This window comes from Drosophila ananassae, chromosome 3L, assembly GCF_017639315.1.
Source record: "Drosophila ananassae strain 14024-0371.13 chromosome 3L, ASM1763931v2, whole genome shotgun sequence".
In the NCBI taxonomy this organism is placed as follows: Eukaryota; Metazoa; Arthropoda; class Insecta; order Diptera; family Drosophilidae; genus Drosophila; species Drosophila ananassae.
Window position 1 is genome coordinate 21,818,828 of NC_057929.1, and position 72,089 is coordinate 21,890,916.

A 72,089-nucleotide genomic window follows, 5' to 3' on the forward strand; every position below is an offset into this window, starting at 1 on the left:
TCTTTTTACCGATCTAGTCCTCACCAGGCTATGTACTTTCTCTATGGGAACGCCTTAGAACGATTAACTCAGGTTAACGATCTAGGTGTCCTATTAGATTTGAAACTTAAATTTACCGACCATGTATCTACCATGGTTAATAAAGCTATGGGTGTGCTTGGTTTTATTAAAAGATGGTCAAAAGAATTTAATGACCCGTACATAACTAAAACGTTATATACATCACTGGTCCGTCCGATTCTTGAGTATGGATCGTGTGTCTGGAGTCCTCAATATGGAGTACACCAAGATCACATTGAATCTGTACAAAAAAACTTCCTTTCTTTTGCTCTTAGGGGACTTAATTGGGATGCAAATCTTTACCTCCCCTCTTATCATAGTAGACTTTTACTAATCAACTTACCAACATTAACAAATCGTAGAACGATGCTGGGTGTCATGTTTTTATATAATCTTATTTATGGAAATATAGACAGCCAGCATTTACTAACACGTTTAAACTTTAACATTCCTAGTAGAAGGACCAGAAACTTTCGTCCTCTACTCCTCAGCCATTGTAGTTCGACATATGCCCTACACGATCCGTTCAGGGTATTATGTTCGGACTACAATGGTCTCTACCACATCTTATCACTTTGCTCTACTAACAATCTTAAATCGCTTATATTAACCGCCTTATCTATGCAACACTCTTCCTCGTAATATCTTTTTCCTAATCCTCGCTTATCTATCTCGGATCTGTTCCCGCGATTCGAGCCGTACGTTACGCGGCAGCGTCCCTCGGTCGGTTGGACGGGAGGTGGGCTGTACGTATGCAGTGGGAACCGCGCAAAATAGAAAATGATAATAATTTTAATAAAACACTTTACACATAAAATAAAAGTATATGTAAAACCCACCAAAATGACTTTGGACATAAAAACAGTGGATTCCACTGCCAATGTCATAAACAAGGTAGAATCTAGCAACATAAATCTATATTGGGTACATATACTCTTAATAATCATTGTTGTTATCATGTGCGCCAATTTCTTTTACAAAATGTACAAGCTGCAAACTAATTGTTTGAAAAAAAGATATATAAGCCAGGGAAATGACCAGGATAAAATATAACCAGCACAATAAATAAAAAAAAATAAAAAAAAAAAAAAGGACAAACAACAATGATTACACATAAATGTTAACACCTAAAATCTAAAAAAATGAAATAACAAAAAATAAATATAAAAACATTTCAATATATTCTTCTTACAAAGTATGGCTACACTAAAGGCATGGAATGGAACAAATTGTATGCGGAATTATCAAACATTGAAACTAATTTTGACCGATCGTACAAATCACTAACTCAGAATAGACCTATCCAAAAGAACACGGATAGGAAGCATGTTGAAATATTAGTAGAGTGCTTTAATGAAGCGCGATTGCTAATACATGATCACAGGGAAAGATTAAATCAAGATCATTGGTCACAGGTATCGAAACTTTTGATACGACTACGATCTAATTTAATGTTTGTTAAACAAAAGTTCAGTTTGGAAGTATCGGTACCAACCGTTCTAAACACTTCAATAGCAGTTGACACTGCACCTGTCCCGGAATCAACAGAAACGAACGAATCAGAAGAGCTTTCCGAAGTAAACCTCAAAATAGAAGATAAAGATTTGAAAAATTATACAATTCCGGCGGTATTCACTGATCTGGACAATTCAACAGATTCAGATACTTCAAGTGGAATAGAAAACAAAATAAGTAACTCTATCACAATGCCACACTCAAATATTGATTTTATTAATACAGCATCCAAGCTTATACCAGTTTTTGATGGTAAGGCTGAAATTTAACAAGTTTCATTGATGCTTTACAAATATTAGAATCAATAAAAGGTGAGCACGAAGAATTAGCGGTATCCATAGTGAAAACAAAGCTAAAAGGTGTCGCCAGAAATCTTATCGGTAATGAAACAACAATTACTGAAGTGATTTCCAGACTAAGAGGCAACGTCTAAGGCGAAACTGTTAAAGTATTATCAGCGAAGCCGATAATACCTGCAGCAGCGCAATAAAACTGCTAACCAATATACACAAGAAATTGAGCAGATGACAAAAGCCTTAGAAGGCGCATACATAACAGATGGTTTACCTTAGAGCTAGCCAGAAGTTATTCCACGCAGCATGCAGTCAAAGCAATGGCTAAAAATTGCACAATCGATTAGGTAAAACTTATCATGCAAGCTGGCACCTATAGTACTATGAACGATGCCGATTCCAAATTTGTCAATAGTTGCACTGAAGCAACTGGAAGCAACAGTCAAACACCGTCCTATATTACAAGAATTATCCACAGCGCGGCTCAAAACGCGGACGTGGAAATTATAGAGGTAATTAACAACAATAACTATAACAACAATTACCAAACTAACAATAGAGGACGAGGCCAACATAGAGGAAACTATAGAGGAGGTGGAAATTCGACCCGAGGCCACAATGGCAATAACCAAGGCAATGTCAGAATTACCCAAAACACTAACCAAAACATATCGGAAAACTCCCAAAGCCCTTTAAATACTCAACAATAAAAAAGGTCAGAGTTCATACCATTAATCTCAGCCAAAATATATTCGTTTCGTTTTTCAATGTAGCTACTGGAAAAGAACTTTTTTTTTTACAAGACACAGGTGCAGAAATTTCTATTTTAAAAGAAACTTCGGATAACTTCAATAACATCCAAGATGATTACATCATAGACATAAAAGGCATAAGTCAGGAAATAAGCAAATCCCAAGGTTTAGTTTCTATAAAAATACAGACAACTAAATACATAATTCCACATAATTTTCATATCCATTGGGAATTCACATTTCCCAATTCCATGCGATGGAATAATAGGCATCGACTTTATTAAAAGATACAACTGTCAATTAGACTTCAAGCCATCTGAAGATTGCCTTATAATAAGACCCAATATTTTAAAATTTCCAATTAGGGTACCAGTAGCTCATAGTGCTGGCAATAACTCAATACTTCTGCCAGCAAGATCCCAAGTTATTCGGAAAATGGAACCTAATTCAAAAGAAGACAGTGTATTGATTCCTAATCAGGAAATTCAGCATGGTATTTACGTTGCAAATACCATAGCAACATCCAATAATGCCTTCATAAGACTATTAAACACAACAAATACCGACCAAGTAGTCAGTACAGATAACCTAACATATGAATCACTTTCGAACTACGATGTAGTCAACACAAATTCAGACAATAGAAAAAAATCCGTACTATCTCAAATTTCTAAAAACTTCCCTCCACAGTTCAAGTCACAGCTTTCTAGCTTGTGCACCCAGTACAGCGATATATTCGGATTGGAAACTGAATCAATAACCACAAATAATTTTTATAAACAGAAACTGAGATTAAAAGATGATGAACCAGTCTATATAAAGAACTATCGAAGCCCAAATAGTCAGGTGAACGAAATACAAAAGCAAGTAGGTAAATTAATCTCTGACGGGATTTTCGAACCATCAGTATCTGAATATAATAGCCCATTGTTACTTGTTCCTAAGAAATCATCCCCCGGGTCAAATGTAAAGAAATGGCGATTAGTAATTGACTATCGTCAGATTAATAAAAAATTAGTATCTGATAAATTCCCATTACCCAGAATTGATGACATTTTAGATCAACTAGGTCGAGCAAAATACTTTTCATGTCTTGACTTAATGTCAGGATTCCATCAAATTGAACTAGAAAAAGGTTCAAGAGATATAACTTCTTTTTCAACGAGCAACGGCTCATATCGCTTCACGCGATTACCCTTCGGATTAAAAATAGCTCCTAATTCGTTTCAGAGAATGATGACTATTGCGTTCTCTGGTCTAGAACCTTCTTAAGCATTCCTTTATATGGATGGCTTAATAGTAATTGGTTGTTCCGAAAAACATATGCTTAAGAACTTAACAGATGTTTTTGAGAAATGTAGGAAATACAACCTAAAGCTATATCCAGAAAAATGTTCATTTTTTATGCATGAAGTGACTTTTTTAGGCCATAAATGCACTGATAAAGGAATACTTCCAGGTGACAAGAAATACGATATCATTATGAACTACCCAGGTCCGCACGACGCGGACAGTGCTAGAAAATTTCACCGACTATTCACGGCACATAACATATATGTATAAAGAATATGTAAAAAGAATGTTCCTTTTAAATGGACGGATGAGTGTGAAAATGCATTTCAATACTTAAAAACAAAACTTATGGAACCTACCTTGCTACAATATCCAGATTTCACTAAAGAATTCTGTATAATAACAGATGCAAGTAAGCAAGCATGTGGAGCGGTTTTAACTCAAAACCATAATGGTCTCCAACTTCCCATTGCATACGCATCAAGAGCATTTACAAAAGGTGAAAGTAACAAATGTACTACTGAGCAGGAATTAGCTGCAATTCATTGGGCGATATTACAGTTCAGACCGTATATACATACATATATGGAAAACATTTTCTAATAAAAACAGACCATAGACCTTTAATATACCTTTTCTCAATGATCAATTCCAGTTCCAAACTGACACGTATGAGGCTCGAACTAGAAGAATACGATTTTACAGTCGAATATTTAAAGGGAAAAGATAATTATGTAGCTGATGCTTTATCAAGGATAACCATCAAAGATCTACAAAATATATCTAGAAATATATTAAAAGTTACTACTAGATATCAAAGTAGACAAAAATTCCGCGCGGAAAATCAAGAACAAGAATTGCCTATGCAATCTTTAAATAAAGCTTCTAAGCTTAACGTATACGACGTCGTAAACAATGAGCTCTTTTATAGGCTACGTTTAATCTATACTTAGTCTCCTTAGCTCCCTATTAAAATGTTTCGGTAAATTACTTTTTTTACCGAATACTAGCTCATATGGACAATAAGTATGTGCCATAGAGGGGGTCGTGTTGAAACAAAAGACAAAATATTGAAGCTATACGTCCCAAACGGGTTTTATCAACCGATATGTAAGATCGTATGTACTCATTAAAAGTTCTATGACTTCTTTCTACTGTTCCAACTGTTTGGTGGTGGTGTGCTGTGGACGTTATATTTTCAATATTTAAATATTTGCACAAATCGTCTATAATTGAATTCTTGTATTCTGTTCCCATGTCCGTAATGATCGTCTTCATTGGACCGTACTTCAGGATAAAAGATTCAAATATTGCTTTAGCGACAGTATTAACATTTTTATTCGGAATAGGTATGGCAACTAAATACTTTGTTAAATTACATATTAAAGTGACTACATACTCATTGCCCTTTTCTGATTTTGGCAGTGGACCAATAGTGTCCACTATCACTCTGTCGAAAGCATTTATTGGTGTGTCTGTAATTGTTAAAGGGGTCTTTGTGTGTTTAGTTATTTTGGCTTTCTGGCATTTTTGCCATTTTCTTACGTACTCAGTTATATCTTTAGACATGCTTTTCCAGTAATAGTGTCTTTTTACTTTGGCCAAAATTTTTGATATGCCAGTATCCTTGAATTGGATCATCATGAAATGTAGACAAAATTGCTTCTTTTTCTTTTAAATTTGTTATTTGGGTCACCGGGTTGAGTAACGCTACTCTTAATGCTTTCAATATTTTATTGCCCATAAATTGGAAATTATCAATTGAAGTATATTCAAAGATATTTTCCCACGGTGCCACGTTAAGTTGGCTTATTTTATGTATACCAGCTTGCATTTCAAGCCTTTGGAAAAATTGATCTAAGTCAATAACTTCATTAGTATATAAATCGCTAACATTATATCTTGCAGTAATTTTTCTGCCTTGTTTTTATAAACATAACATATTTTTTATCTGCAAGGTCACTACTTTATGTATGTAGAGTTATATTAGAAGCAAATAAAAATATAAATAAACTACTATACCATCATAAAGTACGGGATATAGATATATCAGTAGGTGACCCAGTTTTATTAAAAAACGAGACAGGTCTATGACCTGTAGTTAGATCCTAAATATACAGGTCCGTATATGGTAACGGAAATAGGAGATAGATATAACATAGTAATAACAAATAATGAACATAAGAAACATAAGGATAGATTAAAAATAATTATTTCATAAATTTAGTATGGCCATACAAAGACACACATACATAGATCAATAAATAACATATTCTTTTAATAATTTCAATTTCTTTGATTCTAATAACATAATAAAAAATAAATAAATTAAAAAAAAAGGATGTATTAACCAGAAATTTGTATTATAAAAATAACTTCATTACATTACGTTATTTTTTAAAAGGAGGGATAACTGTACCGAAAGTACTTAAAGGGTACGCACTGTAACACTTTGTTGTTTACATATTTCAAAGTCCCGATCATAAACCCTAAGTGGCCGAAATATGAACCGATCGCTATGGCTTATCCCGCACACAGGAAGTGCTAGCGTCGGCATAATTGTAACGAACGGACAGCATATGCATACCCGCCCCTCCACTTGAGAGCGCATAGCAATATATAAGTACATTCCTTTATACATAAGTATATAGGTACATAACTGTCTCTCTGCCGCCTTAAAGAATATTGTAAAAGAATAGAGACACTTCGATCGTTGGAGCGGCACCATTGCTGCTCCAATCAAATAAACTCCAAACATATTTTAATACAAAATAAAGCCAAACATATTTCAATACAAAATAAAACCGAACATATTTCAATTTGAATTTGATGGAAACCTTTAGCTTAATTGATCGTTGTGAAATATTGGCATCTTCCAAGTTTGTCTAAAATTTCATCCATTCTTGGGATAGGAAATTTGTCGTCTTGATGTATATTCCTCTTTGATCCTTGTCGTTGTATTTGGGTAATTTAAGTAATTCCATTCTTTTAGTTTTAGATTTGTATATTTGTATTTTATTTGGTTGGAGCAGCAATGGTGCCGCTCCAACGATCGAAATGTCTCTGTCTTTTACAATATTCTTTAAGTCTAATTAAGGCTAAGTCTCATAGCTGCGCTGCTCGCAGGCAGCGGCAGAGAGACGGCTATGTATCTATATACTTATGTATATTGCTATGCGCTCTCAAGTGTATGCGCGAGGGGTATGCATATGCTATCCGTTCGTTGCAGTTATGCCGACGCTAGCATTTCCCGTGTGTGGGCTAAGCCATAACGATCGGATTATATTTCGGCCACTTAGGAGTTATGACCGGGACTTGAAATATGTAAACACTGCAACAAAGTGTTACAGTGCGCACCCATTAAGTATTTTCGGTACAGTGGGTATTCAATATATGTGCATACTACATCTCCCTCCTTTTGAAAAATAACGTAATATAAGGAAGTTATTTTTATAATAAAAATTTCTAATTAATACATTCTCTTTTTTTTTTTATTTGTTTTCGATTATCTTATCAGAATTAAAGAAAATGAAATTATTAAAAAAAAATATGTTTATTTATTTATTTATATATGTGTGTCGTTGTATGGCCACACTAAGTACAATTTATGAAATAAAGATTTTTAATATATCCTTATGAACTGTTTGTTTCCTATGTTTATTATTTGTTATTATAATGTTGTCTCTATCTCCTATTTCCGTTACTATATACGGACCTGTATATTTAGGATCTAACTTATGACCTGTCTCTTTTTTAATCTTGGTCACCTACTGATATATCTATATCCCTTACTTTATGATCATATAGTATTTTATTTCTATTCTTATTTGCTTCTAACATAACTCTAGCTCTTTTATAGGCTACTTTTAATCTATACTTACTCTCCTTAGCATACTCATCTATATTATATAGTGCTTCTATACTATCTATGCTATTATAATGTTTCGGTAAATTTAGTAGTAGTTTTACCGAATACTAGCTCATATGGACAATAAGTATGTGCCATAGAGGGGGTTGTGTTGAAACAAGAGACAAAATATTGAAGCCATACGTCCCAATCAGTTTTATCAACCGATATGTAAGATCGTATGTACTCATTGAAAGTTCTATGACTTCTTTCTATTGTTCCAACTGTCTGGTGGTGGTGTGCTGTGGATGTACGTCTTCATTGGACCGTACTTCAGGATAAAAGATTCAAATATTGCTTTTGCGACAGTATTAGCATTTTTATTTGGAACAGGTATGGCAACTAAATACTTAGTTAAATCACATATTAAAGTGACTGCATACTCATTGCCATTTTCTGATTTTGGCAATGGACCAATGGTGTCCACTATCACTCTGTCGAAAGCATTTATTGGTGTGTCTGTAATTGTTAAAGGAGTCTTTATGTGTTTAGTTATTTTGGCTTTCTGGCATTTTTGACATTTTCTTACGTACTCAGTTATATCTTTAGACATGCCTTTCCAGTAATAGTGTCTTTTTACTTTGGCCAAAGTTTTTGATATGCCAGTATGACCTCCTTGAATTGGATCATCATGAAATGTAGACAAAATTGCTTCTTTTTCTTTTAAATTTGTTATTTGGGTCACCGGGTTGAGTAGCGCTACTCTTAATGTTTCCAATATTTTATTGCCCATTAATTTAAAATTATCTATTGAAGTATGTTCAAAGATATTTTCCCACGGTGCCACGTTAAGTTGGCTTATTTTATGTATCATATAAAAAAACCTCTTGACGAGGTAAAGTACCGGTGACGAACCTGCATGCGAAACTCAAAATATCTGATATCAATTTTAGTGACGAATATATGCTATATATGTACATAGGTGTACAAAATTGCATATAAAAAATATTCTTGTTCGGCACGTGACTGATTTTTTTTTGTTTTTCTTGCACGTGCCGAACAAGAATATTTTTTATATGCAATTTTGTACACCTATATAGCATATATTCGTCACTAAAATTGATATCAGATATGATGATATGATGATCCGTACTGAACGATCGGAAATGGCACAACTGCAAGGGTATATCAACTTCGGCTTCGCCCGAAGTTAGCTTTCTTTTCTTGTTTTTCTTTGGGACCTCAAGATTGGTACCTCAACCGACCCGTCCGACATTTCTTTCAGAAGTTATTCAAGAAATTAGATTTTTACAGCTTTTTCAAAAAGTTGTAGAACAATAATTGCTCATATCATATGAGTCATATGACATTAACAAAAAACTCCAATTTTATTCAGTATTGCAAAGAAAAAAATATAGACAAACAGACCCACTGGCTTCATTTTGAAAAAACTGTAAAAATCGAATTTCTTGAATAACTTCTGAAAGAAATGACGGACCGGGTCGGTTGAAGTACCAATCTTCTGAGTCTTCTCATTAAGACATGAGGCACTGAAACACAAAGTAGAATTACATCAAAAGTTGCCATCAAGGAACAAAGTTCGAGGTTAGCCTAGTGGAGAGCATCGTGGTTCCTAATACGGAGGGCCTGGGTTCGAGTCCAACTTGAGTCAATGTTTACGTTTTACTTTTTAAGCCCTTTTTTATTTGGATTTTATTTTTAAATAAATAAACTAAAATCTAAAAAAAGATATACTCCATATTTTTTAGGGTATTGACCAAATATATGCAGACTCCAAAAAGCAAAGTTGCCAATCAAATACACACACATGTATAAGTACATGCAAGCTTCACAGGAGGCTTTACACAATGGGTAGCTGCACTTACAGGACTATATCTTGAGTTAACGGATTTTGCCAGATATGAGCGATATATCAAAAGTTGCGTCATCTCAAAAGCTATCTATACGTGCAATATAAAAAGGATCAGTCGACCAAATTTTGAAAAATAATTTTATTTCTTAAAAAAAAAGTTTATTTTCAGTGAATTTTTTTTTGTGTACTATATAGACGTTTGGTCTCAAAGAAAGTGAAATTGATATTTAAAAAACCATTTCAACGGTGTAAAGCTCTTTTTAATATCTTTCTTAATTATAAAGTTATGAATTTTTTCATTAACAAAGTTTTTTTAAATTTTTGACCTAAGCTTAAGGTATTTCAAAAAGTTGTAGAACAATAGTTGCTCATATGATAGTAACAAACATTTTCCAATTTTTTTCAGGATTTTTAAGATAAAAATAGTGCAAACAGACAAACCGACAACTGGCTTCATTTTGAATCATTTCACATCGAATTTTTCGAATAACTTCTGAATGAAATGTCGGATCGGGTCGATATATATAATATTCTATCTGGGGACTAAAATGTGTCCACCAGCCCCACTTTAGTGATAAAAAATTTTTTTACTTTCACCCTAAGTCAATAACTCCATTAGTATATAAATCGCTAACATCATATCTTGCAGTAATTTTTCTGCCTTGTTTAAATAAACATAACGAATTTTTTATCTGCAAGGTCACTTCTTTACGTACTTCATAATTTTTTATGACGTCGTATACGTTGGGCTTAGAAGCTTTATTTAAAGATTGCATAGGCAATTCTTGTTTTTGATTTTCCGCGCGGAATTTTTGTCTACTTTGATATCAGGTAGTGACTTTCAGTATATTTCTAGTTATATTTTGTAGATCTTTGATGGTTATCCTTGATAAATCATCAGCTACATAATTATCTTTTCCCTTTAAATATTCGACTGTAAAATCGTATTCTTCTAGTTCGAGCCTCATACGTGTCAGTTTGGAACTGGAATTGATCATTGAGAAAAGGTATATTAAAGGTCTGTGGTCTGTTTTTATTAAGAAATGTTTTCCATATATATATGGTCTGAGATGTAATATCGCCCAATGAATTGCAGCTCAGTAGTACATTTGTTACTTTCACCTTTTTTAAATGCTCTTGATGCGTATGCAATGGGAAGTTGGACACCATTATGGTTTTGAGTTAAAACCGCTCCACATGCTTGCTTACTTGCATCTGTTATTATACAGAATTCTTTAATGAAATCTGGATATTGTAGCAAGGTAGGTTCCATAAGTTTTGTTTTTAAGTATTGAAATGCATTTTCACACTCATCCGTCCATTTAAAAGGAACATTCTTTTTACATAATCTTATTAGTCGGCGAAATTTTTTATAAAACGTCTATAATAGTTACAAAATGCTACGAAACGTCTAGCACTGTCCGCGTCGTGCGGAACTGGGTAGTTCATAATGACATCTGTTAAGTTACAACATTCAACCAACTAATAGTATATTTGTTCCATTTCTTTCTGAAAACAATATATTATTGGATCTTCAAAAGGTAAAACCAGTTTATTCGCCAGGCCCCGACGGAGTACCAGGCTGTGTGCTAAAATACATACTGTGCTAGGGCTCTGTGCAAACCTCTTCAAAAACTTTTTAACTTATCTTTGGAATCTTCGATTTTCCCCTTTAAATGGAAGGAATCTTTCATAATTCCTCTGCACAAAAAGGGGAAAAAATCCGATGCTGCCAACTACAGAGGCATCTCAAAATTGTCAGCGATTCCAAAGTTATTCGAAAAATTAATAACTCCTCATTTGCAACACCTATGCTCAACAATAATTTCTCCATGTCAGCATGGTTTCATTAAGCGTCGCTCTACCACCACTAATTTATTGGAGTTGACATCCTTTGTTTTAGATGGCTTCCAAAAGGGACTTCAAACTGATGTTATTTACATAGACTTTAGTAAAGCATTTGATTCAGTTAATCACTCACTCTTGTTGAGTAAACTAAATCTTTTGGGATTCTCAACCGACCTCATTACGTGGATCTCCAGCTATTTAAATGGAAGAACACAGAGAGTCTTATTTAAAAATCAATACTCCCGCTTAGTCCGTGCCACATCTGGTGTCCCTCTTTTTATAAATGACTTGCCCCCAATCCATAACGAACGCGCTGGTACTAATGTACGCAGACGATGTTAAGCTTTGTCTGCAATATAAGTTCCCGTCTGCCCAAAACAGACTCCAGTCGGATCTCGAAAATTTTCAAAAATGGTGTTTAGCTAATGACTTAATACTTAACGGATCAAAATGCAAACTTATGTCTTTTTATCGTACTAGTCCTCACCAAGCTTTGTACTATCTCTCTGGGATTGCCTTAGAAAAATTAACTCAGGTTAATGATCTTGGTGTCCTTTTAGACATAAAATTTAAATTTCCCGACCATATTTCTTCAATAGTTAATAAGGCCAGTGTTGTCGGTTTTATTAAAAGATGGGCTAAAGAATTTAACGACCCTTATATTACTAAATGCTTATTTATATCCTTGGTCCGCCCGATACTGGAGTACGGTTCATGTGTCTGGTGTCCCCAATACGGTGTTCATCAAGACCGCATAAAATCCGTACAAAAGAACTTCTTATTATTTGCTCTTAGGGGACTTAACTGGGACGCAAATCTTCACCTACCTTCATATAACTCCTACTAATAAACTTACCCTCCTTAAAAAATCGTAGAACAATGCTGGGTGTCGTTTTCCTACACAACCTTATTAATGGTGATGTAGATAGCCAACACTTACTAACACGCTTACAGTTTAACGTTCCGAATAAAAGGACCAGAAACTTTAGTCCTTTATTCTTAAGCCATTGTAGATCGACATATGCACAGCATGATCCTCTTAGGATTTTTTGTTCGAACTACAATGGTCTGTATAATATTATTTCTCTTTCTTCCCTGTCAAATTTGAAAACCACACCAACAATAATAATCTCCTTTATATGTTCCAAGATCAGCAACTTCAGCCTTGCTAGTAACTCAGCTCCAGATAGTTCTAGCTTCGGTATTATCTGAGTCTTGCTAGTAACTCAGCTCCAGATAGTTCTAGCTTCGGTATTGTCTGAGTTTTAATGGGTGCCACTCGACTCTTTGAGCATAACAGCCGACAATCAGACCCTGAAAATACGCTAGCTCCATACGCATCCAAGCTAGCGTCGCAGAATTCGTGGACCTCCAGCCTTTCTTGGCAGGGAATGACTAAACGAAAAAACTTAATTCGTTGAGTTTTGTCAAAACTGAAAGAGAATTGCAACCACTCGGAGAGAAGGGATTGAGGAAGTCTTTCATTTCATGACAAATTTTCTTGGCATAGCTTCTGCAATAGGATCTTTGCCCTGGTGAAGACAGGACCTACCAAGCCCATCGGGTCATAAAACCGATAGTATAGATATAAGATAGTATAGATCTCCTGATTGGTTTGGCGGTGGGCTATAGAGCTTAAAAGGAAAGCAGTAGGGCAGCAGAAGGATCCCATGCCAATCCAAGAGTCTTTGTGAACGGACTGCCATCGTCAAATTTTGAGGGTACCTTCGGGTACGCCTTTCAAAACCTCTGGGATGTTGGAGCGCCATTTCCTTAATTGAAACTAACCCTTGTTCAACAGGCTCGATGTCTGAACTATTATCTCAATCTCAAAGCTTCTTTTGAATCACGGGGCCGGACATCAGGACATCATTGAGGGAATAACCAGAGAATTTAGCAGCCGAACCATCGAACACAACTCTCAGCTTAGTAGTGTAACTGTCTTCCTTCAGGACGCAGTGATGGGGAAGGAAATACTGGCACTTACCTCGCAATTCCTGCGGCACCAGAGACATGTGACCCAGTTTCAAGTATTCCTTGATGAAAGATGTATATTGGGTCCATAAATTCGGATGACGATCCAGCTTGCGCCTCAAGTGAATGGAACCGCCGCAAAGGCTGTGCGTAGGATTCCCCTAACAGCTCCACACTGTGCTTGATTTGAAGGCGAACTGAATAAGCACCTGATTCAAGACGGACGTGGTGCATGGCGAAGTGGGCCTCGGAATCGAGTTCCTCCTTAGTAGCCTGAACGATAGGCGCAGTGCAGGCATTCAATTCCCAGAATTGCTGGAGAAGACAATCGAGGCAATCGTCAAAAGGGTTTGCGGAGTCAGCAGGAATCAACTTACATGAGGCGGCCAAACGAGATTTTCCAGGGGTGCCGCCTCCTCCAGAAACTACCCATCCAAAACGTGTTTTCTGCACCTTAGGCAGACCGTCTCCTAGCTGGATTTGCCCGACTGAGAGCAGATCAAAAAACAGGCTTGCTCCAATCAGCAAATCCAAACGCTGGGCTCTGTGGAAGTTCGGAACAGCTAGAACCACATTGGCGGGAACCTTCAAGTTGGACACATCTATGTTTAGGCCATGTTGACGCTCTATGATGTGAGACGCCACAACTGTCTCAATGTACACAGAATACGTGGATACTGAAAGGTCGCAACCACAGCTTCATTGGCCGGATCCAAACCGGAAGCGGGAACGGAAGTGGCGCTAGATAAATGCTCGCAAGGATACAATAGCGCATGATGTCGGCCATTGCAAATTGGGCAGCTGGAGGATGAGCCTCCGCTGGCTAAGTGGTCAGACTTGAGGCACACAAAGCAGAGGGCAAGACGTCGGAGACATCTGGAGACGACCGTCTCCAGAGTACGGTACCTTTGTTCCACGAACCGAGCAATAGATTCCCAAATTGGCAGGCTGTCATCAGTGCTTCCTGCCAGAGAGTCTTCCCATTTGGCCTTCGTGCTAGGGTCCAGCTTTTGGAAGATGATCTGGATGAGGAGGCATCCTTTAATTTAGGCCGATGTCCCGGAACTCATGAGGGCTCGCATATGTCCATTGAATCTGTCGGATAACTCCCAAAGAGTAACAACGGATACCGGCTCAACCACCCTTAGCTACAGGATCTCGTTGATGTGAGCCTGGAAGATTAACCGTCGGTTGCTGAAACGGTTGTGCAAAAGGTCAAGGGCAACATCATAGTTAGCGTCGGTAATCTCAAGCGCCCTCACAGTCTCCAGGGCTGAGTCCCGAAGACAGGAAATGAGCCACCTGAGCTTCTCCATCTTAGTCAAGTGCGGGTGACTGTCAATGGTGGTCCTAAATAGGGCGGAGAAATCCGGACACTCGGCATAGCCGCCGCTAAATGTTGGCATTGGCAACGGGGGCAATGAGGGAGCAGGCCTGTATGGAGCGGTTGAAATCCCTGCGCCATTGGTAGCATCCAAAAGCGTAGAGTGAGCAGCAACTCTCATGGAACGCTTGGCCACCACCGCCTGGATGTCAACGTGCACGTCCGTAGCCAACTGCTAATATAAATCGCTCCCGATCCCGCTGTAGTTTAGCTCCTCAAATTCCTCCTGCAGCGTGGTGAAGCGATCTCGCAGACGCTTCTCCATAGACTCGAGGTTCAGAATAGTAGAATCGCCTATCTGCATCGCAGCATTGACCTTCCGATGCAGTACCTCCATTTCCTGGCATGTTACCTCTGCACGTCTCCGCAGCATCCTTTCGCGGCTTGACGCAGCAGATGCAGTTGATTCAGTTCCCGATTCCATTGTGCAATACAACGGTGTTTTAGTGGAACTTTTAATGCTGATCACAATAATTAAACGGGATGACATCACGTCGGGGTCACCAAAAAGCTATTAATATTTTTTAATAGCGGCCAAATAAATAAACGATTCTACAATTCAATTTCAATCAAAGTTCAATGTTTTTATTCGAGGATTCAATCTAACCAAACTCGCAGCCGCTCAAGTTAGTGACAAAAATACAAGTAAATCAAAGCTTAGCAATAGAAACTCAGAACAATACATTTGTTTATCATTTCGCTGGCAAGAAGCGAGGCGGGGAAACGCACACAAATGCAAGATGTGCTAGTGTGCAGCAGCTATACAAAAAAGCTCCCCAAAGCGTATGCGCTACAAATACCAGCAAAGCGCATGCGAACGGAGGAGAAATAAACAAAAACAGAGCCGCTGATAAACCTTGTCTTTGCATCCATAGTCTTGATCGAAATCGAAGTTTTTTTAGGTAGGTACACCACTATTACACGTGACCGACCTCTGCGAAGAGTAGGAGGAGTCTAAATTGACTCCAATTTCGTTTTTGATGAGGTAAAGTTACTAGAGTTTGGTGATTTCGAATTTATCTGCGTTAAAGTCATATTTTTTGCTCAATCGTTGTTTATTAAATGCTCTTACATTCCACCAACACCGCCTAAGTACTGGCATCAGGTTTCTGCTGTACAGTCTGTTTTTAATCATATGTCTGATAGTGACCTTCTAGAAATTCTTGGTGACTTGATTTTACCAGAACTCACTAGGTCAAATACTGAACATTTTTTTTTTGTCCCTTTTCACCCATCATGATATACCTAGGCCAGATCAACCATGTTAGAAATTAGTTAGGTCAGCTTCTAGACGTATGTTTTGTGTCTGATCCAGATGGTGCCACTCTTTCCAGAGCATTGCCCCTCCTCTCAACCCCTGAAGATCCATACCACCCTACTCTTGAAGTTTCAATTGAAACCAATTCTGGTGTCAATCAGAAGCCTTCCCGCCTAGCAAAAAAGATTCGTTGTTTTCGTAAGGCTGATTTTCGTAAACTTAATTTGTTAATCGATACTTTTGACTGGTACGATATTCTGGCATGCACTGATATAAATATCATCCTAGATAAATTTTATTTGACATTAAATACATTCTTTGACTTAAGTGTGCCGTAAACATGTATCTTTTCCTTCCCTACTTACGTATAAAAATTTATCAGCGACTTCAGATCAGGCCATTGCAGATTTATTAGCAAAATTTTTCCAAACAACGTATTAACCTCCTAAAACTTCAGATCAGCCATACGCTTACAACATTCAACCAACTAATCGTATATTTGTTCCAGTTTATTCGCCAGGCCCCGACGGAGTACCAGGCTGTGTGCTGAAATACTGTGCTAGGGCTCTGTGCAAACCTCTTCAAAAACTTTTCAACCTATCTTTGGAATCTTCGATTTTCCCCTTTAAATGGAAGGAATCTTTCATAATTCCTCTGCGCAAAAATCCGATGCTGCCAACTACAGAGGCATCTCAAAATTGTCAGCGATTCCAAAGTTATTCGAAAAATTAATAACTCCTCATTTGCAACACCTATGCTCATCAATAATTTCTCCATGTCAGCATGATTTCATTAAGCGTCGCTCAACCACCACTAATTTTTTGGATTTGACATCCTTTGTTTTAAATGGCTTCCAAAAGGGACTTCAAACTTATGTTATTTACACAGACTTTAGTAAAGCATTTGATTCAGTTAATCACTCACTATTGTTGAGTAAACTAAATCTTTTGGGATTTTCAACCGACCTAATTACGTGGATCTCCAGCTATTTAAATGGAAGAACACAGAAAGTCTTATTTAAAAATCAATACTCCCGCTTAGTCCGTGCCACATCTGGTGTCCCTCAAGGAAGCCATCTTGGCCCATTACTATTCACTCTTTTTATAAATGACTTGCCCCCATCCATAACGAACGCGCTGGTACTAATGTATTCAGACGATGTTAAGCTTTGTCTGCAATATAAGTTCCCGTCTGCCCAAAACAGACTCCAGTCGGATCTTGACAATTTTCAAAAATGGTGTTTAGCTAATGACTTAGTACTTAACGGATCAAAATGCAAACTTATGTCTTTTTATCGTACTAGTCCTCACCAGGCTTCGTACAATCTCTCTGGGATTGCCTTAGAAAAATTAACTCAGGTTAATGATCTTGGTGTCCTCTTAGACATAAAACTTAAATTTTCCGACCATATTTCTTCAATGGTTAATAAGGCTAAAGGTGTTGTCGGTTTTATTAAAAGATGGGCTAAGGAATTTAACGACCCTTACATTACTAAAAGCTTATTTATATCCTTGGTCCGCCTGATACTGGAGTACGGTTCATGTGTCTGGTGTCCCCAATACGGTGTTCATCAAGACCGCATAGAATCCGTACAAAAAAACTTCTTATTATTTGCTCTTAGGGGACTTAACTGGGACGCAAATCTTCACCTACCTTCATATAACTCCTACTAATAAACTTACCCTCCTTAAAAAATCGTAGAACAATGCTGGGTGTCGTTTTCCTACACAACCTTATTAATGGTGATGTAGATAGCCAACACTTACTAACACGCTTACAGTTTAACGTTCCGAATAAAAGGACCAGAAACTTTAGTCCTTTATTCTTAAGCCATTGTAGATCGACATATGCACAGCATGATCCTCTTAGGATTTTTTGTTCGAACTACAATGGTCTGTATAATATTATTTCTCTTTCTTCCCTGTCAAATTTGAAAACCTCCATTTTAAATTACCTACAAGAGCATACTAATTCTTCCTCGTTTTCTTTATAATCCTTCTGTTTAAACTTATATACTATACTCATTATACTAACTCGAATTTATTCCCGCGATTCGAGCCGTACGTTATGCGGCAGGCGCCCCTCGGTCGGTTGGGCGGGAGGTGGGCTGTACGTATGCAGTGGGAACCGCGCGAAGTTCTTAAGCATATGTTTTTCGGAACAGCCAATTACTATTAAGTCATCCATATAAAGGAATGCTTGAGAAGGTTCTAGACCAGAGAACGCAATAGTCATCATTCTCTGAAACGAATTAGGGGCTATTTTTAATCCAAAGGGTAATCGCGTGAAACGGTACGAGCCATTGCTCGTTGAAAAAGACGTTATATCTCTTGAACCTTTTTCGAGTTCAATTTGATGGAATCCTGACATTAAGTCAAGACATGAAAAGTATTTTGCTCGACCTAGTTGATCTAAAATGTCATCAATTCTGGGTAATGGGAATTTATCAGATAGTAATTTTTTATTTATCTGGCGGTAGTCAATTACTAATCGCCATTTCTTAACATTTGACCCGGGGGATGATTTCTTAGGAACAAGTAACAATGGGCTATTGTATTCAGATACTGACGGTTCGACAATCCCGTCATAGATTAATTTACCTACTTGCTTTTGTATTTCGTTCACCTGACTGTGTGGGCTTCGATAGTTCTTTATATATACGGGTTCATCATCTTTTAATCTCAGTTTCTGTTTATAAAAATTATTTGTGGTTATTGATTCGGTTTCCAATCCGAATATATCGCTATACTGGGTGCATAAGCTAGAAAGCTGTGACTTGAACTGTGGAGGGAAGTTTTTTGAAAGTTGTGATAGTACGGACTTTTTCCTATTGTCTGAATTTGTGTTGACTACATCGTAGTTCGAAAGTGATTCATATGTTAGGTTATCAGTACTGACTACTTGGTCGGTATTTGTTGTGTTTAGTAGTCTTATGAAGGCATTATTAGATGTTGCTATGGTATTTGCAATATAAATGCCATGCTGAATTTCCTGATTTGGAATAAATACACTGTCTTCTTTTGAGTTAAGCTCAATTTTCCGAATAACTTGGGATCTTGCTGGCAGAAGTATTGAATTATTGCCAGAACTATGAGTTATTGGTACATTAATTGGAAATTTTAAATTATTGGGTCTAATTATAAGCCAATCTTCAGATGGCTTGAAGTCTAATAAACAGTTGAATTTTTTTATAAAGTCGATGCCTATTATTCCATCGCATGGACTTGGGAAATGTGAATTTAGGATATGAAAATCGTATGGAATTATGTATTTAGTTGTCTGTATCTCCAAAGAAACTAAACCTTTGGATTTGGTTATTTCTTGACTTATGCCTTTTATGTCTATGATGTGATCATCTTGGATGTTTTGGAAGTTATCCGAAGTTTCTTTTAAAATGGAAATGTCTGCACCTGTATCTATTAAAAAGATAAGCTCTTTTCCAGTAGCTACATTGAAAAATTGTTTCTATGGTTTCCTCTATATTGACCTCGTCCTCCCCTGTTATTTTGGTTGTTGTAGTTATTGTTGTTACTTTGGTAATTGTTGTTGTAGTTATTGTAATTACCACGAGAATTACCTCTATAATTTCCACGTCCGCGATTTGAGCCGCGCTGTGGATAATTCTTGAAATATAGGACAGTATTTGACTGTCCAGTTGCTTAGGTGCAACTATTGACAAATTTGAAAACAGCATCGTTCATAGTACTAAAGGTGCCAGCTTGCATGTTAAGTTTCACCTTATCGATTGTGCAATTTTTAGTCATTGCTTTGACTGCATGCTGCGTGGAATAACTTCTGGCTAGCTCTAAAGGTAAACCATCCGTTATATATGCACCTTCTAAGGCTTTCGTCATCTGCTCAATTTACTGTGTATATTCGTTAGCAGTTTTATTGCGCTGCTATAGGTTCATCAGCTTCGCTGACAATACTTCTACAGTTTCGCCCTTGACGTTGCCTCTTAGTTTAGAAATCACTTCAGTAATTGTTGTTTCATTACCGATTAGATTTCTGGCGACACCTTTTAACTTTGTTTTTATTATGGAGACAGCTAATTCTTCGTGCTCGCCTTTTATTGATTCTATTATTTGTAAAGCATCAATGAAACTTGTTAAATTTTCAGCCTTACCATCAAAAACTGGTATAAGCTGGGATGCTGTATTAATAAAATCAATATTTGATTGTTCCATTGTGACAAAGTTAATTATTTTGTTTTCTATTACACTGGAGGAATCTGAATCTGTTGAATTGTCCAGATCAGTGTATCTTCATCCTCTATTTTGAGGTTTACTTTGGGAAGCTCTTCTGACTCTGATTCATTCGCTTCTGTTGATTCTGGGTCAGGTGCAGTGTCAACTGCTATTGGGTACCGATATTTCTAAACTGTACTTTTGTTTAACAAATATTAAATTAGATCGTAGTCGAATCAAAAGTTCGATACCTGTGACCAATGATCTTGATTTAACCTTTCCCTGTGATTATGTATTAGCATTCGTGCTTCATTAAAGCACTCTACTAATATTTCAACATGCTTCCTAACCGTGTTCTTTTGGACAGGTCTATTCTGGGTTAATGACTTATATACACTTCAGGTTTTTACAATGCGATTCAGAAAATGTTTTCCGATTCCAGTTTTCAGGTTTTACAACGTGATTCAGAAAAATTTAAAATTTTTCCGATTCCTTTTTTTATACCATGTGGTTTACGAGTAGTTCTTTTTCGGATTGTCTTTTTGGAGTACGCTTTTTTCTTACGATTTGATCCTTGATCTGTAATAAAAGGACTTTTCAAAACAATTCTACCGACTGCGCCTATAACACGTTTTAGAATTGAATAAGTGAAAAAAAATCTTTATTTTATTTTAAACTTTATTCTATTACAAATGTGTTTTATTTTTGTTTTGAGTATACGACTTTATCGTTAAGGAAAGTCTCAAACTGCAACTGCTACTGGATTAGGGAGCAGGGTTTATATAGGGATCTGATAAGTTTCACATTGAGGAAGCCGAGACAGCTGCTTGGGGATCTGGCTGATCAATAATTCTCTTTGTTTGATTACTCTTAACAGAAAAGTGCGTTCTTTCTCTTGAATGTTCTTGTTTTTATGACTTCTGAAATTTGATTGTATGTCTGGCTCCCAAAATTTGTTATGGATTTTGGACGTGAGAACGTGTCTAAATATGGGGTTGGAATTTACTTGTGTAGTCTAGTAGTCTGGAGTTTCATGTTTCATTTTTTATAGTTTCCGATTCCTGATTCTAATTGCTAAGCCTGCTTGTTTCTGAGGGTGTCTCAGATGACAATAAGATCGAATGATCCTCAAATTGTTATGGAAAACTAGCTTATCGAATTGTTATGGGAAACATGTGGATGTGTATGTGGTGTATGTATGTGTGGATGTAAACATATACATAGGACTTGCTACTGTGGATATGTCACTATATATATATTTTTTTTTAATTTTTATTTATTTATTTGTTGTTTAGTGTGGCCATACTAATAATTATGAAAAATAAATTTTTAACATATCCTTATGTACTGTCTGTTTATTATTTTTATTATTTGAAATATTTAGGTTCCATTTTCTTGTATTATTTCCACCTTATATGATCCAGTATATTTGAAGTCTAGCTTATGTCCTGTTTCATTTTTCAATGATACGTTGTCTCCTATTGCTATATCTATTATTTCAGTTCTATTTCTAATCGGAACCTAAGCACTCCAGCTTATTCATCTAAGGTTTTATAATTTTTAAAGTATTTAATTTTTTTCGCTAATTCGGTGTTTGGTCGAACACTAACTCATATGGACAATAATCGTGTGCCATAGATGGTATTGTAGCCATACATCCCAATCTGTATTGTCAATTAAGATGTCAATTAAGCTCCACTGTGTCTACAGTCTGGTGATGGTGTGCAGTAGAAGTTATGTTTATTTATGTCGAATCCACAAATACCCTGTCAAAATCTGTTTCTGGGGTTTCAGTTATTGTCAGTGGGGTTTTTGTATGTTTAGTCGTTTTCAACTTTTGACACTTTTGACATTTTCTTATGTACTCAGTAGTATATCGGGTCATACCTTTCCAATAATAATATCTTTTGATGTTTGCCAAGGTTTTAGTGATTCCTCCTTGAATTGGATCGTTCTGGAATATAGACAGTATAGCTTCTTTATCTTTATCATTATTAATTACGGTCATCGGGTTGAGTAGCGCTACTCTTAATGAATTCAGTATTTTATTGCCCTTTTTTTTTTAAGTTATCAATTGAAATGTGTTCAAAGATATTTTCCCACGGTGCCACTTTTAGTTGGCTGATATTTACCGGCTTGCATTTCAAGCCTTTGAAAAAACTGACCTAAGTCAAGAACTCCATTGGTAACTAAATCGCTAGCATTATATCTTGCAGTAATTTTTTTTCCATGTTTAAAAAAACAAATCATATTTTTTACGTAGGAGGTAACTACTTTACGTACTTCGTCATTATTGAAGACTCCATATACGTTGGGCATTGACGCTATTTCTATAGATTGCCTAGGCAAAACTATTTGTTTTTTCTTCTGCGCGAACAGATATATAAGTGGTATATTGTCAGTTTTGATTGTACAGTGAATTCCATAAATATTTATGGACGGACGTGCTTTTTTCTACGTCTTGTAATTAATTAACTTAAATCAATCCGGTGTTTATTTTTATTTATTTAAATTTATAAAACCAAACGTTTTCATTTCAAGCATCTGAATCGCTTCGCGTGAGCTGTGATATATTTTGAGGTAAAATAATAATTTTATTAATTTTCTTCGAAAAATTTCCATGCTCTGCTTTTTTGTTTTTATTGCTTCTCGATGTTCTTGCTCAGTAGAGATTCTTATCTCTATTCTTTGCAGTTTACTTAACCACTAATCGCTCTTTTTAATTTCCATTTTTCGTTTCCCTGGTACAAAAAATTAAAAAATTAATAAATTTAAATAAATTAAAAATTAATAAATTAATTATTCGTAAGATCAATGACCAACTCTGTGCGCTCGATATACAGTTTAGTAGTCTTCAACTACTAAATGAGTCTCCAAAGCGTAAGAAATCCTGTTTTAATGATGTTTTAGTAATCTTCAGCCTACTCAGCCGACAATTAAGCAGCCGCTTATATCTCTTGCCGACCCAAGGGCCAGACCTGAGAAAAATTCGGTTTCCGAATATCTCAGAATAAATGAGCAATTGGCCGATATGTCCTCTGTGGCACCGCTTCAAGTGATCCCAGATCCAATAACTTAAACTCCCTTAACAGTCATTAAACAGGGTAATCAATAGTCCCGTCCCCCGGTACAAACTGATGCCGCAGTATTAGTTACGGCGACACCAAACCCCTTGCAGATGATCCCACCATCGAAAAACATTTTTGTTTCCCCGCTTGCCCCTGATACTTTTGGGATTGATATCTCGACTTCCATCAAAGCCAAAACAAAAGCCGACATAAAGGTGGTGGATATTGCAAAATTTAAATACTCATACACCAGGAACACGGCATCTTTCAAAATACGTGTGCCCTTGCATCTGCAACATCTGTTCAAGACGATTTGTTTCACCAGATTTTGGCCAAAGAACATTTTCGTCCAAGAACATCAGCCAAGTTTGGTGAAGAAAAAAATTACCAAACCTGTGGGAGTAAAACTCCTATATGTTAGAGCCACTGACCAACCTTCAACCTCATCTTTCTCAGCCTCAAAAAACTAATGTCTTCGCTAACTAGAATACTAAAAGGTTACTTCGCAAACTTCCCAAACTGTATTCTGATAGTTCTTTCTTTGCATCTCACATTATAGTCTTTACAGAATCTTGGCTAAAGCCGGAGAACTTGGAAGTTGTTCCAAATAGGTACATTACGTTTAGATGTGAAAGAACACTATAAAGGGAAAGAGGCGTGCTAAGTTCTGTATCTCAAAATTCGCTTCTGAAGAGGTAAAATCTAAAGAATTTGGTGACATTGAATTTTTTTGTATTAAAATCATTTTGGCCGGTCAATCTTGAACTTAACCTGTTCTTACTGTTCTTACATACCACCTTCGTCCGAACCGCCCATATACTGGCAACATTTGTCTGCTATTCGTTTGATTTTCGATCGTCTGTCTGACGGTGAGCAGCTGATAGCTCTGGTGACTTTAATATCCCAGAACTTATGTGGTCAAATGTTATATTGATATTTCACCGTCTTTATTGCTGAACTCGCACCACGACTTCCCTGCAGGCATGTTCGACATGCCACTCGGGCAAATTAACCACGTTAGAAATTCTTTAGGTCGTCTGCTGAACTTGTGGTTTGTTTCTGATCCTGATGGAATTACTCTTTCCAGCACTTTGCCCCTTTCTAACTCTGATATATTTTTTGACGCTTGCGTGCCGTGGAAATATCCGTTCGCTTTAACTAATCCGCCTTGGTATACAAGACACCTATTAAATTTAAAGAACTTCATGAGTAGACTTTTAAATAAACATAAATTATCTGGCTGTAGAGTTAGTTATTCAAGATACTTAGTAGAGTTAGTTATTCAAGATACTTAGTAGCTTGGTCCAATTTCACCGAGCATAACGCAGAATGTTATAGGAGTTATATTCGCCGCTGCCGGATTCAGTTTATTCAGGATCCGAAGCAGTTTTATGACTTTGTAAAAACAAAGCGCAAACATGTATCTTTTCCTCCTCTGCTTACATTTGAGAACTCATATGCGAACACTGATCAGGAAATGGTCGATCTCTTTGCACAGTTTTTTTAAACAACGTTTTCTCCTAGCACCAGTCCAGCTCAGCCTAACACTAATAATATCCAATCAACCAACCTTATATTTTTCCTATCTTTCCATTATAGTGATGTGTTATTGGATCTTTTTAAGGTCAAACCCTTGTATTCGCCAGGCCCTGCTGGAGTACCAGGGTGTGTTCTGAAGAACTGCGCCGAGGCTCTGTGCAAACCGCTCCTTAAACTCTTTAATTTTTCGGTAGAGACTTCGATCTTTCCCCTTTTGTGGAAGGACTCATTCTGTTGAATAAAAAAGGGAAAAATCCGACACTGCATTTAGATAAATATAGAGGATCGAAAAAATTAAATCCGTAGAAAGTCCCAACCTTCTAACTTAAAAAACACCAAAGTTATGGCATTTCCGATCAATCAGTTATATGTCAGCTGTTACGCTTTTAATGCTTTTTAACAGCAGCCGAATAAATAAACGAGTTTCAGTTCAGACTTTCAATATTTTATTCGGGGTTCAATTTAACCCAAAAACGATCCCAAAAATACATGTAAATGTGAAGCTTAATGCATTTGTCTATCATTTCATTGGCAAGAGGGGGGGTAACGTCCACAAATTCAAGTGTGCAGCAGCTCCAGAAAAACCTCTACAAAAAAGCTACAAATGCACATGCGCTACAAATACCACCAAAGCGTATGCGAATGTAGGAGAAACAAACAAAATGGAATCTGCTGATAAGCCGCTGCTCTTCCGTTTCTAAGTCTTTATTAGTTTTCAAAATTATTTGAGACACCTTCACCTTTGGCTGTTTGGCCCATCATCCTTCTCCCGTTGATGGTTGAACCTTCAACAGAACCCTTGAGGGGCAGCAAACACAACCTTGACACCGCACGCTTTGTCGTTGCTCTTCCGTTTCTAAGTCTTTATTAGTTTTCAAAATTATTTGAAACACCTTAGCCTTTGGCTGCATGGCCCATCATCCTTCTTCCGTTGATGGTTGAAGCTTCAACAGAACCCTTGAGGGGCAGCAAACACAACCTTGACACCGCACGCTTTGTCTTTCCAGCCGCTGTCTTCAGCATGCCGTGTATGGCTACAAGGTTCACTTCGTCACGCGCAGGAACCAGCTCCCTGAAGACAGAGGCCACTTTATTGGGGGTAGATTCCTATCCTTCACAAGAACTATGTTACCAACAGAAACTACGGGGCCAGGGGTGCGCCATATGAAACGCTGTTGCAACAGCGTAAGATTGCGCCCAGAAAACTTGCTGCAAGATGGAGACTCTCTACCACCCATCCAGACGGTTGAAGGTTAGGGCAGTAAGGTCCGGTTCGATAAACGTTGAGGGTGGGCCGCCGTTTTCAAAATGAGCCGGAGTTAACATATCTAGGTTGGCCGGATTTTCTGAAATCTAAACATGGGGTCTAGAATTAATGATTGAGGCTATGCGGCATAACAAAGTCCTCAATACCTCGAAGCCAAGAATTACGGTACCATCTTCCCGATAGAATCTCTCCACAGGATGAATTGCGGCTAGCTAACTATCATCTGGAAAGACTCTTACGCAGCGGTATATCTTACAAATGTCTCCAGTCAAAGCGACAAGGTAAGACCGAAACCGAAGGGAGGTATGACGGACATCAGGACATAATTGGGAAATAACCAGAGGATGCAGCAGCCGAACCGTGGAACACAACTCTCAGCTTAGTAGTGGAACTGTCTTCCTTGAGGACGCAGTGATGGGGAAGGAAATAATGACACTTATCAGAGAAATGTTAAATTTGGATGACGATCCAGCTGGCGCTCAAATGAATGGAACCACTACAACATTCACAGAATTCGTGAATTGGCGTGACTTCAGGCAAACATTAACCGATGCTCCATCCATAATGAATTCAGCGTTTCCAAGGCTACTGATACAGAGCATTTGATTCCGATTCTTGAACATGGAACGTGAGTCTAGAGTCCCCAACGGAGTCCTGTACGGAGTACACCGAGATCACATAGAATCTTTACAAAAAACTTCTTGACTTTCGCTCTTAGGGGACTTAATTGGGATGCAAATCTTCACATCCCCTCTTATCATAGTAGACTTTTATTAATAAACTTACCATCATTAACAAACCGAATATCCGTTTCTATATAATTTATGGTAATGTAGTCAGTCAGCATTTACTAACACGCTTAAATTGTAACGTTCCTAGTAGAAAGACTAGAAACTTTTCTCCTCTTTCGTCCTCTACTCCTTAGCTATTGTAGTTCGAAATATGCCCAAAACTATCCATATGTTCGGATTACAATGGGTTCTACCACATCTTGTCACTTTGCTCCACTAACAATCATAAATTCCTTACACTAAACCCCATATCTGTGTTGCACAGATATGGCGTTTAGTGATATCGTGATATCTTACGTAAACCTCTCTTCTCGTAAACCTTCTCGGATCTATTTCCGCGATTCGATCCGTACGTTTTGCGGCAGTTGAACAGGAAATGGGCAGTGGAAACCGTTTCGCTTTTAATGGTTTTTAACAGCAGCCGAATAAATAAACGTGTTTCAGTTCAGACTTTCAATATTTTATTCGGGGTTTAATTTAACCCAAAAACGCAGCCGCTCAAATCGATCCCAAAAATACATGTAAATATGAAGCTTAAGGGGCAGGATGGTTTCAGGGGCTGGAAAAAAACAGATTTTAGCGTTTTTTTTTTCATTTCTGAGTGAATATAATTATTCAATTTTTTTACATGATACATGGCTATATTTGGAGAATATCTAGGAATTTTTTTGTTAAGAAATAATTATTATTTATCCCGTGACGGGCAGTCGGCCGGAGTCGCTTCAAAAAATTATTATCTTGAGGTGCGTAAAGTCTGGCCTTACAGTGTTATCGAAAATAAAAAAATTGAATTGATTTACTTCAAATATTAGTTTCTTGTGCGGATGAACGAAACTACTTTGAAATATATGCGATTTTGAATTTTTGGCGTGGTTGTAATGTCGGAGGTACAATTTTTACATAAAAATTTGCCCATTATTGCCCGTAAAAATGGTAAAAAAAAAATTTAAAACAAGAAAGGAAAGCTAACTTCGGGCGGATCTGAAGTTTATATACCCTTGCAGTTGAGTCGCAGCCCGCTAGGTGGCGCCACGCATCTTATATTATTAGATATGTAACTGATCGTATATAGACGTCAGATCCTTATGAAATTTGGCATATCGAATTATTTTGCCCATAGAGGCATCAATTGAAACTCCCATCCTTCTAACTTGAAAAACAACCAAGATATGGCATTTCCGATTAATCAGTTATATGGCAGCTATAGGATATAGTCGACCGATCCCGGCCGTTCCGATCCCGGCCGTTCCGACTTATATACTGCCTATACTGCAAAGGAAAGAAGGATGTGTGCAAAGTTTCAACTCGATAGCTTTAAAACTGAGAGACTAGTTTGCGTAGAAACAGACAGACGGACAGACGGACATGCTCATATCGACTCAGGAGGTGATCCTGATCAAGAGTATGACTTTATAGGGTCGGAGATGTCTCCTTCACTGTGTTGCACACTTTTGGCCAAAATTATAATACCCTCTGCAAGGGTATAAAAAAAAGCCTTCGTTCACCAAACGTATGCGAATGTAGGAGAAACAAACAAAATAGAATCTGCTGATAAACCCGCCGCTGCTCCTCCGTTTCTGAGTCTTTATTAGTTTTCAAAATTATTTGAAACACCTTCGCCTTTGGCTGCTTGGCCCATCATCCTTCTCCCGTTGATGGTTGAACCTTCAACAGAACCCTTGAGGGGCAGCAAACACAACCTTGACACCGCACTCTTTGTCGTTGGTCTTCCGTTTCTAAGTCTTTATTAGTTTTCAAAATTATTTGAAACACCTTCGCCTTTGGCTGCTTGGCCCATCATCCTTCTCCCGTTGATGGTTGAAGCTTCAACAGAACCCTTGAGGGGCAGCAAACACAACCTTGACACCGCACGCTTTGCCTTTCCAGCCGCTGTCTTCAGCATGCCGTGTATGCTGACAAGGTTCACTTCCTCACGCGCAGGAACCAGCTCCCTGAAGACAGAGGCCACTTTATTATGTTAACTATGTTACCAACAGAAACTACGGGGCCAGGGGTGCGCCATATGAAAAGCTGCTGCAACAGCGTAAGATTGCGCCCAGAAAACTTGCTGCAAGATGGAGGCTCCCTACCACCCATCCAGACGGTTGAAGGTTAGGGCAGTAAGGTCCGGTTCGATGAACGTTGAGGGTGGGCCGCCATTTTGAAAATGAGCCGGGGTTAGCATATTTAGGTTGGCAGGATTTTCTGAAATCGAAACATGGGGTCTAGAATTAATGATTGATGCTATGCGCCATAACAATGTCCTCAATTCCTCGAAGCCAAGAATTACGGGACCATCTGCCCGATATTGGTGGTGTTTCGCCGTCGTTACTGCTGCATCCTACAGACTGCCAAAATGAGAGCGTGGAGGTATAAACCGCCACTCGATAGATTCCGACAGGCACAACTCGTGCAGAGAAGTCTGGTGTTCCTGGCTCGGCACCCACAAAATTGGTAGCATTATCCGACCATGTCTGTCTGAGCGTTTGAGCGCTCAGAAATCAAGCTGTGGAAAGGTCCTCTACTAACTCCAAATGGAGTGCCTTCGTACTGAAGCAGTTTAATACGCTCACATAACATTTAATAGGGCCCTTATTTCGAGACTCTAAACACCTCTTATCAAAGCTTTGGAACTTTTTAACTCTCTCGGTCGGAAGATCAGCCATGACATACTCCAATAGACGAGGCTTTGCGCGAAAACAGCGTATGCATTTGTTTAAAACCCTTGAAACGGGCTTCCTCCCCCAAATGGCCAGTATTGAGAACGTTCATGAATTCATGCAAGTTAGTCACTATAGCCGAAGTGACGGGATGGCATCTTGGAAGAATGATCGGATGACGCCCATCAAAATCCGGGCAGGGTTCCGCAATCGCCCATGAGGGTGGAACCAACTCCTTAAAATAGATAAGCTGGATGATGCGTAACACCAGATGGGTTCTTCCTTGGAAATCCTGGACAGAAATCTCTTCCTGACGGATGCGGTGGCAAAATTTTTAAATGTAGGCGATATCCGTGGGTGAAGCCGTAGGTTCCTGGCGCGAAGTTCAATGGTTGCCTTTTCGGCCACAATAGCGATGGGCAAATCATCTTAGGAACCACGAAGAAATGAAGGACCATGGGGCCAAAGCTAGGAATTCAATTGCTCAATGGGAAGAGTACCTCAGTACAGTAAGGTACCAAAAGGTTACGCTATTAATGATTAGAATAAATAGACGATTTTCAGTGCAGATTTTCAATATATTCTTCGGGGTTTAATTTAACCCTAAAACCGCAGAAGCTCAAATCGATGTCAAAAATAAAAGTAAAGAAAAAAATGAAGCTTAGCAATAGAATTCCTGAACAATGCATTTATCTATCAATTCGTTGGCAAAAGGCGAGGCGGGAGAACGCACACAAATGCAAGATAAGTTAGTGTGCAGCAGCTATTCAAAAATCTCCCAAAAGGGCACAAAATTTCAGAAGCAAACCCGTTTCAGAGTCTTTATAAATTATTTGAAACAGCTTCGCCTTTGGCTGCTTGGCCCAACATCAGCTTTAGGGTATAGTACGCGTGCAAAGGAAAGAAGGATGTGTGCAAATTTTAAAGTCGATAGCTTTTAAACTGAGAGACTTGTTTGAGTAGAAATTAACAGACAGACAGACGGCCGAGCCGAAGTATTTGGGATGCAAAAATACATACTCTATTAATAGTGAACCATTAACAATATTTGAAAAACTTTAAAATTTGTTTATTTTATAGTTTTTTCTTTATTACGATTATTTCTTTCTATAAGTATAATATACATTTTTAGTCACTATAATATGAATCTGGTTGTTTTTCCTACATTTTGTTTTAAACTTATCAATTATTATGGTTTTAAATATGAAGGTAATGTTTCAGTGGTTCTGGCGCTTAAGACTGAAACAGAGTTTTGCCCACTACTTTTAACCGAATAGTTTTGGAATTTAACATGTCGGAATTTTTCTGTTGCTTCTTTTTTTGGAACATTCGTATAAAAGGAACGAGTTCGCGGTTTTTTAACATGGTTAGTTTCTTTATCATACATTTGATTATTTTGTATTTTGCCATATAAATTTTTAAAAGTTTTCAAAGAAGAATTCAAATTGGTGATATTTGTACTTGGCAAAGCAGCTTTAATATGGTTATCTACCTCGAGTTCTATTGTGTTTAATACTTCGCAATCCACTTGCATGAACATTTTTTTTCCATTATGTCCGGTATCTCTAGTTGGTAATAACAATGACAGTTTTGGCCGAATAGAATTATTCATGTTAGATGCTGGTAAAATTACATGTTCCACGTTTAAGGAAAGAATATAAAATGTGTCATTTTTCTGTCTGATGTTATTCATTAAATTAATCTGTTCACTTTTATTTTTTAATTTTTGTTCCGTAGTATAATCTGCTTTTCTCTTTTTTCCGTGAACCTCAGTGGAGAATCTATTAACGTTAAAAAGTTCTTTGCGGTTAGAATTAAAATTATTTCCAAACATATTATTATGATCCAAATAATCATTGGAAAGTTTGGTATCGTGTATTTCATTTTTGCCATTTATCAATGAAGATGAATCAAAATTACCATAGGCCCATTTATGTAAATTTTGAGAAATTCTATTGAACTCCAATTGATTTTGGCTAGAATTTGATGATCTGCATAGGCCAACACAATTTAGTAATGATGAATTATCCAAGGAAATTTGAATATTGGATGAAGTCGTTATACTATTTGTAAAATTCTTTGTATGTATATTTTCATTTAAGAAGTGTAAAGGGGGTATGTCTGAATGACGAGAATTTGAATAAAATGTTGTATTAAGTTCCTTTGTTTTTTCTGTCCAAAGTAGTCTGCGTCCGCTTAGTGTCGAATCTTTTACTGAAGTTTCTATGATATTATTGTCATCATTTGTAATTGGCGTTGTGAGATATGATTGAAAATGTCCTGCATTTAAAGTAACCATAAAAGCCATGGCGAATAAAACGGCAACATTTTTTTTTACAGTTACTGAATTTAAATTTTGATGAAGACTTTTCGTTTTTGGTGAAACTTTTATGAACATCTTTTTGTTGTTTCCAAGAGATAAAGGCGAATCGACTACATTTTGTCGAGAATTTCTCCGGCAATTACAATTCTTTTTTAAAAAAATTAACTGTTGTTGCAGTGTGACGTTTTCCTGTGTAAATAATTAAATGAAAGATTAGATATATTCTTCAAAAAGGAGTTTCCAAAAATATAAATTATATAATAGATATATGAGAATAGAAAATATGAGCAAAAAGGTCAAAAATATTATAATGTATTCGAAAAGTTTAATAGATTATTTTTCAAAACATCTCCAAAAAATAGGTCAACAAAAATACATTTTACTATTATTCTTAGCATTGCCATTTTTATTTAAAATACTGCCTGTAAATATACTATATGTGTTGCTAAATTACTAAATTCAAGTTGAAGTTACTCTACTCCATTTTTATTTAAACAAACTTATACAAGAACAAACAAAGTGAAAAACCCAATAGCGAAGTAGTAGTCTCTTTTTATTTCCGATAACACTGTAAGGCTAGACTTTACGCACCGCAAGATAAAAATTTTTTGAAGCGACTCCGGCCGACTGCCCGTCTTGGGATATATAATAACACAGGCCAACAAAAAAAAAAACTCCACGCATACTTTGCCCTGCTCCATAACCTTTAAGGTCCTCTGAACCAAAGTCCAGAACAAACATAGGTTCTATCACCCACAGTTTCCGCGGGTGACCTATGAGAAGAAATTAATCAAATTTTACGATATATTAAATTATTTAGGCCGTGTATTGGCGATGACCATCATTATTTCTAGTACATATAATTTTTGAAAAGTATGTGTACTAAAATTAAAAAATAGTATCTAGCAGTTACCATATCTTTGGAATACTCATCCAAAGTTCAAATCTCCGATTTTCTACATTAATTTTTGGTCTTCTATGATTTTTCCTCAAACATTTTTCTATTGAAGATTTTTATTTTCCTAAAGTTAGTAGATATTACCATGGTTTAATTTTGGATTTAAGGGAAACTCGAAATAATTTTATTGAATTTATTAAAGGTGGTTAAACAATATTTTCGTGAAATAAATATGAGATTTTAATCTCATATTTTCAAAAAGGTGTACCGCGGTAACTGTGGGTGATAGAACCTATGTTTGTTCTGGACTTTGGTTCAGAGGTGCCTAAAGGTCATGGAGCAGGTAAAATTATTCGTGGAGGAAAAGTTGGAAATTGTCGACCTGTGTAATTACTTCCTAAAAATAAAAATTCCTAGATACTCTCCAAATATATCCATTTATTGTGTAAAAAAATTTAATAATTATATTCACTCAGAAATGAAAAAAAAATTCGCAAATCCTGTTTTTTCAGCCTCTGAAACCATCCTGCCCCCTTAATTCATCGTTCCGAAACGGTACGTCCGAAATGGTTTCAGCTAAATAAATGAATTCAATGCGTTAATTAAAACAAAAGTAAATGAGTGAAATGAAACAAAGGCTTTATCGAATAATTGTAGTCTAGAAATTTTGTAGAGTACGCTCATCAAATGTAAGTGTATCGAATAAACTATAATTAATGAAAAATTCTCATACGACAAACAACAAGAGAAAACTCCATGCTTTTATCGACTCAGGAGGTGATCCTGATCAAGAATATATATACTTTTTAGGGTCGGATATGTCTCCTTCACTGCGTTGCACACTTTGGATCTAAATTATGACACCCTCTGCAAGAGTATAATTAAATATCGACAGCTCAGATCTTTTCCGTCAATATTTGCAAGATTATTGATTCTAGCAACGATCCCATGAGAAATTCGATGACCTACTTTGACAGACATGGTGAGGCTGGAGTTATAGATCTCTACCGAAAAAAGCTCTAATGCTCACTGTGAAGAGTGATAAAAAATCAATTGCAGAATCGCCATTTGCTATTTAAAAAAAAAATGCAGAACAGTTATTTAGTGTTTATACCGAATACTGCATCCATTCAAAAAAATAAACTGTATCGGGGATTCAAACAATACTTTCACGGATGTCGTATAATTTTGTGCAGCAGTGTATCTGAAATGGCCAGAACAAATCCTTGTTATTATATTTTTTAAGAAGAAAAAATCGACAATTTTAATTTTTCCCAAAAAAAAAATTTATATTGTAAATAAACATTGATTTTCGGCCAAATTGAGAAAGGGATAAAGGAGTTTATACTTGAATAATTTTTAATAGTAATTCAACAGTGTTCTGTTCGTGATAAAAATTTCAAAATGCTTTGTATATCGACCGCGCAACTACGTGTAACCCCTTAAATAACTCACTTCCGTATATTATAGAAATTGTTTCCAAAGATTCCATCAGCGTTGTTTATGCACAACAATAGTAATGCTGTTATAAGCGTATATATTTTTTTGTTCTAGTATTACAGTACTAATTATTAACTTATTTATCTATATATGACTTAAAATATTTAATACCAATTGCAATCTTTTAACTCATCTTATGGCTTTTAACTTAAATTAAGTTGCTTAACTTTCCAGTTTGTACTATTAAAAAGTAATAAAATAAGAAAACTTTTCGAATTTATTTTAATATGTAATATGATATTACCTATGTGAAATAGTACAAAAAAAGTTCCGACAAAGTTATAATACTCACTCCTTGAAGCGCGTTATTTTCTTTTTCAAGTTTATTTAGTCGAGCTTCTAATGACACAACATATTCTTTTCGCTTTTTACGTGATAAAGAAGCCGATTGCCTGTTCTTAATCATGCGTTGCTGTTTTTTAATCATTTTTTCATCTAATACATTTTTAATGAAAATTTCATTTTTAAAATCAGTATGAACTTGTATAGGAATACTTTTTATTATTTTATTATCAGAGCAATTTTCTATTTTTGTTTGGTTGCAAGACTTAATCGATCTATTTATTTGCGATTTTTCTTCATTCGTTGTCTTGGTAAACATAGTTGGCCTTTGCGCAACCTGAGAATAATTTTTTATTGGAACAATATTTTGAAAATTTCGTGTTTGATGCAAAATATCATCCTTTTGCAGAGTGGATACAATGTTAGTTTCCAGCATACAGGGTGCTTTGACTTGTAGTAGTGAAGTTAAAGAAGATGGTGATAAAAAATTTTCTTCGCACTTAGTAATTATTTCGTCTTTGCTTCTATTTTCCAATAAATCTTTTGGTGTTACAAATTGTTTAGGAAACTCCATATCGATATATTTGTGGAGTACATGTTGTGAGGTTTCCGATATATCACTCTGGATTCCACTGGTAAAGCTGCAATTTGAACTACTACAACTTCCAACTGGAGATGGCGAATTACGCATATTTATTTCATCTTGATTTTCTTTGTATTTAAAAAATCTGTCTAGGCCATCTGATGATAAAGAAGAACTTCGTAGCAAGCAAGGTGGCATGGATAGTGATGTATTTGGGTCCATATAATAATCACTATTTATTTGGTCTGATTTTTGGAAACCAGAAAAAATTTCAACACCATTTTCGACATCTACCATGAAATCTTGAAAATCCAAGGTGTCGGTTCGCAACCCAGTTAAATTTAATGTATCATCATAATTTGTCTCAAACGACAAGTCGTCTAGAAAATAAAAACCATGTAAGTAAATAATAAGTTATATACAAAGAAAAACGAGAAGGGGGAAGCGTTGTATATCCTTGCAGTTTTAAGTATATACATATATTGAAAGCATCATGTACAGTTGGCCGGTCTTCATGATTATTTCAGTATCAGACCTATTTCGTTAGTATGAATATTTAAGAAATTAAAACAAGCCTTTTTCTTCAAAAACACAAAAACAAATTTTTATCGTTCTGTTACACGGCAGCTATAGGATAAAGTCAACCGATCCAAAAAAAAGGCGGACGGAAATTCTTATATCAACTCCTGAGCCGATATACCTCACCTCCTTTCCATATATATATATATATTCTAAGTCGATCACCACAGCTGCATATACCTCAGGGAAAGAAGTATATGTGCACTTTTTAATTTGCTTGTATTTTCTCTAAAGTTAACGGTACAGTTTTTGTAAGTACGCAATTTGGTATTCTTATCTTTTATGAACATCTCCTAATTTAACGGTCCTCTTTGGACTTCATTCGTTGTACTGTTTCTAAGAACATGTGCTAAAACTTGTAATTTCAATAGGAAATATGTATATGTGCAAATTAAGATTATTCTGTTGTTGACAGCGAGTAAGCTAAGAAGTGTGATCTAAAAATATTTTTTAGTCAGCGGAACATAAGTAAAATATATTGATTATCCTTGTATAATAAAATAATTAATATTATGTTTGATTTTACGGTAGAATACCACGAGGTTTATATTTGTCAGAGGAAGATCGCGAAATGATCAAAGGACTGGCTGAATCTGGCCAGACCATTTCTTATATTGCTGCCAGATTAAATAGGCACAGGAATATAATTAGTAACTTCCTTAAAAATCCGGAAAGTTATGGAAAAATAAAGCGAAGCGTCAGGCCCACTGAAATCGACGAGCGGTGCAAGAGACAAATTCGGCGTCTAGCAATTCAAGAGAACAAGTCTTGCATGGAGATTGAAGGTCAACTGAATCTTGAAGTATCCAAAAGACGTAATTTTAAAATTTTAACCCAAAACAAAATGGTTACATATGGTTCACGCGACCCTGTACCAAGGCTATTGAAGCGCCACATAACCGCTCGTTTACAATTTGCTGAGCAATACAAATTTCGGTCGGAGAAGATTAAAAAGTTATATTTTCGGACGAAAAAAAATTTAATTTAGACGGTCCTGACTCTTGTCAAAAGTACTGGCGCGACAAAAGGCAACCACGGCAGGTCTGCCATAAGCGAAACCACGGTGGAGGATCATTAATGGTTTGGGCGCACCAATCCACACAGCTCGTCAAATTAAAAACTTTTTGGCAACTAGAAAAATACAGCTATTGGTATGGCCACCGATCAGCCTGGACCTAAACCCAATAGAAAATCTTTGGGGAATTCTTTCTAATAAAGTTTAAAGTAAAGTAAAGAATGGCCGCCAGTTCGCCACAGTTAATGTGCCTTAAAAAGGCTTTGATCAAGGAATGGGATCAAATTATTCCGACAACTCTGAAAAACTTAGCAACTTCAATGCTCAATCGGATTAATCAAATTTTTATTAAGAAAGGAAGTCATATAAATTATTAAGAAGTGTACTTAAAATTGTTTAACTTGTATTTCGAATTTTCGTGCATTATGCACATATACTTATTTCATATAAAATTAAAATTCTTTATTTAATTTAAAGTTAATCAAAACGTTTGCGAAAACTATATTGTTATTTTTATGTTAATATGTATTCCAGCAATATAAATAAATTTAATCAAAAACCTAATATAATTATTTCGTTTTTTTGTTTAAACAATTTCAATGCACATAACTGTTTTCGCTTCCACTGTATTTTTTCCCTTCAGAAAACAGTATTTTATCAAAACACGAAATTCCTTTTTTTTCCATTTTTTTCACAATAACAAAAGTTGCTTCACAAAAGACGCTCTATCTCACAAACTAATTGACTGACAAACGTCAAATTTTGACTCGAATCATTTGAAAGTTAGTACTATATAAAAAAAGAAAGGAAAGCTAACTTCGGGCGGAGCCGAAGTTGATATACCCTTGCAGTTCAGTCGCAGTCCGCTAGGTGGCGCCACGCATCTTATATTATTAAATATATAGCGGATCGCATATAGTCGGCCGATCCTTATGAAATTTGGCATATTGAATTATGTTGCCCAAAGAGGAATCCATTGAAACTCCCAGCTTCTAACTTGAAAAACAACCAAGTTATGGCATTTCCGATCAATCAGTTATATGGCAGCTATAGGATATAGTCGACCGATCCCGGCCGTTCCGACTTATTTACTGCCTGCAAAGGAAAGAAGGGTGTGTGCAAAGTTTCAACTCGAAAGCTTTAAAATTGAGAGACTAGTTTGCGTAGAAACGCACAGACGGACAGACGGACATGCTCATATTAACAATAATATGCATTCAATACTAGCGACGCTATTTATGTGTCAGACCAGGGACTTATCAGCCAACATGTTATACTTCTTTCCCTGAGGTATATACTATATGGGACCAGAGATTAAAGGTGGCAATCTAAATGAAAGAGCATATGGCAAGGGATATGTAACTACAATATACGAACATTTTGGGCCCGAATTGATCAGTTAATACCCTTTTTTATAATACCCAGAGGGTATTATAATTTTGGTCAAAAGTGTGCAATGCAGAGAAGATATCTCTTTTTACCCTATAAAATATTCTTGATCAGGATCATCTCCTGCGTCGATATAAGCATTTAATATGGATCGGCCGACTAATGATCGGAATTGGCATAACTTTGATGATTTTAAAGATGCTAAAGGGCTGTTTCTAACATTTTAAATTCTCATAAGGATCGGTCAGATATATTCTATTCGATATATATATTTACCTAATAAAGTTTAGTGACTAACTTCCCACTGTTAAGATTTTGAAATGCTTCTAGAATCTAAGAAAACCCCTAGGAATGTAAAAAAAAATTTTGGGTTTTTCTTATATTGTTATATTAAAATATTTAATATTTTGAATATGTGTATTATAACATTAAATTAACAAAAGTAATTTTTGTTCTGTAAAGTTTTAGTTTAGGGTATCCGTAATATTATATAAGTTAACACCGGGCACTTTCGCCCCCCCCTTACTCAGCACTATTCGACCCCTACTACGACTACGCCTCGAACTCGACCCCAGACTCTTAAACCCCAATCCATAGCATAAGCAATTCCCAATTTAATATTGCTGTGGGTTCAAGTACATCCGGGTATGTCGCAAGAGTTCATCTATGTCACAAGTGTGCAACTATGTACGCTGACTAGAATGTTGCGGGAAAGCTGACACACACCCTGAGTGTTATGCTGACTCTTGACTCCGGATAGCTGACACTTCATCCGCTGACACCACACACGCCGACACCGCACACGCTGACACCACACATAGAGTTGGAGTGGGAGATCGGCCGATATCGAACTGTCGATCGGAGGGTCACAACTCCGGGAAGTCAGTCTATTCTTGACCGCCGAACTACGAAGCTGAACCAACTTCAACATTCTCCATCGACATATAAAAATATACCCCTTCCGTTAAATACGAACTTACAAAACCGATTGTTAATAGTAAGTGACACGAATAAATTGTACTCCCAAAGTTATCCAAGAATGAACCAACGACTTTTCATCAGGTGAACCATGGAAGGACACCTTAACTGGCGCCCGAGCAGATAAGTAGAGTGAATGTGAATTACGGGTTTTAAAAAGGAAAAAAATATTCTTCTTTCTTTCCCCAAACAAAATTCTTTTCCCAAAAAAAAACAAAAAAAGAAAAAATGAATAGAAAAAGGTGTAAAAGTGTAAAAATCTTTCCCAAAATAAAAGAAAAGAAAAAGGAAAAGTGGATAGGAAAAACCTATCAGATTACTAGAGGGTTACGAAGTAAGCTTCCCAAACTGTATTCTGATAGTTCTTTCTTTGCATCTCACATTATAGTCTTTACAGAAACTTGGTTAAAGCCGGAGATCTTAAGCTCCGAAGTTTTTCCAAGTAAGTACACCACTTTTAGACGTGATAGAACTCTGCGAAGGGGAGGATGAGTGTTAATTTCTGTAGACTCCAATTTCGCTTCTGAAGAGATTAAATCACAAGAGTTTGGTGACATAGAATTTCTTTGCATTAAAATCATATTGTCCGATAAATCATTATACGTTACGTGCTCCTACGTACCCCCTTCGTCCGAACCGCCCACATACTGGCAACATTTAGACGCTATTAGGTTTGTTTTTGATCGTCTGTCTGATGGTGACCAGCTAGTAGCTCTGGGTGACTTCAATATCCCAGAACTCAGGTGGTCCAATGTTAAAAATTCACCGTCTTTATTGCTGAATTCGCACCATGACTTCCCGCCGGGCATGTTCGACATGTCACTCGGGCAAATTAACCACGTTAGAAATTCTTTAGGTCGGCTGCTGGACTTGTGTTTCGTTTCTGATCCTGATGGAATTACTCTTTCCAGAACTTTACCACTTTCCAACCCAGAGGATCCATATCATCCCACTCTTGAGGTTTTAATAGAAAACAATAACGTAATTGGCCTTAAGCCTACACTTAAATCTCATAAAGTTCGTTTCTTTCGTAAGGCTGACTTTATGAAATTAAATAAGTTAATTTTGGAATTTGATTGGTCCAATCTACTGGCATGTGAAGATGTAAACATTGCCTTAATTAAATTTTATTATACTTTGAATAAATTTTTCGACGTTTGCGTGCCATGGAAATATCCGTCCGTTTCAATTAATCCGCCTTGGTATACAAGGCACCTAGGAAATTTAAAGATCGTTATGAATAGACTTTTAAATAAACATAAAATATCTGGCTGTACAGTTAGTTATTCAAGATACTTAGTAGCTCGGTCCAATTTCACCGTGCATAACGCTGAATGTTATAGGAGTTATATACGCCGCTGCCGGATTCAGTTTACTCAGGATCCGAAGCAGTTTTATAACTTTGTAAACACTAAGCGCAAACATGTATCTTCTCCTCCTATGCTTATGTTTGAGAACTCATATGCAAACACTGATCAGGCAATGGCCGATCTCTTTGCACAGTTTTTTCAAACAACATACTCACCTAGCACCAGTACAGGTCAGCCTTACACTTATAATATCCAATCAGCCAACCTTATATTTTGCCCTTCTTTTGATCAAAGTGGTGTGTTATTGGGTCTTCTTAAAGTCAAGCCCGTGTATTCGCCAGGCCCCGATGGAGTACCAGGCTGTGTTCTGAAGAACTGCGCCGAGGCTCTGTGCAAACCGCTCCTTAAACTCTTTAATCTTTCGCTGGAGACTTCAATCTTTCCCCTTATGTGGAAGGAATCTTACATTATTCCTCTTCATAAAAAAGGGAAAAAATCCGACGCTGCCAATTATAGGGGCATTTCTAAATTGTCAGCAATTCCGAAGCTTTTTGAAAAACTTATCACTCCACATTTGCAACACCTATGTAGTTCAATAATATCTCCATGCCAGCATGGCTTCATGAAGCGCCGCTCCACCACTACCAACTTACTGGAGCTAACATCTTTTATCACGGATGGGTTCCGGAATGGCTTACAAACAGATGTCATTTACACTGACTTCAGTAAAGCATTTGACTCTGTCGACCATTCGCTTCTTATAAGTAAACTCAGTCTTTTGGGATTCCCAACTGACCTCCTTATCTGGATTTCGAGCTACTTATCTGGAAGAACCCAACGTGTCTTCTTTAAAGATGTTACCTCGCGTCTAGTCCGCGTCACATCTGGGGTGCCTCAAGGAAGCCATCTTGGACCCTTACTTTTTACACTTTTTATTAATGACTTGCCCCTTGCCTTAACTGATTCACTCGTACTTATGTACGCTGATGACGTTAAGCTTTGTCTTCAGTATAAATTCACTAGTGCCCAATCTAGACTTCAATCCGATTTGGATAAATTTCAAAATTGGTGTTTTGCAAATACCCTAAAGCTTAATGGATCGAAATGTAAACTCATGTCCTTTTATCGAACTAGTCCTCACCAGGCTATGTACTTTCTCTATGGGAACGCTTTAGAACGATTAACTCAGGTTAACGATCTGGGAGTCCTTTTAGATTTGAAACTTAAATTTACCGACCATATATCTACCATGGTTAATAAAGCTATGGGTGTGCTTGGCTTTATTAAAAGATGGTCAAAAGAATTTAATGACCCGTACATAACAAAAACGTTATATACATCATTGGTTCGTCCGATTCTTGAGTATGGATCGTGTGTCTGGAGTCCTCAATATGGAGTACACCGAGATCACATAGAATCTGTACAAAAAAACTTCCTGATTTTCGCCCTTAGGGGACTTAATTGGGATGCAAATCTTCACCTTCCCACTTATCATAGTAGACTTTTATTAATCAACTTACCATCATTAACAAATCGTAGAACGATGCTGGGTGTTATGTTTCTATATAATCTTATATATGGTAATGTAGACAGTCAGCATTTACTAACACGCTTAAATTTTAACGTTCCTAGTAGAAGGACTAGAAACTTCCGTCCTCTACTCCTTAGCCATTGTAATTCGACATATGCCCAACACGATCCGTTCAGGGTATTATGTTCGGACTACAATGGTCTCTACCACACCTTGCCACTTTGCTCCACTAACAATCTTAAATCCTTTATACTAAACGCCTTATCTATGCAACACTCTTCCTCGTAATATCTTACCCCTACTCTTCTCCTAAACGTTCTCGGATCTATCCCCGCGATTCGAGCCGTACGTTATGCGGCAGCGTCCCTCGGTCGGTTGGACGGGAGGTGGGCTGTACGTATGCAGTGGGAACCGCGCGAAAAAAAAAGAGAATAAAAGTGAAGTAATAAAGATTTTTTTGTTTTTTTTTTCTTTCAAAAAAAAAAAAATAATAAAAACAAATGAAAAAATAGATAGAGAAAAGTGTAAAAGTACAATAAGTAAAGTAACGTAAAGTTTTCTGAAAGTAAAACAAAAACATACAGTAGTGAAAACGTAGTTTCCTCAAAATGAAGAAAATATAAAAAAATAAATAAAAAAATGAAAAAATAGATAGAGAAAGGTGAAAATATAAAAGCAAAGTAGTCAAGTTTTCTCAAAATAAAAAAAAATAAAAAGGATAAAAAAAATTAAAATAGATAGAGGAATTTTAGAGAGATAGAGGATTTTTCTTAAAATATAAAAAAAAGGAAATAGGAAAAATGAAGTAGCAAAGATCTTTCTCGAAAAAAAAGAAAATAAAAGAGAAGTAGGAAAAATAAAAAGTACAAATGTAAAAGTAGAAAAGAACCACAAGGAAAGTAATAAAATAAAATAATATTGGAAAATAAGAAAAAAGGGGAAAGAAAAATAGGAAAGAGTAGAGAATGTAAGAATGAAAATGAAATTGAAAAATAACAAAAAAGTTGCGTAAAGAAACAAAGAGTAAAAGCAAAATCTGTGTTGTGATAAAAATAATGAAGCAATTACCCACTGCGGCGGTTTACTACCATGGCATATCCGCGAGTGCTAAAATATTGCTTCATATAAAAAAATAAAGAGAACCACCGCGAAGACATTCGCGAGTGGCAAGAATTATAAACAAAAAATAATATAAAAAGGGTTTTTGTTGTGTTATAAAAGAGAAATGCAATTACGCACTGCGGCGGTTTGTCACTGACATATTCGCGAGTGTTAAAATATTGCCGTTTATAAAAAAATAAAGAGAACCACCGTGAGCATATTCGCGAGTGGCAAGAAGTATAAATCAAAAATAAAAATAAAAAAAATGGTTGCCACACACCATTCACAGTAGGTGTGTGGCAACCTACTGGAAATGCTAAGAGGTGTGGAATGCACCCAAAAAAAACTGCCTAGTGGGTTGTGTGTGCAACCGTACCTGAGTAGGCCTACGAGCTAAAACGGAACAATACGGACCACCGCGCCCAGTGCCAAAGAAATAAAAGAACGCAAAAATAACAAAAGCTAAAAGTATGCAATAGAAAGATTAAAAATATGCAAAGAAACATAATATGCGAAAATATGCAAAGAATATAACAAAATATGCGAAAATTTGCAAAGAATATAACAAAATATGCGAAAATATGCAAAGAATATAACAAAATATGCGAAAATATGCAAAAAATATAACAAAATATGCGAAAATATGCAAAAGATACAACAAAATTTGCAACAAAGCAGCACCCGTAATACACGTTCACTTTACACCCTGTTACAATTAAATAATATTGAATTCTGTTATTCCACATATTTAAAAAATTTTCTTTTTTCTTATCATCAGAAGAATTTAAAGAAGACCAACACGAACACTAAAATATTGATACACTTATGCTTGTAAAGGGCGTGTAAAGCGTTTCTCCCTTTCTCCTCAAGTCAAATAAAGATTGAAAATTATTTTTTATTATAACCATAATCATTAAAATTACAAATATTAAACTATATTGCAAGAATTTAAAGAAATCAAATCTACCCTTCAAAAATTCGACGAGAGCCTTAAGACCCTATTAGAACAGGTTATAGGAGTAAAGGAAGATATTAAGAAAGTCGGGACAAGGGTAGCCACGCTTGAACAAGAACACGAAAAACGTAACCCTGCGGTAACCCAACCCGTTCCTTTGGTCCGTCCGCGCACCGAATACGAATTAAAAGAAACGTCCACTCTGCCAGATTGTGTGAAGGAACTTCAGACTTTTGAGGGGGAGCCCGGGAAATTTGTGTCCTGGGTTAACAGGGCTCAAGCCATTGTTAATGACTACGAGATCATTATAGGCAAGCCCTTGTATAGGACCATCATTCTCTACATTAGGCAGAAAATAAGAGGCGACGCCGATTTGGCGCTTTCTTCTTACAATGTAGACGATGATAATTGGTCGGAAATTAAGCGGGTTCTCTCGCTTCACTACGCCGATAAGCGAGACGTCCGAACCCTTGAATATCAACTAAGCCAATTGACCCAAGCAGGTAGAGCATGCGCCTAACGTGGCCAGCGCTCTAATTGAGATGTATAGGGACATGGCGCTGGATGTTTTCGTAAGGGGGCTTAACGGCGAAGCCTCTAAGTTACTCGTTATTCGGGGCCCAAAAAATTTGCCTGAGGCATATTCCTTTTGTCTAGAGCTGCAGAATGTATCGGTCAGGGGAAATGTACGTATGGAACACGCGACTAGGCTCGCCCCATTTCTTTAACTCCGTTACCCGACAAGCGTATCGCGCTAAGCGCCTCCAAAAGCATCCCCACGGTATTCGTCTTCATTCCAACCACCAATAATGGCACCGGCGGGCATGAACATTAAGTCCGGCTGTGGCGTACGCCGTAGAAACGATGATAGGTCCCAAAATACTTCGCCTGGTTCGAATCCCTTCAGGAAGGAACAACGATTGTACCACATGACGGCGGTTCCGTCTAGCGTGGTGACAATGCCTGAAAACGACACGCAAAATTCCGCTTGTCAGACTACTTACGAAGACGAAGCGATGAGCGCCTACGACACGAGCCTCGAGTATGATGTCCCACACCATAAGGCCGACAACGAGAACGCTAGCGATGAGGCAAATTTTATGACGGACGCTTATCCAGCGTGCCATACATAGAATACAACGCGAGGAATGGCAACAAGTTAAGGTTTAGAATCTGACAATGTTAGAATCACGCATTGCTTAGTAGGTCGAAATACGTACTAGTACTCAAGACCCCATTCTTCCAATCCATGCTTTGATGAAATTTGTCTCATTTTATTCAGAATTAATGAGACAACATTGATATGTGGTAAAAATGACAGAATTTTTGTAAGTTGTACCGAAAAACTGGCATCAAAATCCGAAAAACACTAACAAAAATCGAAAACTTCAGTTTCAGATGTAAAAATGTTGTTCTTTTTGTTTAACAAAATCGAAGATATATTTTTTTTTCAAAAGCTACAACATTTCACTATTAAAAAACACCAAAAATTTTGAAATCGGTTGAAAAAAACGCGTTCAGGAATTTTTAAACGCAAACAAGTCCCGAAAAACGGGTTTTTAACCATAAATCAAGATTTTGAGGGTGTTAGAAATATTTCAAAAATGGTTTTGTGATATACTCGACCCAATTAACAATTCCTACTATGTCACTTCAAAAGTTCAGAATCACTGTTACACTGTGTAATTTAAGCATGAATACACAAATATTATAAGCGCGAATAGTATACAGACAAGCCTTTCTTTATTTCTCGATCACGATGCTCCACGAGTCTTACAATCATCGGCGTCACATCAGCCGCGCGCATATTCAAGTACGACGCACCCGTCGTTCCCCTGCAACAAGGAGCAGTATAGCGGATCAATGGAGTGTTTATGCTGGTACATGTCATCGACCTATCAAGGATAATGCAACTAGTAGACGACACCAGCCGGGACGCGGCAACCGTGTTAGGACCAACGTGTTAGCACAATAACGAGACACTACCAGGAGCAAGCAGCGGAGGGAATAAACAGAGTGATGAGGCCATCATCACGCAGAGCTCGAGCAATAAACTGGGTTTAGGCTGGAAATGGATTGCAGGATCACCAGACGCGGAGGACTAGAATGCGATACTCAACTCGGAAAAGATGATCGTCGAAAACGGCCCAAAATATACAGCTAATGTCTGGCGTTTCACGAGCACTTTTCAAGTGCTATGGGTTCAAGTACATCCGGGTATGTCGCAAGAGTGCATCTATGTCACAAGTGTGCAACTATGTACGCTGACTAGAATGTTGCGGGAAAGCTGACACACACCCTGAGTGTTATGCTCTCTCTTGACTCTTGACTCCGGATAGCTGACACTTCACCCGCTGACACCACACACGCCGACACCGCACACGCTGACACCACACATAGAGTTGGAGTGGGAGATCGGCCGATATCGAACAGTCGATCGGAGGGTCACAACTCCGGGAAGTCAGTCTATTCTTGACCGCCGAACTACGAAGCTGAACCAACTCCAACATTCTCCATCAACATATAAAAATATACCCCTTCCGTTAAATAAGAACTTACAAAACCGATTGTTAATATTAAGCGACACAAATAAATTGTACTCCCAACGTTATCCAAGAATGAACCAACGACTTTTCATCAGGTGAACCATGGAAGGACACCTTAACTTATATAGCAAATCATTTGGCTGTTTTCGAGTTTCTGTCATCTACCACACCAAAAGAGGAGAAACGTGGCAGAAAGAATTTGATGAACGAATATTAAATGAATGCAACCTTAACAAATCGAAGCATAAGTATAGACTGATTGAGAGCGGCGTTTGAAAGCGCATTCAGCAAGAAGAGTTCATTTTTTGAGCCTAAATAGTAACGAAAGGCGACCCCGCTTTTCCAAAAATACGCTAAAATTAAAAAAATGTCTTTTGGACGTTAAGACAAAGATAGATTTGTTTGGATTCATATTAGACGCAATAAAAAATACTGCCATAAATCCAATGTGATTGAGTCTATGCCTTGTAGGTAAGCAGAAGTTTTTAACCAAAACCATGGTCGCATTCAAGTCATAATAATTTTGGTAAACTAGTCAATTTGGGTAAAGATTAGTCATTACGATTAAATTATTATTTTCAGGTCAAAAACATAAAATTAAACTAAATGAAGCTTCATATTTGTATTAAAGAATTAAGTTCACTTTTGTTATTTTATTATGCCACCTTCATCCAAACCACCCACATACTGGCAAAGGCTGCTAGACCTTTGTTGCCCCTTTCTAACGCTGAGGATCCATATCATCCCACTCTTGCGGTTTTAATCGAAAACTATAGCTGAAATGACCTTAAGTCTACACTTAAATCTCACAGAGTTAGTTTTTTCCGTAAGGCTGACTTTATGAAATCGTTCCCCCTTGGTATACACGGCACCTTATAAATTTAAAGAATATTTTAAATAAACACAGATTATTTCACCGTGCATAACGCAGAAAATTATAGGAGTTATATTCGCCGCTGTTGGATTTAGTTTACTCAGGATCCGAAGCAGTTTTATAACTTGGTAAACACTAAGCGCAAAAATGTATCAGGTACCTCGGCTTACTTTTGAAAACTCATATGCGAACACTGATCAGGAAATGCTCGATATCTTTGCACACCTTTTTTGAATAACGAATTCACCTAGCAGCAGTCCAGCTCAGCCTTACACTTATAATATCCAATCAGCCAACCTTATATTTTGCCTATCTTTCGATCAAAGTGGTGTTAGTCAAAGTTATGGTTAAGCCCGTGTATTCGCCAGGCCTTGATGGAGTACCAGGTTTAATTTCATAAAATCAGCCTTACGGAAGAAACGAACTTTATGAGGCCTAACCTAACCTAAGGTCATTTAAGGAGTTGTTTTCGATTGAAAGCTCAAGAGTGGGATGATATGGATCCTCAGGGTCAGACAGGGGCAAAGTTCTGGAAAAAGTAATTCCATCAGGATCAGAAACGAAACATAAGTTCAACAGCCGACCTAAAGAATTTCTAACGTTGTTAATTTGCCCAAGTGACATGACAAACATGCCCGCAGGGAAGTCGTGGTGGGAGTTAAGCTGTAAAGACGGTGAATTTTCAACATTTGACCACATAAGTTCTGGGATATTAAAGTCACAGCTATCAGCTGTTCACCATCAGACAGACGATCGAATACCAAACGAATAGCGGACAAATGTTGCCAGTATGTTGGCGGTTCGGACGAAGGTGGTATGTAAGAACAGGTAACATACAAAGATTGATCGGACAAAGTGATTTTGATGCAAAGGAATTCAATGTCACCAAACTCCTGTGATTTTACCTCTTCAGAAGCGAGTTTGGAGTCTACAAAGATTAACAATCCTCCTCCCCTTTGCAGAGTTGTATCACATCTAAAAGTGGTGTACCTACCCCAAGTATGTGAGATGCAAAGAAAAATGTCTACGATTTCTACGCAAAGAAAAATTTTCTACGATTTTTTTTGTGTGTTTGGCCTCTCTATCTTGTTGAAAAATGATTTCATCAACATGGTAAGCACATTTGCCACTGAATTCTGGGGGATTGGTCACAAAATATTAGGATATTGCTCCTTTTTCATGATACCATAGATTTTTTGCCATAAACAAGCCTGTAATTGAGTGGACAGCACGCAAAGTTCTGCTTAGGATCGGCCTAAGATCGTCAATTAAACAAAAGAAACCTCCACTCTCTGAGAAAAATGTAACTGTACGTTTTAAATATATCTTGTACGATAGGGGACTCGAAAAAAGTAATATAGTCAGACGGGACCAAAATAAACCGCTTTCAGTTCAAAAGTAAGGAATATTACATGCACCGGCCACATGAGAAATTAAAAAACATCAAGTTAACAAAACTATGAAGCTTGGAGGATGGTGTGAGGCTGCTTTACGTGGTGCAACAGTGGCCCATTGGTAAAAATCAATTGTATCATGAAAAACGATATAATTTTGGACACCAATCTCTTAGTGCTTAAGTATGCCTAGGCGCATTAAAGCTAGAGGTCTTTGGACAAAGTACTAAAATTTGGGAAAACCCACGAAAAAGTACAACCGTGAAAAATTGGATACATTGACTTTTTTAAATAAAAAATAATGAAATAAATATATAAACAACTTATTATTTGAATATTTGTTTTTTTTTGTGTATAGTCGATATGAATAGAGATTAACGGCAACAAAAATGTTTACCACTTTTATAACACTTTGAGCTCAGAAGTGACAAACATGTATCCACATGTTTGTATATAATGCATGTATTTAAAATAAAAATTCATAACTTGTTCCTTATTAAAGATACGTACATAAACTCAATGTAAAAATGCGTCTATATTATTTTGTTAGGGGTTATGTGGGTTTAGGTGGGTTAGGTGGGTAGGCCGTCTGCCAACGGGTACTACATGGGGAGAAACGTATGAGTTCATGTGCCGTATCTGTGTACACCGCTGGTAGTGCGACTATACTCTCCACGTGAGGGCGGCTGGTAACAGGTCCCGGTAAGGTCATGTCTCTGCCGAGAACGCTAGCGAATCGTAGTCGGGCGGGGAGAAGAACACTCCCTTCCTCAAATCACCCCAATCCAAGGTGGAACAGCATATGCCGAGGGATGCATGTCCGGGGGGTGCACGGACGTAAATATGCGGACTCTGGGGGGACCGGCCGACCCCTCAGTTTCAATCATGCTTATCATGATAAGCGGGCTATGTCATGATGGTCGAACTCCTTCCCGCCTACTCGTGGGTTCAAATATGAATTAAAGCAACAACACAAACAAAAATAGTGGAGCATGGAACTCCCCAAGAAAGTCCGGAAATGGGATCATAGATCCGTCAATCTCCAAGGCAGACAGAGGCCAAAGAGACGCTGGGATGGCGAAGCTCCCCACTGAGGGACAACGTCCGGAGGCGAGCTGCGCCGGTGTAGGGGGGATGCCAAGGCTCCAACCCCCAAAACGGGGCCACTATGGGACCACCGAACGGTGTGGGGGGCAAGATCCCAGGGTTGAGCTCCTCTCGCACCGGCGGTATTGGCGGAGGGTGGTGAATGAGCTGCATGGTCGCTTCATGGAGGAGATGCTCAAGAGCGGAGGACCTTCACCGGACTGCGAAGACGCAGGGTCTGAAGACGCTGCGAAGATGCGAGGTCTGTAGGCCTCTACAAGCGCATGATTGTGAGGAATGAAACCGAGGGCCCGCGTATGGCTGATAGAGAAGCCGGCGGACCCTGCAACCATACTGGCCATGCTAAAAATGTCCAATCCCACACTCCCTACGGTGGACAGGAGAGTCGCCAAGGTGGAGGAAGCAGTGGGACTAAGAAGGCAAGTCGTTCTCACTTTAAATGAGGAGACTGCGAGGATCCTGGAGGGTGCTGGTAGCCGTATTAAGTACGGGTACGGGCACGTAGCAGTGAGGATCTACAAGTCGTATGCGAAAAATAAGTCAGGATGCATCGACTTGGAGATAGACGCACAAGAGAAGGACTTGGAGGAACCAGATGTGGAGGAGGACATTCTGGAAAGGTACACCTCAGAGGAGAGTGACTTGGCAAGGGCTCTTGGAGGCGTCGGTATGGAGGAGGAGTCACTGCTAGGCTCCGACACAGAGGCTGAGGTTACTGTGGTGGAGAATCTAAAGGATGTCCCTGACATTCCTGCAGATAAATCTCCATCACAGTAAGGAGGCATCCGCCGCCCTCCTGCTCCATCTCGCAGAAAGTGGAGCTGACGTGGCCCTCATCCAAAAACCCTGGATCCATGGAGACAGGATTCTCGGTTTGGGGGCTCGGATTTCAGGCTGTGCACAGCCGATGTAACAGGTAAAAAGCGAGCATGCATACATACAAGCAAAAAAGAGCCTTAACATTTTCTTGCTACCAAATTTCAGCAATGAAGATCATGTAGCCGCATCGACAGAAGGCCCAGGCGGCCATCTAAGAATATGCTCGGCGTATATGGGTCATGACCACATTGGACCTCCACCGCACTTGCTACTCAGGCGGCTTGTGGAAGACAGCGAGAGGAAGAAAATCGACCTACTAATAGGATGCGATGCCAACGCTCATCACAGTCAGTGGGGAAGCACTGACGCAAATGAGAGGGGTGAGTCAATCTTCGATTTTATCCTCAGCTCTAAGCTTCTAGTGGGTAAGAGTGGTTCAGAACCCACCTTCGTCGTCAAGAACAGGAGAGAGGTTATTGACATTACATTATTCTCGCACTCCCTGGCAGATGCAATCACCAGCTGGAGAGTCCTAGACAAACACTCCTTTTCAGACCACCGCTACATTGCGATGCCGTAAATTTTGAAAACTTCACCAAGCAAGCAGTTCGAAATCCTAGGAAGGCAAACTGGAAGCTCTATAAAAAGATACTAGATAGATACTAGATAGGTGAACCACCTTCAGAGATTATCAAGACTTACGAGGGACTCAACGCCATGGTAGATAAGCTTACTGCGACGAGCGCAAAAGCATACCACAGGGCCTGCCCCAAGAAAAGAATAGGTAGCAGCAGATCGAAGAAACCTCCATGGTGGACCTCGTCGTTAGCCCCCTTCAAGAAAAATGCACGTAGGGCCTTTAACCACGCGTACCATACCAACACAGACGAGTCGTGGGAGGCCTATAAAGCTGAACTCAGGCGCTATAACAAGGAATTGCGAAAGGCAAAGAGGGTGGCCTGGGCCAATTTCTGCACCAACATCCAGGAGACATCAGAGGCCGCCCGCCTAAGAAAGATTCTCTCTAATACAGCCCCCATCGTAGGTTATATTAAGAACACGGATGGGCGGTGGGCAACCTTAAGCCAGGAATCCCTGGACACCCTTAACAACGCACACTTCCCGGGTTGCTCATCGGAAGGAACAACCCAGGTGATGCGTAGCCAGGGTCACCAGGGCTCACTCAACTACCTCCTCAGTGACAGAAATCTTAAATGGGCAATAGATAGTTTTAAACCCTTTAAATCTCCGGGCCCAGACGGTATTCTACCGGCTCAGTTATCCAGGGCCAGGGTATGGTACCAAAGGCGTGGCTGTGCACGAAGGTTGTATTCATACATAAGGCGGGCAAACCATCCCACTGCACCCCTAAGGACTTCAGACCTATAAGTCTCTCATCCTTCCTCCTTAAGACTATGGAAAGACTCTTAGGTCTCCATCTCCAACTAAACATTAACCCAAGTGACATCTCATGCTCTCAGCATGCTTACAAAAGGGGCCGATCAACAGAAACAGCCCTGCACGAAATCTCTATGATCGCCGAGCGAGCGATCAACTTTAAGGAATACGCACTTGTTGCTTTTCTGGATATAGAAGGGGCCTTCAACAACATCTTGTCGTGCTCAATAATTGATGCACTGACGGGACTTGGAATAGACGACCGATCAGTTCACCTAATACGGCAGATCCTGGTCAACAGGAGTGTCAAGGCTACTTTTGAAGGTTCGACTATTCGAAGATACGTCAAGAAGGGCACCCCGCAAGGAGGTGTAGTCTCACCATACTCTGGAGCGTGGCGGTTAACAGCCTACTGCGATCCTTAGAGGGTGACGGCTGTAAGATCATTGCGTAGGGAAATTCCCACAAATTTATGCGACCTAAGGCATCACATTAGACAGGAAGCTGAACACCGCAGATAGGACTAAGAAAGCGGCAATAGCACTCTATACCTGCCGCAAGGCGGTAGGCCTGAAATTCCCCGATCATCAGACCAATCTTATTCTATGGAGTTGTGGTCTGGTGGCCTGCCCTGGACAACTCCTTATGCAGGGATAGGTTCAGGAAGACGCAGCGCATGGCGGAAGTCTGTATAACAGGCAGTCTACGCACTACGCCTAGCGATGCCCTAGATCTCATCCTTGACTTACTACCGGTAGAACTGATGGGGGTAAAGATAGCTACTATGGCGGCAATAAGACTGCAAGAGGCGAATCTATGGAACAAGAATAGTTTTGGTCATACCAGACTGGACCTGCATCACTTCATGCCTGAGGGGGGTACGGACTACTGCGTGCCCAACCCACCAATAATTACAGAATCATCATCCCCTCGAGGGAGGAATGGGACGCCCGGACACCGGGACCGGAGGGCTCCATTCACATCTACACAGATGGATCAAAACTTAACGGCCAGGTGGGAGGCTGTCTCGTCCAACTCCAGGACAGTCAATGATTGTCGCAGATCTCTCAACGAGATGGCTGAACAGCATGACATCTACCTCATATGGGTTACCGGTCACACGGATCACGAGGGAAACTGCACCGCAGATGAACTAGCTAGGGCAGGGACTACCAACCGGAGAAAGAACTTGTAGGCATTCCCTTGGCTACTTGCAGGCTAAAGTGCAGGGAGTTTTTTTACCTGGCAGCCAATAGGAAATGGAGTAATCTCCAGACCTGTAGAACCTCACGTCTGATCTGGCCGACACGCTCTCAGAAAAGATCGGCGAGACTTATTGCTCTCAGCAGACCAGACTGTAGCCTAGCGATTAGGGCAATTACTGGACACTGGCTGATAGGCGAACACGCGGCCAGGCTTGCAGTCCCCCACAATGATTATTGAAGGTGCTGCAGGGATGAAGAGGAGGTAGTCTTCTATGTCCCCCGAGCATCACCGTCCTAACCTAACCTAGGTGGGTTTGGCGGCAAAAAAAAAATCGTATTTTTTTTTTTTTTGTATAAAATTCTACAGAATCTTAAGCATATTTTCCCCAATTTTCAAGTCGATTCGAATAAAACTTTCGGAGATACAGCCCTGAAAAGGTGGACGCTCGAGGTCAGGTATAGGCAGAGCGCAAACTTTAAGGTAGTAGACCAATGTGATGGGTTCAAAAAATCGAATTTTTTTTTTCTACATTTTTTGAAAGAACCACATTTCAAAAACATGCTCTTAAATTTTCAGACCAAAATTTAAAATATTGTTAAAGTTATTGGCAAAACAAGAGAGCGCGCCGTAGTGAGTATGAACGCGTGTCGAAACTTTGAACGCGTTTTTCTCGAAACCAGGTTTTTGAAATTTCGGGGAAGCACTGACTAAAAACTATTCAACCGATTTGGCTTAAAATTTAACTGAATATTCTACATACACATATCTAAATACCGAACCTTTAAAACATTCAAATTTCGAATAATAAATTGATTTTTTCAAACATTTTATCAACGGAAAAACATTGATTTTGAGTATTTTTTTTTCAAAACTCCAACATTTATACAATTTCTCACTTTCTATGCATATTTTTGGTTCAGTCACTAGAATAGGGTCTACATAATAATAATTTCTTTGATTTTTTAAATTCGGATGCTTACGGAAGGCTGTGTGCTTCCCCGAAACAGCTCACCATTCTTTCGTGACCTCTACTTCAACAGAAAATACTGTTAATAATTTAAAGTATAATTAAGTCAACTTAATTTTTTTGTACCCTAGAAATTATTAAAATAAACATGTAAAAGTTACAAGACGATCGCATTTTATTTTCTTGTTAAAAAAAAATTTCAAAAAAACGTCCAAATTTGGGCCGTCACATTGGTCTACTACCTTAAGCGCGTTTTTCTCAAAACTGTGTTTTCGAAGTCGGTTGTCAAGATTTCTCGGAAACTGCTCAACCGATCTTGATAAAATTTTGCACAGGCCTTCGAGATACGATTATCTAGAACTTGAACGAAGGATTTTATTTTTCGTTGATTACAACTATTTAAAAAAAAAATGTTCGAAAAATGTCACCAAAATTTGAATTTTTTTGCAAAAAGGTGTCCCAAAAATTCGATTCTCACTTGATTTTTTTTTCTTGGTTCAGTTTCTAGTTTTAGGTCTGTACTAAAGGAAAATACTTGTTTTTTTCATTTCAGATGATTCTGTCAGGAATTGTTCTGTCAACGCAAAAGCACCTTTTTTGCCAGGAGTCATGGGAAATTACGTCTCAATGGCTAACTGTTAAATATTTTTTTCCCAAATTTTCAGAAATTCTTCTTTAAATATGTATATTTAAAAAACCTAAGAGTTGCAATAAAATATTTCATTCTTTATATAAAAAAAAAATTTTTGAAAAAAGGCCATTTTTTGGCCCCGCAAACCCACCTAACCCCTTAATCACTGTATATAACCTACATACCTTAGATATTTTTATAACATAATACACAAATTTATTAAATCTAGATTCTGCACTTTTTAAATAAGAATACAGCCTTATTTCCACGATGTCGATCAAGCGACAAAAAATGGGTACATTACAGAACAAAATCTAAATCGTTCATTCACGAATTTTTTTTTAAAACTTTCACTTCAAAGTTTTATATAAAAACGTGACATCACCGCATTTCAAAATCTGCTGCAAACCTCTGAAGTAGTTTTTATGGAGGAAATACAATTTGGCCAAAAATAAGGCCTATCTTTGGGAGTGGATTGCAAATACAGTAGAACTCCAATTATCCGAACTCCGACTATCCGAATCGCCGATTATCCGAATCAAAAGTCTTGACTTGACTTGTCTTAACTTGCAGTTGTGCCTACACTGACTTCCCCCCGCGATTGTTTGTTTTGATTAGCCAGTGTGCTATTGACCTTGCTCGAGGACGCTACTCTTTCGCTATGGCTTACGTTTGTTTGTGCGTGTACAATACTGTATTGTTTTTATACCATGGCTTCGAAAAGAAAACGAAAATCCGATTATCCGAATATTTGATTATCCGAATGGGTCCCGGTCCCCTATAATTCGGATAATTGGAGCTCTACTGTAGGTAATTAAATGAATCTTAGCCATTCTTTTTGCTTGTTTGTAGTAAATAATTGGGCAATGAAAATAAATTTTTTTTTTAATTTTGTAATTAAGCCCATTTATGATTAATAATGTAGAGTCGTGTTTTGAGTAATAACCGAAAAATGTCACCAAAATTTGAATTTTTTTGCAAAAAGGTGTCCCAAAAATTCGATTCTCACTTGATTTTTTTTTCTTCGTTCAGTTTCTAGTTTTAGGTCTGTACTAAAGGAAAATACTTGTTTTTTTCATTTCAGATGATTCTGTCAGGAATTGTTCTGTCAACGCAAAAGCACCTTTTTTGCCAGGAGTCATGGGAAATGACGTCTCAATGGCTAACTGTTAAATATTTTTTTCTCAAATTTTCAGAAATTCTTCTTTAAATATGTATATTTAAAAAACCTAAGAGTTGCAATAAAATATTTCATTCTTTATATAAAAAAAAAATTTTTGAAAAAAGGCCATTTTTTGGCCCCGCAAACCCACCTAACCCCTTAATCACTGTATATAACCTACATACCTTAGATATTTTTATAACATAATACACAAATTTATTAAATCTAGATTCTGCACTTTTTAAATAAGAATACAGCCTTATTTCCACGATGTCGATCAAGCGACAAAAAATGGGTACATTACAGAACAAAATCTAAATCGTTCATTCACGAATTTTTTTTTAAAACTTTCACTTCAAAGTTTTATATAAAAACGTGACATCACCGCATTTCAAAATCTGCTGCAAACCTCTGAAGTAGTTTTTATGGAGGAAATACAATTTGGCCAAAAATAAGGCCTATCTTTGGGAGTGGATTGCAAATACAGTAGAACTCCAATTATCCGAACTCCGACTATCCGAATCGCCGATTATCCGAATCAAAAGTCTTGACTTGACTTGTCTTAACTTGCAGTTGTGCCTACACTGACTTCCCCCCGCGATTGTTTGTTTTGATTAGCCAGTGTGCTATTGACCTTGCTCGAGGACGCTACTCTTTCGCTATGGCTTACGTTTGTTTGTGCGTGTACAATACTGTATTGTTTTTATACCATGGCTTCGAAAAGAAAACGAAAATCCGATTATCCGAATATTTGATTATCCGAATGGGTCCCGGTCCCCTATAATTCGGATAATTGGAGTTCTACTGTAGGTAATTAAATGAATCTTAGCCATTCTTTTTGCTTGTTTGTAGTAAATAATTGGGCAATGAAAATAAATTTTTTTTTTAATTTTGTAATTAAGCCCATTTATGATTAATAATGTAGAGTCGTGTTTTGAGTAATAACCTTTCCGCATGCAGTCTCCAAGTCCAGGATCAGGCCCGGCAGGACATGTTCGGCCCGAGTGGGTAGTCAACTAGTGACAAGCTAACAAAAACATGAAAATCGTGTCATTATCCCAAAACAAAATTATTTGCGCAAAGCAAAAACACTAGCACGCTTTGAATTACGCGAGATAAACTCATTTACGAGTTTTTCCAGCTCGATCTCGTCGGTCATATTTAAATAAATATGTAGAAGAGCGATGTTGTTCAGCCGATTTTGACGATATATGGGTCTGTCCAGAATAACGTCTAAAACAGCAACTGAGCATTAAACTTAGAAGTACAGCGCACAACATGAATTATTCCATATGAGAAAAAATAGTTTTCCCATAAAAAATGAGAAGTTAAATTTTTTTTTGAAAAAACACCCTTTTGGAACGAAGTTTCTTATGGCGCGGTATGATTTTGGCGGAGGAGGGCTAGCCGAGAAATACCGTAACGTAACGTTAAACGGCTATCCGTCTACTTCTCCTTCGTAGAGTGAGAGAATATAACCATTTCTTCTCACTCTCTCTATGTCTCTTATTATCTCTTATTTGAAAAGATGCGACAGATGATTTTGAAATTGTAATTCATATCTTCAGTTTTCTTTGTCAATCTCAATTTTTTAATATTCAATTGTCAGTTTCGATTTCAATTTTTAATTATCAATTTCAATTTTCACTTTGAATTTTCAATTTAAATTTTCAAATTCAATTAACAAAAAAAAACAAAGTACGAAATATTATTACATTAACACATTATTTTTGTATTAATTGTGGAAAATTATTGCTGTAAATCATTTTTCGCCATCATTCACTAAGGTTTTTCCTTCATTGACCTCCATCTCATCCTGCCTGCTAAACGAAAACATGCCAAAGGAACTTCGTTCCTCACGGGTGTCCCTATAGACACGCACTGTTTTTTTTTTTGATTATTCGTAAAAAAAACATGTTATAAAAACAAATATGAAAAATCCTTCTATTCATGTTGTGGAGAATTTAATTTTAAACTGTTTGGTCATTGAGTCTTTTCAATGACTTTTTCCCTTTTTCCAAAATAACAAAAAAAAGGGAATTATTTGTTTCACAACGTTATAAAATGTTTATTTGTTCGCATATGAAATGGAGTGCCAGAAAGCTCCGATTTAGAATGCGTACGCACTGAGATAGAGAGTACAAGTGGGCTCGCCTTTTAGCATAGGACGGGCGAAAGCTCGTTAACTTAATGACAAAGATAAAATAAAGCCAAGCGGCCGAGAAGAGTCGGCTTGCGACTAACAACAGCGATGAGAAAATGATTATATGCTAAACTATAATTATAACATTTATATACATATATATGTTACATTTACATATTGATTCAATTTATGCCGTGGCTGCTGCCTGACCCGACATAAACATAAAGCAAAAAACAGCATTCGATTAAAATGAAATCTCTGACCTGTACATTGCTCGGCGACTTTGAAAACACGACTTTTCAGTAGAAGCGTTTAAAGTTTACCTATGAAACTTTGAAAATAAGTACCGGACGGCTTTTAAAGGCTTATTTTGACATATTTATATTCTACTATAAATACTATATAATGTACTCCAAGTACATTAAGAAAAACAATTAAATACACAGAATGTATTATTATTTTAATGCCGTTTTATTGAAAATAGTACACTCTTTACATTACATTACAGCTTGTCATATAAAGGTGAAAATTCATTACTAATTTTAGCAAAAAATATGCAAAATAGTTGGTGTTTTCGAAATCTCTTAAAACAGGCGTACGGACAATTGGACGGGAATTGACAAATTGCGTATAAGAGACACCAAGAGACAAGAGGTGTATAAGAGAGATCAAAAACCGAACTAACGTAAACAGTAGTTAGCGTGAAAACTCTTATACCATTATAGTAGCACTGGCTCTAACGGGCTTGCCCCAAATAAAGATCCTATATTAATAACCTTTGCATATATACATACATACATAAATACATATATATGTACAAACTAGAAATTAAACATTAGTTAATGGGTTCTTATAGTTTAATTTTTCGTTATATGGATTGTGGGTTGTTTAAAAGTGTTGCTACGTCTTCAGGCGTACACAATCCAAGCAAAAAAATTACATCTTCTCAACTGTTATCTTGCACTGAGGCGGACAAGTAATCCCACAACATAGAGCGATAACAATAACCTAAATCCAAAAACGCAGAAAAACGCAGTACACTTGCGATTTATATAATTTATAGGATATTTTTCTTTATATTTGCCAAAGTAATATTTGGAAAATTCACAAAAACTTAGTTCGGATTATTAAAAAAAACTTACTACAATTAATTACGTCAAAATCCATTATTTATGAACATTTGTATTGTGATGAATGGAGACAAAATGTAAATATTTGTATCGATAGTATGTGGTGATATCGGTCAAGCTAGCACCACCTAGTTACAATTGATAAGGTAATGTAGTAAATTAAAGGGCTAAAAGGATAAGACGCCGTAAGAACTCTCCTAGTTTCAGTTACATTTATACGATACGATCGAATAATTGAAGGATGAAAATTATTAATTGTTTTGGTGTATTCGTATAAGGAAATGACAAAATCGTTCATATACAAAGTTTTTATAAAATACCACATTTTCTTTCTTGGAAATATTAGCAAATATGTCAAATGTCCTATTAAGAAAACACCTGAGATGAAATTGGAAAAAAAAATTAAAAAAAGGTTTTCTAAATAGCGTTTGTTCGCAAAAGCTTTATTTTTAGTTTTTAAAAATGCATGTTAATTTTAATAGATGGCTTAAACAACTAAATGAACTTTATGTCTATAAAATTAAAAGCGATAAAAAAATAAAAGAATTTCACGAAAAAGAGAGATGCCAAATGGATGAGAAATCCATCCAGAAGCAACATATACGAATTGCATTTGTGTACGAAAATAAATCATCAAATGCCTTGGTTGTGCCGCGCCGCGATCGGTGACGCATCATCTGGTGAAGGGGTCGTCAACAATGTTAAGTTTCAGGTAAACGGAGTCTTTTACAATTTCCTTCCTCTAGAAGGTGGTAAGGTAGGCCCTTTTTATAATTTTATCGCACGTGTCGTGTGCCGCCAGACTATGGCCAGACTATTACAGACTATGGCCTAATTGGTAAACGCGCAATAGGAGTCTGCTAGGATTCCGTGGGCGCATTCGGCTACAGTGCTTTTTTTAGACAATAGCGCGCTTATAATCGTCTCGCAGAGCCGTCGGTGGTTAGGTCAAACGGTCTTTCACGGGCTTAACAACATTTTTTTGTCGCTGAGATGAATAATGCCTTTTGTAATTTTCATTACATTGTGAATTTCCCAAGCTTGAGGGCCCAAGCATTCACAAGAAAAATGTTCCCCTAAAAAGGTGGGGAGGAATAATTTGTATTTACAAATATTGTGGATGCGGATGCGTAGTGTTGAACTTTTGCTGTCGGGTCAAGCAGCCATCGGAAAGAAGTTTGGCCGGGCATAATTTATTGAGCTATTTATGCTCGCGTCGCCCGCTCTCGTGCATTCGATCGGTCACCTGAATCTGCCGTCATGCGCTAGCGTTTGTCTCGCTTTCTCGCTGCGGAAGTTAAAGCTCTTTAGTTAAATAATATCTGGACCAAATTGATTGGTGATTCTTTTTGGTCTACAACATCAACACGGACACATTGGGTAAAGCCGCAACAAAGAGTTAAAAAAAAGGCGAATGCTGCTGTTTTTTCGGCTGTATTACAACTTCACTTAAAATATAAAAACGTTGAAATAATTTTTTTCGACCTTCGACCGAGGGGTGCTGTTGCTTAACGTACGGATAGATCCGAAATAGTAAGGGTAGTAAGTATCACGAGGAAGACTGTTGCAATGATAAAGCGATAAGGATAAAAGGTTTTAGGTTATATGTAGAGCATACTAATACGATATGGTAGAGGCCATAGTAGTTCGAAGATAACACCCTAAAAGGGATCGTGGGCATATGTCGGAATACAATGTCTAAGGAGTAGAAGACGAAAGTTTCTAGTCTTTTTACTAGGAACGTTAAGATTTATGCGTTTTAGTAAATGCTGGCTGTCTAAATTACCATTAATAAAATTATACAGAAACACGACACCCAGCATCATTCTACATTCTCGTGTTCAGTGATATTAAGTAGGAGTGAAGCCGTAATCCCCGGACTCTTGTTAACACTGTAGTTAAGGTTTATGTAGACGGAGTCGTTTATAATCGCTTTCCTCTCTAAGGTGATGAGATGGGCCCTTTATATAATTGTTCTGGGTGCGTCGTCAATGTAATCCCCGTCTATTCTTCAATGACGATTAGTAACCCCATCAGCCACGACAATAAGGAGTTCCAGATAGATGGGATGAGTGCGGCAGGCAGCCCGGCCTACTTGCAATTGAAAAGTGGCCTTCCTGCAAAAAGTGGCCAAAGTGGTATATGCGAAATTGGAAACTGATAGGATGCGGTCATCGCACTCCACTACTGTGTTGTCCTTCAATTGTAGTATGGTTTGATAATGCGCGACCGAGAAAGCAGGACCTTATTGCAAATAAAATTAACTTGAGGATACTGTATAAAATGATATATGATATAAATCGAGTATACAGTAACGGGCCAAGAGGGCTTCCTTGAGGGACTCCACGGACTTAGCGGGAGTGTTCATTTTTAAATTAAGTTCTCTGGGTCCTTCCATCTAAGAGCTAAGAGCATCTAAGTAGCTGAAGACCCACGTAAGGAGGTCCATAGGAAATGCCAAAAGATTTGCTTTAACTAAATCAAATGCTTTTCTAAAGTCTGTGTAAATAACATCAGTTTGAAGTCCCTTTCGAAAGCCATCTATGACTAAGGATGTCTGTTAGGCTAAGCAGCTACCAGATAAGCCGATTAGAATATTGATAACACAGGCCGACAATTTCCAACTTTTTTTTTCCTTCACGCATAATTTTACCTGCTCCATAACCTTTAGGCTCCCCTGAACCAAAGTCTAGAACAAACATAGGTTCTATCACCCACAGTTACCGCGGTACACCTAAGAGAAGAAATTGATCAAATTTTGACCATTATTGTTTCTAGTACATATCATTTTTGAAATGTATGTGTACCAACTAAAATTAAAAAATGGTATCTAGCAGTTACCATATCTTTGGAATACGCACCCAAAGTTGAAATCTCAGATTTTCTACATTCATTTTTGGTCTTCTATGATTTTTCCCCAAACATTTTTCTATGGAAGATTTTTATTTTCTTATTGAAATCAGTAGATCATACCATGCTTTAATTTTAGATTTAAGGAAAAACTTTAAATAATTTTATTGAATTTATTATAGGTGCTTAAACAATACTATTTTCAAATAAATTTGAGTTTTTAATCTCATATTTTCAAAAAGTCATGGCTATCTAAAACTGTTTCTTTGTTCAAAACGTATCTATTGCAGGTTTAGCTTGTTTAGTAAAGCTTTACAGAAGAAGTCGCCATATGGAGTGGCGACGGCGAGGATATCTGGATGGACGCCACCTAGATTGCCTGATCTTCCCGATTTCGAGGGTCAGCCAGAGGAAAGGCCAATATTTCTGTGCGCGTTCACGGAGACAACGGCAGCCTACCAGTGCACACAAGCAGAGGCTATTGAAAACCCTGAAGGGCGAAGCCCGCGTGACGGTGAAGTCGTTGCTCATCCATCCCAGCCACGTCGAAGCTGTTATGGAGCAGCGTCGATTCCGGCATGGATGTCCGGAGCTACTCATCCGTAGCCAACTGGAAAGCGTGCGCGATGCGCAGCCAATTCAGGAGGCCAACATCACAAGAATCATGCCGGCAGCAATCAACCTGGCAGCGTTCCTGCAGTCAACCGCGATCGGCAGCCAACACTTTGGGAACCCAACCCTAATTGAGGAGCTGATCGCCAAGTTGCCGCTGAGCAAGAGGTTGGACTGGGCGAAGCACGCGGTCATGTTACAGCCGTATCCGACAGTGGTGCACCTGAGCGAATGGCTTCATGAATTCGCAAGACTGGTGTGCTCTGTCACGGGCTCGAGCCAAGGAGCAACCGAAGCGAAGGAGCCTGCACGCGAATAGTGTTCGCGAGAAGGAGCGGTATGCCGACCGCCCCTGATGTTGCCCTATATGCGAGGGACAACATTAGATCAGGGACTGCAAGGAATTCAACAGCGTTTCTACAACGACGCGGATCGAGTCTGCGAGGAAGTTAAGTCTATGCTTCTCTTGTCTGGAGCTCGGACACATGTCCCGGTTCTGCAGGAAGAGCCACGGATGCAACGTTTACGGATGCCAAATGAGGCATCACTACCTTCTCCACGAGTGACCTGGACATCCCAGACGGCCGCCAGTCGCAGATGGAGGCTGCAGGAGGGATCAGAGAAGCAGCCACGACCGACGGCTGTACTGAGTACGTACCAGAGTACGTGCGAGCCGCGCCCCAGGATAATCTTCTGGAGCAGATGGTCAGCGATTATTTCGAGATCGAGAACTTCGGAGTAAAGCCGGCACAGGAGGAGACGACTAAGCGAGTAGGCCGACGATATGACACCGGGATGCTATGGAGAGACGACAAGGTGAGACTGCCGGAGAGCTACAATATGGCGCTCAAGAGACTCGTTATCATCGAGGGAAAAATGAGCCGCGATGTGGACTTCACGCGGGCCTATAAGGGAATAATGGACGATCCGGCTGGTCTTCAACGCGGCTATTAAGATGGACGGCGTGTCTCTTAATTCAGCGCTAATGAAAGGCCCACAGCACTACAAGTCCTTCCCAGCTGTGCTCTTCTATTTTCAGGGAAGAGCAGTTGGGGTTTGTCATCAGGTACTGATGCAGCCACAGGACAGAGGTGCCCAAAAAAAAATCTTTTAAAAGCTTACCTTAAACATTCGGTGTTTATTCTTATTCACATTAAATTGAAATTTTGAGATCCGTATCGCTTTGCGTGTGCAGTGATATATTTGGAGGTCAATGAATAAGTTGATTAATTTTCCTTCCAAACATAGCCCTGCTCTGCTTCTTCTTCTCTTACGGTGTTGCTTATATCCTATTGCTTATATTCTCGCTCAATAGAGATTCTTATCTCTATTCTTTGCATTTTACTAACTCGCACTAACTGCTCTCTTTAATCTCTCCCTTTCGTTTCCTTGGTACAGGGGTTCAAGGTTTCTCAATAATAAAAACAAATAATATTACTAAATTAATTATTTAATTTTTTAATAATCTTTAAAAAATTAAATTTTTAATTTTTAATAAATACTGAATTTAAACTTGTCTGTGCGCTCAAGTCTTGAAATAAGACAGTCTCCTCTTTCCACCCTACCATCCACTGCGGGGGTATCTGGACCAAGCCCGATGACCTACGAATCGGAGGCCTAAGCGGGCAAACGGGGGGACAACAAAGAGAGCCCACCAATAGAAATGCGGCGAGAATTATAGAAAGTTAACGGCGAAAACAAAGGAACGAAAGATTAACGGCAGGAAGCGAGATTTGCAAGGATTAACGAGCGCCTCAGGCGCTATATAAGGAGGGCCCCTGGAGAAAATCGGGACCGAATCTTCTGGGGAAGCTGAAAAGTTGAGTGAAAGACCCCCGTGGGTAAATCTGATATTCAAGCGAGAAAGTTTCCTTGGTGGAATTAGGAGTATAGGCTGAAGGACCCCCCGTGGGTAAGTCCGACAGTCTCAAGTGCGGTATTTAAAGCGAGTGTGCAAGGAATCGCGATCCGTGGCTCAAGGACACCATGTGGGTAAGTCCGGCGGCTGTACGCGAATCATCAAAGGAGATGAAATCAAGGAGCAAGTGGGTAAAGGATCAAGGATTTGCGGCGGAGCTGAAGACCAAGGGTCAATCGAGTCGGGTTGGGATATTCCCGGACACGACAGGTATTCTGGTGGGCGATAGCGACGGATGGGCCAGGCGTACGCCTTAAAGTCAGTAGAATCCTGATCCAGGCGCTGGGGCGTACGCACAGCGTATCACCTGGAGTTAATGGAGACGCGACGCCAAAACCTCTGGTCTGCCATAGATCCTGCGGAGCATAGGCACGCAGGTGTGCAGGCACGCAGACACGGATTAGGTGCCGGCCACGGCGAATGGGCATTCCCAGTGAGCCAAAGATACCAAAGATCCACGGCGCCCACAGAGGCAGCGACAACCAGCAACAGGAGCAGCGACAGGATCAGCGACAGGAGCAGCGACAGGATCAGCGACAGGAGCAGCAACAGAAGCGACGGCGACGACAGGAGAGCAGCGACGACAAAAACAGCGACAGCGGCATGAGAGGGTCAGCACAGGGCACCGGGCACCAACCCGGAAAGTTGATCGGGGAACGACGGGAGGATGAGCGGTCGGTCGGCTGAGCCGAGCAGCCGGTGAGATTTACCCTTTTCTATCTTTATTAAAATAAAGGGGATATTTATAAAACGAACCACCCTGTGTTATTTCTGGGCTCGAGCAATCACGTCGAATAAATAAATTCGGTGGAACGATCCCACAAACTCTGTGAACTAGCCGCGACATTTGTTGAGAGCAAAAGATAGCAAACTGTTTTTGTTTCACAGCCAAGTACGGTGAAGAACTGCCACATGTTACGGCCACTGACCAACCTTTCACCTCATCTTCCTCAGTTTAAAAAACGTATGTTTCACTAACACTTACCTATCAGAATACTAAAGGGATACTTAGTTAACTTCCCAAACTGTATTCTGATAGTTCTTTCTTTGAATCTCACATTATTGTATTTACAGAAACTTGGTTAAAGCGGGAGATCTTAAGCTTCGAAGTTTTTCCTAGTAGGTACACCACTTTTAGATGTGATAGAACTCTGCGAAGGAAAGGAGGAGTGTTAATTTCTGTAGACTCCAAATTCGCTTCTGAACAGGTAAAAAGAGTTTGGTGACATTGAATTTCTTTGCATTAAAATCACTTTGTCCGATCAATCTTTGTATGTTACATGTTCTTACATACCACCTTCGACCGAACTGCCAACATACTGGCAACATTTGTCCGCTATTCGTGTTTTCGATCGTCTGTCTGATGGGGACCAGCTGATAGCTCTGGGTGACTTTATTATCCCAGAACTTAATTTTTCTTAACTTCCACCACGACTTCCCTGCGGGAAAGTTCGGCATGTCACTCGGGCAAATTAACCACTTTAGAAATTCTTTAGGTCGGCTATTGGACCTTTGTTTCGTTTCTGATCCTGATGGAATTACTCTTTCCAGAACTTTGCCCCTTTCTTACCCTGAGGATCCATATCATCCCACTCTTGAGCTTTCAATCGAAAACAATTCCTTTAATGACCTTAAGTCTACACTTAAATCTCATAAAGTTCGTTTCTTCCGTAAGGCTGATTTTACGAAATTAAATAAGTTAATCTCGAAATTTGATTGGTCTGATTTACTGGCATGCGAGGATTTAAACATCGAATTACAAAAATTTGATTACACTTTAAACATATTTTCGACGCTTGCGTGCCGTGGAAATATCCGTCCGCTTCAACGAATCCGCCTTGGTATACAAGGCACCTTACAAATTTAAAGAACATTATGAGCAGACTTGTAAATAAACATAGATTATCTGGCTGTACAGTTATTCAAGATACTAAGTAGCTCGGTCTAATTTCACGCAGAACGTTATATTAGTTATATTTGCCGCTGCCGGATTCAGTTTACTCAGGATCCGAAGCAGTTTTATAATTTTGTAAACACTAAGCGCAAACATATATCTCTTCCTCCACTGCTTAAGTTTGAGAACTCTTATGCGAACACTGATCAGGCAATGGCCGAGCTCTTTGCACAGTTTTTTCAAACTACGTATTCACCTAGCAGCAGTTCAGCTCAGCCTTACACTTATAATTTCCAATCAGCCAACCTTATATTTTTCCCATCTTTCTATCGAAGTGGTGTGTTATGGGATATTCTTAAGGTCAAGCTCGAGTACTCGCCAGGCCCTGAAGGATGCCCTTAAACTCTTTAATCTATCGCTTATTCCGCTGCATAAAAAAGGGGAAAAATCCGACGCTTCGAATTATAGAGGCATCTCTAAATTGTCAGCAATTCCAAAGCTTTTTGAAAAACTTATCCCTCCACATTTGCAACACCTATGTAGTTCAAAAATAACTCCGTGCCAGCATGGCGTCATGAAGCGCCGCTCCACCACTACCAACTTTTTGGAGCTAACATCTTTTATCACGGATGGCTTCTGGAATGGCTTACAAAATAAGTAAACTCAGTCTTTTGAGATTTCCAACTGATCTTCTTATCTGGATTTCGAGCTTATCTGGAAGAACACAACTTGTCTTCTTTAAAGATGTTAGCTCGCGTTTAGTCCGCGCCACATCTGGGGTGCCCCAAGGAAGCCATCCTGGACCCTTACTTTTTCCACTGTTTATTAACGACTTTTCCCTTGCCTTAACTGAGTCACTTTTACTTATGTACGCTGATAACGTTAAGCTATGTCTTCAGTATAAATTCACTAGCGCCCAGTCTAGACTTCAATCCGATTTGGATAAACTTTACAATTGGTGTTTAGCAAATAACCTAAAGCTTAATGGATCGAAATGTAAACTCATGTCTTTTTACCGATCTAGTCCTCACCAGGTTATGTACTTTCTCTATGGGAACACCTTAGAACGATTAACTCAGGTTAACGATCTAGGTGTCCTATTAGATTTGAAACTTAAATTTACCGACCATATATCTACCATGGTTAATAAAGCTATGGGTGTGCTTGGTTTTATTAAAAGATGGTCAAAAGAATTTAATGACCCGTACATAACTAAAACGTTATATACATCACTGGTCCGTCCGATTTTTGTGTATGGATCGTGTGTCTGGAGTCCTCAATATGGAGTACACCGAGATCACATAGAATCTGTACAAAAAACTTCCTGGATTTCGCTCTTAAGGGACTTAATTGGAATGCAAATCTTTACCTCCCCTCTTATCGTAGTAGACTTTTACTAATCAACTTACCATCATTAACAAACCGTAGAACGATGCTGGGTGTCAAGTTTCTATATAATCTTATTTATTGTAATGTAGATAGCTAACATTTACTAACACGCTTCAATTTTAACGTTCCTAGTAGAAGGACTAGAAACTTTCATCTTCTACTCTTCAGCCATTGTAATTCGACATAATTCAACACGATCCGTTCAGGGTATTATGTTCGGACTACAAAGCTCTCTACCACATCTTGTCACTTTGCTCCATTAATAATCTAAAATCGCTTATATTAACCGCCGTATCTGTGCAATACTCTTCCTCGTGGTAGGAGGAACTATCTCGGATTTATTCCCACGATTCGGTTGGTTGGATGGGAGGTGGGATGTACGTGTGTAGTGGGAACCGCGCAAAATACCACTACGTGGACGACTACGTCGACAGTTTCACCGTGAAGAAGAAGCTATCCCCATTTCGACAGAGAAATTCATGCAGATGCAGGATTTGACTTGTGTCGATTGACTTTCAGTTCGGCAAGTGTGGTCAGAGCGGTGATCCCACTTAAATCCATCGCTAGCGTCAGATGGACCGAAGCAGAGGAGAAGGTACTAGAAATGTACTGGCAGCCGGCTATAGATGAATGTAGATGGCTGTAGATGGCGTCAAATATCATCGAGTCGGGGATCATCGAGCAGGGGAACGCGTCTCTACCAAGAGGGAGTTCCCAAGCCTGGTCATATCCACGTGGATGGTGCCGTGGACTACGATACGATGGAGAGGATCACGGACTGAAGTCAATGGAGTGCGCTGAAGCTGAGCGCGCACTGGTACGGCAATCGCAGCGATAAGCGTTTGCTGAGGACAACCAAGGAAAATTCGCCAAGGGCAGCCGACTGCATGGACTGTCCCCATACTTCGACGAGAACGGAGTAATGCGAGCCAGCGGAAGTACCGACGACGCGGCGTGTGTGCCATACTGCGCATGTCGGCCAATCTTGCTGTGTCACGAAGAGGCATTGGCGAAGATGATCGTGCAGCATCACCACGAGAGGATGTGCAACTAAAACACGGAGGCAACCATCGGAGCGATCTGGCAGAAGTTCTGGATTACGAACTTACGGAAGCTGCTACGGAGGGTAATAGGCAAATGCAACGTTTGCAAGCTGCGAAGGTCACGGCCAGCTCAGCCCGAGATGGGTCCCCTGCCAGAGGACCGGCTAGAGGCTAACGGATGACTGCTTTTTGTGACGGTTGGACGTCGCACGGAGAAGTGGCACTGTTTACGTCTGACCACAAGAGCTATCCACTTGGAGATGGCTCACGATTTGTCCAACGATTCCTGTATAATCCCTATGAGGAACTGCATGAGCCGACGTGGACCCGTCATCAGGATTAGGAGGGACAATGGAAAGAACTTCGTTGGAGTCGACCGCGAGGTCGAATTTTTTGTTGTCTAATTTAGAACCCATTTTTCTATCAGTGCATTTAAAAAAGTTGTGCGATCGTAACTACAATGCCTGGTGCGTGCAAATGAGAAGTGTTCTCGTGCATCAAAGTCCGTAAAATTAAATATGCGGTAAAACGGTACCGGCGAATTTAGTCTTTACAAGAAACTGTTGAAAAACAAAAAGCCGGGTAATTGCAGAATCTCGCAATATTTAAAATCGTTAATATATTCATATTAACTAGTCGACGTTATATTAAACGGTCACATGTTAAATTATATAAACTGGTTGAAGTGAACATCGAATTGAGCGAGGAATTAAAACTAATAATTTTGTTGTCCTGTTTATGTTTCGATTTGGAACACTTCATAGTTGTCCTGGAAACGCGTGATTTGTTGCCGCCCTTTGATATAATTAAGGTCAAGCTTCTGGAAGAAGCAGAAAGAATAGAGCAGAAAATAGAGGAAAACGAATAGAAACAGGCCTCCTATACAGGTGGAATACCGTTAGTGTAGCTGCTAATAAAAGAACTAAGAAAAACTAAGAAAACTAAAAGACAGTTCGACGGAATTGCTTCAAATGCGAAAATCTACAAACAAGAAACAATTAATCAAATGCACCTAAAATTTTCCTATATTCAGCAAACAACAAGGAAACGGTTTCGGTAGGTGCGTGATGTTTGGACAGTAAAGCAATTTCCTATATGTGCAGAAAAAAAGAGTTATTATCATAGCTTGCAAATAAATGTTAACCGTTTTTTTGCTTACGCTCTGTTTGCGAGAGCAACCGAAACAAAGCATGCCGTTTCGGTTCCTCTCTGAGCAGCAGGGTTTGTTTTGTTTCGTTTTAGTTTTCTGTTGAACGAATTACAATGAGCAAATCATGAAACTCTCAACTACCGAACATCGCTCAATGAGAGATTTGAGTGACACTCGCACAGAGAGACTCAGTAAAAGACCGATTGACTGAAAAAGTCAGCGCAAAAAGTCTTTTCAATAATTTGTTTTCGTTTCGCTGCACAGTGGTACATGGTACATGAAATTTGACGAAAAAACTTATTAAAATTTTAAACGTGAATTTTCCAATTTCAAACTAATATATTGATTATTTTAATAAAAAATAAGTAGTTTCCTTTAAATTCATTTATTTTGAGTTAAGCTTAACAACGAAAATTTGGACAACTTTGCTGTCCATTTTGTTAAATATAAAAAATTGATGCACTTTTTTATTAAGTTCTCGTCCCATTTTCAATAAATTTGATGAATCACTGTTTACGCGAGAGATTTACAAAGCAAATTGACAAGTTGAGCCCACTAAACTTCACATACACACATACATGCTCAAAAGACTTTTTGAATCGTCGAACGCAAGCAAACGGTCCGAGAATGAGCAGACCAAACGAAAACAGAAAAAAGTGTTTTTCGACTGAGCGCGAACAAAATTTGTATACGAGCAACTCAATCGGTTGCTCTCAGACTTTTTTCTCAAAGTCTCAGTGACAAACACTTATTTTGAGACCGCTCGAATCGGTTCACCGTTATTTGCAAGCTATGGTTATTATATATAAATGAATTCGTCGAAATCGAACATAAAATCCTTATGGAACAGATTGATATGTTTATCATAATTTCAGATGCCTACAAGAATTGGTTAACGAAAAGATTGTAATCGGGTTTGATGTAAAAGGCATGACGGAAATAAAATGTGAAACGTATAATAATTGCAAGATCAGTGCAAGACCGTCTACAAAAGGTGGAATGTTTTGGAACTTGTTAATAGGGACATATGCGGTCCGTATAAATACGGGCTTATGAACATGCGGTCTGTCGATGGGAGAAGACATTTTATTAATTTTATTGACGACGAGACTAAAAGCCGAAGGACCAAGCATTTGAATCGTCCGAAGTTCATAAGTACATGGTTGAGTGTTATGGAGGAAAAAAACGAATTTTTGAGTAATTGTGGCATAAAAATACAATTAACAGTGATGCATTTCCCTGAGCAAAACGTTGTTTCCGAAAAGGCTTATGGAACCCTCGTCGAAATGGCGCGTGGTATGCTCGTGCATGCAAGTGTTGATGAATCGCTGTAGAAGCAGGTTCGACTGCGGCATACTTACTAAACCGAAGCACTAAAAGCGGGCTTAAACACTACCCATGGCGAGATGTCGTCTAAAGGAGTCGAATGGATCTTCAATTGCCCGGCACACCCAGCTGAGGGTGGCGCCTTGGAAAGGATGGTGCTGTGCGTGATGAAGGTGCTGGCGCACACGATGAAGCAACTCGCGCCCAAGGAGCACGTACTGGTTGACCTGTTGATTAAAGCGGAGACCATAGTAAACTCTCGCTCACTCATCTACCAGTGAAGGTGGACCAGGAGGCTCCACTGACACCCAACGACTTGCTGAAGGGAGCACCCGATGTCCCAGATCTTCCTAAGGATGACGGACAGGAGTCCGTAAGATACGTTACCAGGAAGCAGTGGCGCATAGCGAGGATAATGTGGGATCGATTCTGGAAGAGATGGGTGCATGAGCACCTGCCGACTTTTGTGCGCAGGGA

At 38.5% G+C, this 72,089-nt stretch overlaps 1 protein-coding gene across 2 annotated transcripts; it reads right to left on the bottom strand.

The window, feature by feature from the left end:
• Positions 1–30,677: 30,677 nt before the first annotated feature.
• On the bottom strand, positions 30,678–59,572 carry LOC26514317 (putative uncharacterized protein DDB_G0286901). 2 transcript variants are annotated; one of them, XM_014903696.3, is made up of 3 exons: positions 59,443–59,572; positions 34,623–35,575; positions 30,678–32,121 (listed from the first exon to the last, which is right to left on the bottom strand). In XM_014903696.3, exons 1-3 carry the CDS (start codon positions 59,465–59,467, stop codon positions 30,799–30,801), a joined length of 2,301 nt encoding a protein of 766 aa, XP_014759182.1. In that variant the 5' UTR covers positions 59,468–59,572; the 3' UTR covers positions 30,678–30,798. The 2 variants fall into 2 exon arrangements, with proteins under 2 accessions (XP_014759182.1, XP_014759183.1); XM_014903697.3 differs by lacking the exon at positions 34,623–35,575 and having other exon boundaries at positions 59,443–59,536.
• Positions 59,573–72,089: the final 12,517 nt, after the last annotated feature.

Excerpts from the sequence above, each read along its gene's own strand:
- LOC26514317 (XM_014903696.3), bottom strand. The coding sequence starts at position 59,467 with ATGGATTTTGACGTAATTAATTGTA. Across the intron at positions 35,576-59,442 it reads TTTTGACGTAATTAATTGTA|ACGACTTGTCGTTTGAGACA; the intron begins GTAAGTTTTTTT and ends TTTATTTTCTAG. Across the intron at positions 32,122-34,622 it reads AAAATAACGCGCTTCAAGGA|GAAAACGTCACACTGCAACA; the intron begins GTGAGTATTATA and ends TTATTTACACAG.